Below are 72,089 nucleotides of genomic sequence, written 5' to 3'. Positions count from 1 at the left end.
AAACCGACGCAAACACTCTCGCGAACACCGCTCTCCCTCTCGCGAACAACACTCGCCGACACCCTCTCCATCTCGCGAACACTAGCCGACACCCCTCTCCTCTCGCGAAAACCATCGACGCCGCAACTCCCCTCTTCTCTCCCTTCTCGCGAACAACACTCGCCGACACCCCTCTCCATCTCGCGAACACTAGCCGACACCCCTCTCCCTCTCGCGAAAACCATCGACGCTGCAACTCCTCTTCTCTCCCTTCTCGCGAACAACCGACGCCGACACCCTCTCTCTCTCTCTCGCAAACACGCGTCGCCGACACCCTCTCCCTCTCACAAACACGCGTCGCCGACACCCTCTCCCTCGTCGCAAACACGCGTCGCCGACACCCTCTCCCTCTCGCAAACACGTGTCGCCGATTAGGGTTAGGGTTTGGTTTGTGTTTGATTAGGGTTAGGGTTTGGTTTGTGTTTGAACATTTACTTATCGATTTAAATCTTTTGCAGAAACAATGGATCAATTCGAACGGGACTTGGAACAGGAAGACATATTCGCGGACATAATCCGCGATGGTACAGCCGACCGAGCCGGCTCCGGTGATGGAGAAGCCGACGGCTCCGGTCATGGAGAACCCGACGGCTCCGGTCATGGAGAAGCCGACGGCTCCGGTGACGGAGAAGCCGACGGCTCCGGTGACGGAGAAGCCGACGACGGCTCCGGTGACGAGGTATTAATGGAATTCTATATGTACATATGTATTGAGGCATTAGTATAGAGGCATTAATGCAATTCTATATGTATTCTCTTAGGCCTCCGAAGATAAGATAGAGAAACGAGGCCCGGCAAAGAAGTTGACCAAGAAAGACCACTTCACAATTGAAGTTATATCACCGGAAGGCCAACCGGTGGTACCCGAGAATGTCGGAGTGAAGTTCAAAAATCAGTGCGGAGTTGTGGTTAGAGATCGTGTCCCGATCACTGTCAGAGAATGGAACAAGACGAAGAATGTGTCCGAAAATCAGGTTGCCGATAGGTACAAGGACACACTTTTCAGAGACCTGATGGCACATTTCACTTTGCCGCATTTGGGATCGGAGTCCGAGAATGCTAAGCAGCGAGCGCTAGTGAAGAAATGGGCTCTTAAGAAGATGGGGGAACTTTTCCGGCGTATAAGAACCGGTTATGGAAAAATTATAAGAAAGACAAGAAGCCTCCATTATTCGAGAACTACCTAGCGAAGCAGGAGCATAACCGGGAAGAATTTGTGAGGTACAAAGAATCGAGGAGGAGGCTGTGAACCGGCGAAAAACAAGAAGAATGCAAGAGAGAAGAAATATCACCATCATACGTGGCGAGGGGGATACGGAAGAGCCATGCCTAAGTTGGATGCACAAGAGGCTGAGATGGAGCTGAACGGGATCACTCCATAACCCACGCGAGAAGGATGGGACATAAGGGCTCGAAATTGGTTCCTCGCGCATGGCTGTGAGTATGACATGAAGACAGGGAACATTGTTGAAAGTGACACCAGGGTTAGGGTACCCAGGCAAAAATGGATTGAAGTGACGACAGATATAAAGGCGGGAAAACTAAAGTTTGCTCCCGATAGAGAGAAAGACTTGCTGACGCTTGTCCTCGGTAATCCTGAGAAGGGAGGACGAACAAGAGGCTTTGGCCCTAGTGTTCCGTGGTCGCTTGGGTTTCCGGCCGACGCGGAGACTTATAGAAGCCGAGCGAGAGCTAAACAACGCCAGCTGGAGGTGCAGAATGACCGGATGGCCGAGTTCCAACGCCGACTTGACCAGCAGCAGCGGGAGCTTCAGCAGCAGCGGGAGATAAATGAACTAAAAGGACAGCGCCCGCCAGATAATACCGCTGAAATATCTCAGCGACGAGACAGCAGCGTGGCCGACTCGGAGGCCCCTCCTACACGGATGATGATAGATGCCGGTCCTGGCGACCCCTTGGATGGAATCAAGGAGACAACACCTTGTGATCTCCATGAGGTGTTCAGGAAGGTTTCGTTAAGGTGGCGGCCGGCTATGTCTTACCGGCATTTGGACCTCGAAGGTGAGCCGGCAACATGGCATGGCAATCCGATTCCAGCTGGCTATGCTCGTGTCGGGGTGGATTCAGCTTGTCCCGCAGCTGGGAGACATTGGAGCTCCATATCCCTGGAGGTGATGGGGGCTTACACTCAGAGAGGTGCTGGGAGAAATCATTCTCTGGGAAAAGAAGAACATCAGGCTGCCAGGCTGGGTAGCACCTAGTACCGATCGTCCCAGCAGGTCACCATCACCTCCTCCAGGTGATCGCAGGCCACCATCACCTCCTCCTACTGATCACATGTCGCCACCATCACCCCGTGGGTACGACGTCGACCACGACATCGGTAGTCCATCTCCATCTCCAGCGCCGCCGCCTCCGCCCACTAAGACTCGGAATGCACCCAGCCGGAAGCGTTTCAAGAGTCCTGTCCCCAAGAGGTCGCCCCTCCCAAAAGTACCAAAGGTTCCTCCCCCCCGTCCTTGGGATCTTACTGTCGAGGAAAATGCGGCCGCTGTTGCGAAACACAACTATGATCATTTCCATAAGCCAAAACCTCCAGCGCCAGAGCCATACACAGAGAAGCAAATAGAATATGCTACTAGTTTTCTGAACACACCATCGCAGTATGAGTTACACGAGAAGAAGGATGACTATACACGCACTCTTGCGAAGGTAATTGACCAAAAAAAGGATGAAAAGGCCAAGGAGAAGGACATTGCTGGCACGAGCAAATCATCAGCTAGAAGTGCAGATGAGAAAAGGTCAAGTTCAACAAGTGCACCCCTCAAGGCCAAGCAAACGACAAAAGGCAAAAAGAGAAAGGAAGTTCCCCTCCTCGGTGCTCAGCCCAAACAATCGATCCCAGCACTCAAAGTGTTTAATGTTCCCAAGGTGTACGAGGAACATGGTGGTGATGTCAATATGGAAGAAGCTGCAACTCTAGCGGCTCAATGTGGAGTTACCGTGGAGGAATTGTTTGGTGCCGCAGATGCTGCACTACCCACTGCTGATATAGCTCCTAAATTTGTCTACGGGGCCGACTTGGTCAGCAGAGAGCAGCTGCATAAACTGCCAACACATATGCGGAATTTGCATCAGTGGTACCTTGATGCATGCAAGGAGAAAAAAATGTACATCGTGGCGAGTATACCATGGGAATATTACTACCGAAACGAGGAGATCCATATTGAGATGAATGAACTCGGCAGTTATTCAATCTAGAAGCCCTCGACAAATCTCTCATGAGTTGCTATTGCTTGTAAGTTGTTAACTACATATAAGTTCATTTTCATTCAGTTCATGTTCGTTTTCATTGCATATATATACTCATTATATCTTATGGGTTCTCTTTTGCAGACTGAAGATCAGTGAGTGCAAAAGTAATAATATTATCAATGTTGGGTTTGTTGACCCAGATAAAATACATGTTGAAACGGTGAAGCATAAACGCGAAGAAACGGGGGGAAACCTACTAAGGTTTTTGGGGCAGCAATATTTCTGTGATTCAATATTGTTTCCTTACAACTACGAGTGAGAGTCTTAATGATCTTTTATGCACATTCAATTTTTCTTACTCGATGTTAAGTGTAATTCCTGACGTATATGCATAACATGTGCAGCTTCCACTGGATTCTACTAGACATTCAACCTGATAAGGGAATAGTTGAAGTAAGAGACCCACTGAGTAGAGGCCTGGACGGGTTCCAGGACTTGCAGAAGTTGCTCCAAGTGTAATTTCCTTCATCGCCGCGCTTTATCTTTCGTGAGATATCAATTAATTATCCACTCATTCAATCATTCTTTTGCCTGGCAGGGCTTGGCAAGCTTTGAAGAATGTTCATAAGGACATTACCTTTGCAAAGAAGCTAACATTTACTCCTGTAGCGTGCCCCCAGCAGCCACAAGGGACGAATCTATGTGGATACTACGTTTGCGAGTCCATTCGCATGTTAACCACTGAGAAGCAGAACAGAAATAAATTCGACGTAAGCAATAACATTCACAACTTTATTTATTATCATCAATATTTCGTTATCAAGACTGATATAGTCATACTCATCTCATTTTCGTATATAGGTCGACTTCATGCGGGACAGACTCCAACCAAAGGAACACGCACTAGGAATCGCGGAGGAAGTGGCGGGACTTTTGGTTAGAGAAGTAATAAACAACAAAGGCTTGTTTAGTCCAGATAGTTGTTCTACCTCCAAATAGACGGTCGTTAGTACCGTTTGTCGATCGTGAGCTCCATGTATATATGTAGGGAACCTACGAATATGTGTAAGGGGAATCGACTTCTGCTTCCAATATTTGTTTGATCGATCTATATATATATATAATGAATGAATGTGTACAACTTCTAGTAGCGTACAAATATATGCAACTTTCATTTTCGAACGAAAAAAATGAAATAACAGGCGGTCGGTGGCGGGGGGGGGAGGGGTGCTGCACCCCTCAAACCCTAAAGCAGAAGCGTTGTGCGCGCGCCACGTAGAAGGCCTTTTGTCGCGGGTGGTAATACCGCCCGCGACAAAAGGGCCTGTGCCCTGCGCGCCCCGCGGCTGCCACGTGGTGGACCTTATGTCGCGGGTCGTAAGTGACCCGGGATAAAAGGCCACCCTTTTATCGCGCCTTGCTTGTCGCGGCTGGCCGCCCGCGACAAAAGGCCCTAACCACCCGGATCAAAAGGCCTGTTTTCCACTAGTGTGTCCTGAAGTCAAATATTTGAATTTGTTTTCTCCTCCGTAGGTACTCAATTGGATTTCATTACTGAAGGAGAGCGTATCAAAGCTCGCATGAATGCTCTCATGGAAATCTCCGCCGGGACGGGTGTCGACTTCTGGGCTAATCATCGATGATGCTTTACTATTGTTCAGCTCCAAGATCGAGTATCTCAAGTTCACAAATTTGTCGATCACTTCCGAACTATTCTGGTGATGATTTACAACACCATGTTCCCTCGGAATCCTACGCCAAAAGATTTTACTTAGTTGATGGGAAAGCTCAGTCCAGTCGCAGATGTTCGCAACTTTGTCAAGCTTCAACTGGTTGCTGGAGCTAAGCTTGCTTGGGTGCATGTTCATAAGCTGAGGCTTGACATTGATGCAAACTCCCAAGGTTTTCCTGCTCAGCAAGGCAGAAGAGGGGTACGCATGGTTCGCCATCACGACGCTACTCACGAACCCGCAATCAGGATGGTCCGGCGACTGCTTGAGGCAGACGCGGAATTCTTTACCGAATTTCATTACACAGACCCTGCATAGAACCATGTAGGAAAACATGTAACTCATGTAAAATATGTAAAATTCGATATGTTGTATCATAAAATTTTGATGCAAGATCTTTGTTTGAGAAGTCGGACATATTTGCTTTTCGTGAGACCTGTTTCATTAACCTGATGCCTTTTTGTGGCTAAATTGGCTACTCGAGTGAAAACGTATGCTAAGTGTTCGCCACTTGGAGCCGATAGCTCATAATATTCAAATAATCATAGTCCCTGAGTGTCAGGTTTGTTCATTTTAATTCTTAAGTTACAGCCCCCGAGTCTTAGGTGTGCGAATATGAAAAAAGAAATAGTATAGAAGACTTAGCTTTTATTGATGATTTATGCAGGGATACATGGTTTGGCTTGAAGAGCCTGGCCGGTGGCCTATATTTCTGATGAACTCGATATTTTGGCTGAATAGCCTGGCCGCCGGCCTTATTGAAAGTAAAAGCTTAAAGCTAACTATTAAGCGTAAAATCGCCGCAGCTGCGCGACGTTCCACGGATTGCCTTGGTCTTTTCCAGACTTTTTGTCCTTGAGGTGATAAGCTCCTCCAGGAATCGCCTTAGTGACGATGTATGGTCGCTCCCAAGGGGACTCCAGTTTGATGTGCCTTTCTTGTTTTAGTCGAAGGACTAAGTCCCTTACTTCAAAGGAACTGGGACGTAGTCGATGACCATGGTGTAGTTCCGTAGATTTTGCTGGTATGCTATAGATCTGGCGAGTGCAATGTCTCTTGCTTCAGTGAGTGCATCGATGTCATCTTCGAATGCATTTGTAGAAGCAACTTCTTCATATTCAGAGACTCAAGGGGCCTCGTGAGTTATTTCGACTGGAAGCATGGCCTCAGCGCCATGAACCAGAAAGAAAGGTGTTTCTTGAGTCGCCGCGTTCGGGGTTGTGCGCAAACTACACAAGATAGAGGGCAATTCATCTACCCAAGTGTGCTTTGCTCGTTCAAGTGGCTCTAATAGCCTTTTCTTGAGGCCATTGCATATGAGCCCATTGGCTTTCTCTACATGGCCATTGGTTTGCGGGTGTGCAACCGATGCAAAATTTAATTGTATCCCCAACTCTTGGCAGAAGTCGCCAAATTCTCTCGAGGTGAAGTTTGTGTCATTGTCAGTGATATGCTGTTGGGTACTCCGAAGCGAAAAACAATGGACTTGATGAAGTTGACTGCAGAGGTAGAGTCTTGACTAATGACAGGCATTGCCTCAATCCATTTGGTGAACTTGTTGACTGCAACTAGCAGAAAGACATGCCCTCCTGGCCATGATTTGTGTAGTTTACCCACCATATCGAGTCCCCACTAGGCAAAGGGCCAAGCTAAAGGTATGGGATTTAATTCTGTTGCAGGTGCATGTGGCTTAGATGCGAATCTTTGGCAAGCATCACAGGTACGCACAATATCATTCGCGTCCTGCATGGCCGTGAGCCAATAAAATCCTGCCCTGAATGCCTTGGCCACAATGGCGTGACTGCTTGCATGATGTCCGCAGATACCTTCGTGTATATCGTTAAGTATGATCTTGCATTCGTCGGCTGTGACGAATCGCTGGAGGACACCCGATATACTTTTCTTGTAGAGTTCACCTTTTATTACCGCAAAGGCCTAGGACCGTCAAGCAACTCATCGAGCTTCGACTGGGTCTTCCGGGAGTTCCTTGTTTACCAAGTATGCCAAATATTGTTGCATCCACGGGATCTCGATCATCATAACTTCTTCTTGTTCTTCTGTTATCACCAGAATTTGACCGAGTCAGAGGTGGGCCGCGACCAAGGTGGACTTGAAGATTTTATGTTGAAGAATATACGTGAATCGGCCTTGTTTAGCAAGTTTGGGCTAGTTTGCCCTTGTATCTGTAACATAGTAGGATACGTTTCGGTTAGTTAGAATTGGGCCCGTGCCCGGTTGGGACTATTCCCACGATTAGAGAGTCTACGGACTATAAATATGTATCTAGGGTTTATGGAATAAACAACAACTCACGTTCAACCCAAAACAAACCAATCTCGGCGCATCGCCAACTCCTTCATCTCGAGGGTTTCAATCAGGTAAGCGACATGCTGCCTAGATCGCATCTTGCGATCTAGGCAGCACAAGCTCCACGTTGTTCACGCGTTGCTCGTACTGAATCGTCTTTGATGGCGAGCAACGTAGTTATCATAGATGTGCTAGGGTTAGCATAGCTCTTCGTATAACATGCTTACGTAGTGCAACCCTTGCATGTCTAGCCGCCCTCACGCCTATCTCGGGTGTGGGGGCGGCACCCTGCTTGTTCATCATCTAGTAGATCTGATCCGTTACGATTGCTCCTTGTTCTGCAAGGATTAGTTTAATATCTGCAATAGTTAGGCCTTACAAAGGGGGGGAGGATCCAGCGGCACGTAGGGTGGCGTTCGCAAGTCCTAAACAGGATGTTCCGAGGATCAACGTCATGTTGGTTTTTAGGCCTTGTTTAGGATCGGCTTATGAGCACCGTGCGTGGCCGCGAGGCCCAACCTGGAGTAGGATGATCCGATTATGCGGTGAAAACCCTAAATCGTCGTAGATCTCATTAGCTATATCTTGATCAAGCAGGATCACCAAGTATTCGTGCACCCCGTACGAATCATGGGTGAATCGGCTCTTTGAGCCGATTCACAGGATAACCTGAGAGCCGATCGAGGCTCGTATTTAATGTTTACGTGTATGCCATGCAGGAACTAAGCGAGGCATCCCCATCACCTTCCTGACCAGGTATAGGTCAGGTGGCACGCCCTTGCACTTCGCATCGCCGCGTGTGACCAGAAGAGCATTGCGGGCCGTCGCTCGGAGGGGTCTCAGCCAGCCGCAGCTCTAGGCTCTTCCCGGCTCTACACTGTGTTGACAGGCCGCTGCCCGCCGGTGGGTTTTGGCAGTCAACACATTCTGGCACGCCCGGTGGGACAATCGTCTACATCAACCACATCGCCATCTACATCTGAGATGGCGGCGGACGGCACGCCAGTCACCTACGAGGAGCTGCCTGACGAGCTCAAGAAGAAATATGACGAGATCAAGGTCACCCTCGAAGCCGACCTCATCGGCTCTTTTCAGAGAACCCGTTCCCATGGCATCAGATGGAAGGGATTCTCACCGCAAGGTGCACTCGATGGGATAGATCTCTCTGCCCCGTCGGAGGAACGCACCATGGGCCTACGGCAGGAGATCAACTACTTGGTGGCTCACTCACTACACCGCCACTCTGAAAACTTGGTCAACGTGTTGGAGCGTCTCGCTCTGCGCGTGATCCAGGAGATCATGAGCCACCAGTACTCGCCGTCAGGGCCAGCTCTCGGGACGCATCAAGGAGAGTTGCCACTCCAGTCCCGTCCACCGCTGCCATATGCGTTGGTAGCACCACCTGAAGTGCCGGCTACACCGGCCTTCGTCGTCTACAAGATTGGTGGTGACCCTAGTGACTACCAGTTCTTGACTGAGGCGCCTAAGGAGATCCCTCAAGGATACGCGTGCACGTATGTGCCAGATTGTGGCAACTGGGCACTCTCAAACCAGGCCACAACATCAGGGACTCCGGCGAAAACAGGAGAAACGTCAGCAACACAGCTTGAGAAGCAGACGTGGCTAACTAAGTACGCCACCCCGACGAAACTCCAGAGCCCAGCTCCTGCAGTTGGCTCAGAGCTGGAAAAGCAAACATGGCTGGCCAAGTACGCCACCCCGGTGAATCTTCAGAGTGCAACTTCTGCAGCCAGCACAGCGGATCAGATCAGTACCATACTGAGAGACCAGTTCGGCATGGTGCCGAAAAGAAGGGCAATCGGCTATTCCAAGCCGTACCCCGACGAGTACGAGATGATCCCGCTGCCACCTAAATATCGGCTCCCTGACTTCTCCAAATTCAGTGGATCAGATGGCTCCAGCTCCATCGAGCACGTCGGCCGATATTTGGCGCAAGCCAGGACCGGCTTCAGTGTCGGATCAGCTACGCGTGAGGCTCTTTTCACAGTCCCTCACGGGATCGGCTTTTGGATGGTACACCTCTTTGCCAGCAAACTCCATCCAGTCTTGGAAGCAATTGGAAGAACAATTCCATACGCAATACCATTCAGAAGCTTCCGAGTCTAGCATTGCCGATCTAGCACAACTACGTCAGAAGCGCGGAGAAACGGTGACAGAGTACATCCAGCGCTTCAGGAATCTTAGGAACCGATGTTATTCGGTTCGTATAACTGAAAAGGAAGCAGTCGAGTTGGCAGTAGCTGGCCTTACAGCACAGCTCAAGGACATGGCCTCCCAAGCAGATTATCCCTCGCTGGCGCACATGGTTCAGAAACTATCAGCATATGAACAGCGCCACCCGGACTGTACCAAGACAAGTTCAAGCGTGCGGTAGTCATGGTCGATACAGAGGAAGGTGAAGTGACTGCGGGAGACCAAGAAGTGGCAGTGGCTGAGTGGACTCGGGGAGGAACCCCCGTGTCCTGCAAATGGGTAAAGCCACCAGGGCCGCCCAGGGGATTTGATTTTGACGTGACCAAGACTGAACAAATCTTCGACCTCCTGCTCAAGGAGAAACAGTTGACGATTCCTGAAGGTCTCAAGTTCCCCACGGCGCAAGAGCTGAACGGAAAGCCATACTGCAAATTCCACAACTCGCTCTCCCATGCCACCAACGACTGCAGGGTGTGGCGTCAGCACATCCAAGCGGCGATAGAGAAGGGGCGTCTAATTTTCAACCAGTACGCCATGAAGGTCGACACCCAACCCTTCCCCGCCGTTAACATGGTGGAAGTCACCTACCCTGAGGGTTGCCAGCCAGGTCACACGTTCAGCATCAACATGGTAGGACCTGGGAACCACTCTGGCAAAGATGGAGATGAGGGCAGCTGCTCTCATAGCAAGGACACAGAGGGGGCCGCTCCACGCGATCGGCTCCATCACGATGGCAAGCGCTACGTCACAGAGGGGGAAGTGAAGAATATAAGATATCAACGACCTCTCTCTGATCACCTCCTCAACAAATATGTGAGTCAGTATGACCAACGCCGACGGTCCAACTATGATGATGAAGGAGATCGTCTGGCTAGAGAAGCCAGAAGACATCGTCGGCAGGATCGCGATGAGGAGGAGCACGAGCGCCGTGCCACGGACACATCAAGGGAGCAAGATGACAACGCCAGACACTGGGACTGCCCTTTCTTCAGACACTGCTGGGATTCAGGAATGAGCCGATTGCCCACAATCGGCAATTGCCCAGAATGCAACAAGAAGAAGAAGGAGGCGGCCAACGTGTCTGTGTTCAAGCGCTTAGGGCCTCTCCCGCCACAGAGCAAACGTGCTGAGTCAACTCGTTGGGCAGATCTTGAGGATTCCGAAGACGAGGGACCAGAAGAAGAAGACAGGTACCACCGTCCAAGGTGGTGCCCTGACGGACTCAGCCGTTCACAAAAACGCAGGGTTCAGCGGTTGCGCGGCCTGGAGGAAGCCGAAAGGTTATACTTGCACACGCTAAGGAAGGCACGACCTGATCTGGCTGCAAAGGTTCAGCGAGCCCTGGATGAAGAGGGTCGTCCACGGAGAATGGAGTGGCGCCCCAAACAAAGGAGAGCCGATGATGAAACATCGGCTGGCACGAACATGGTGTTCATCCTCCCTTCAGAGTTCAGTGCTCCAGGTTTAGATGAGACATCCGTGGCACAACTTGACTGCGGCCCACGGCCGGTTATCTTTGAGAAGCCACGAGATAGGAGCTACAGGCATCTGAAGGCCCTGTACTTGCGAGGATATATCGATGGGAGGCCTATAAACAAGATGCTGGTGGACACCGGAGCGGCAGTTAACATCATGCCGTACTCTATGCTACGTCGGCTGGGACGCTCTAGCTCGGATCTAATCAAGACCAACGTAACATTGAGCGATTTCAACGGCCAAGCGTCTGAGGCACAAGGAGTTCTGAACGTGGATCTGACCGTAGGAAGGAAAACTATCCCTACAACGCTCTTCATCGTTGATAGCACGAGCAGTTATGCTGTGCTGCTGGGAAGAGATTGGATCCACGCCAACTGTTGTATTCCCTCCACGATGCACCAATGCATAATACAGTGGGATGGAGATGAGGTAGAGGTCATCCAGGCCGATGACTCAGCCGAAATTTCAACGGCTGGCATGAACGCATGGGAAGCAGCAGGCCAAGAACCCCTCTCAGGCATCAACTTGGACGACTGCGAGCGCATCGATGTGACAAAGGGAAGGGTTAAGCTGGTTTTATCCACTGGCCTGACCATGTAGTTGAAGCGAAGCGATGTGCAACTTGGCGAGGCTGATCCTTGTGATCGGCCCCAAAGGTCTATGAAGGGACATTACAGAACCTTCAGTCAGCGTTCCAATCATTATGGAGGCCGATCCCAGCAATCGGCCAAAATTATCCTCACCACATGTTCTGCTTGTGTTCGCCCTTGACCCTATCAAGAGCCGACGTGCGAATTACAGAGCCGATATCTGCCATTCTTTGACAGCTTCGGCTCGGGGGGCACCTAAACGTGGGAACAGATGCAGGGGTACATGTGTGCATGAAATACTGGGGGCCGATAGGAGAAAATCGGCCGGGTAAAAAAATTTTTTTTGAAACAGCCGATGCGCAGCCATCGACTCTAGTGGAATCATGCGATGTTTATCGAGTCTCCACCAAATCCATGCCAACGGTGGTGCCTTCTGTTGCTTCGAGGGAATAAAACAATGGGAATTTCTTCAGCGGCTTCGAGCCGATCCGGGTTTCTGAACCTTTTTGTCGAGGATTTCCAATCTCTGGGGCTAGTTCAGCTGAAACGGAAGATTATCGGCTGTCTGAGGAAGAAAGAGGATCGGCTTTGGCGCATTCTCTCTGACATTCTCGCCTCGAGTAAGGCTCGGGGGGCAGCAGGCCTGGTGGATGCTCTGTTTTACTCTGTTTAAAGAGCTGATGGGGATACTATCGGCTGCTCCTTCATTGCAACCTTCTTCACAATGATGAGTACTGAAGAGGATTATGGTACTTGGTTGAAAAAATTCAAAGGCTTCCCTGAAGATCCTGCATTTTCCACCAGATTTAGAAAATCATCAGTTGAAGAAGGGAAAGGTGAATTTCAAAAAAACGATGCGCTGCTATCGGTTCAATACGCATTGGCAAAGGGGACGAATCGGCAAGGTCAGTAGAAGAGGGAATCGGCTCAATTAAACTCAGAAGGAATCGGCAAAATCAAAATTGGGGAAAAGTTCTTCATTGATTAGATGGGATTTCTTAAATAAAGAGCTAATTGCTCTCAAAAGGGAAATACGAGGGGATCCATTGCCCCATCTACTACTACTGGCCCTGTTTTAGAGGCCCTATCTATGGGCCGTCACTGCCCTCGTCGTCGCAGTCGTCGCCACTATCGGCGCTGCTCCCGGCGGGCTCGTCGTCGCTCCAATGGCCGCCGACCGGGCCCTCGTTGTCTTCATCTTCTTCGTCAGCGTCGTCCTCGTCGCTGTCGAAGTTGCTAAGATTGCCCGGCCAAGGGCAGAACCGCTTGGCCGGCGGCTCGTCGGAGGAGCCCTCGTCGTCGTCCTCCTCCTCCTCTTCCTGCTCCTCCTCCCCGGAAGAGGTGAAGTCGCAGGAGAAGCTGTCGTCGTCACTCTCCTCCTCCGTTTCCCCAACGGCGAGGAAGCGGAGGTCGCTCTCCCCGTCCGTCGAGGATTGGTCGTCCTCGGACCAGATGGAGAAGTTGTGGTCTGACTCCTCCCCGGCCGCAATGGCGCGGCCGGTGTTCGCCGCGTGGACCTCTGCCGGGTTGTACTCCGGCGTCGGCTCACGGGATGTGGAGGACTGGCTGGAAGGATCCGATGGAGCAGAGGAGGAAGAAGACATGGTGGCAGGAGGGCTTTTGGAGTGCTAATGCGGAGGAGATGCAGAGGAGAACTGTTCATGGCGGTTAAATAAAAGGGGATATAGTGGAAATTCAATGCCACAGCAGTTTCCGAGGAAGTGGTGCCTAAAGAAAAAAAAAAACTGCCAGATCACGCGGAGAAGTTGAGAAGGCAGGACATCATGATGAAGGATACTGCAACGGTTCTGCTACGACATGACCCGACGAAGGAGTGATTTTGGAATTACCAATTCCAAAACCAGGGGGGCATGTGTTATCACCAGAATTTGACCGAGTCAGAGGTGGGCCGCGACCAAGGTGGACTTGAAGATTTTATGTTGAAGAATATACGTGAATCGGCCTTGTTTAGCAAGTTTGGGCTAGTTTGCCCTTGTATCTGTAACATAGTAGGATACGTTTCGGTTAGTTAGAATTGGGCCCGTGCCCGGTTGGGACTATTCCCACGATTAGAGAGTCTACGGACTATAAATATGTATCTAGGGTTTATGGAATAAACAACAACTCACGTTCAACCCAAAACAAACCAATCTCGGCGCATCGCCAACTCCTTCATCTCGAGGGTTTCAATCAGGTAAGCGACATGCTGCCTAGATCGCATCTTGCGATCTAGGCAGCACAAGCTCCACGTTGTTCACGCGTTGCTCGTACTGAAGCGTCTTTGATGGCGAGCAACGTAGTTATCATAGATGTGCTAGGGTTAGCATAGCTCTTCGTATAACATGCTTACGTAGTGCAACCCTTGCATGTCTAGCCGCCCTCACGCCTATCTCGGGTGTGGGGGCGGCATCCTGCTTGTTCATCATCTAGTAGATCTGATCCGTTACGATTGCTCCTTGTTCTGCAAGGATTAGTTTAATATCTGCAATAGTTAGGCCTTACAAAGGGGTGGAGGATCCAGCGGCACGTAGGGTGGCGTTCGCAAGTCCTAAACAGGATGTTCCGAGGATCAACGTCATGTTGGTTTTTAGGCCTTGTTTAGGATCGGCTTATGAGCACCGTGCGTGGCCGCGAGGCCCAACCTGGAGTAGGATGATCCGATTATGCGGTGAAAACCCTAAATCGTCGTAGATCTCATTAGCTATATCTTGATCAAGCAGGATCACCAAGTATTCGTGCACCCCGTACGAATCATGGGTGAATCGGCTCTTTGAGCCGATTCACAGGATAACCTGAGAGCCGATCGAGGCTCGTATTTAATGTTTACATGTATGCCATGCAGGAACTAAGCGAGGCATCCCCATCACCTTCCTGACCAGGTATAGGTCAGGTGGCACGCCCTTGCACTTCGCATCGCCGCGTGTGACCAGAAGAGCATTGCGGGCCGTCGCTCGGAGGGGTCTCAGCCAGCCGCAGCTCTAGGCTCTTCCCGGCTCTACACTGTGTTGACAGGCCGCTGCCCGCCGGTGGGTTTTGGCAGTCAACATCTTCATAGTCATCGGATGCTGTTAATAATGGATCCGAGGCTAGCGCAGCCCCCGAGTCAGGCTTCGACTGGTCCCCCTTGCAGTCCTTCGTCTTGATCAAACCAACGGGCTTTTTAATTTTGATGGAACACTCACTAATTTCTTCCCAGAAAACTCCGGATGGTATGGGCAAACACTGGGACCCAATGTTGGCGAGATTATCTGCTTCGTCATTCCTTACTCTGCTGATATGGGAAACCTCGCAGCCATCAAAAGTTCCTTCCAAGTTATTTTACATGCCACGATATGCAGCCATGTTGTCACTGATGGCGTCTGATGACCCACAAGTATAGGGGATCGCGATAGTCTTCGAGGGTAGTATAACCCAAATTTATTGATTCGACACAAGGGGAGGTAAAGAATACTTATAAGCCTTAACAACTGAGTTGTCAATTCAGCTGCACCTGGAAAAGCACTAGTAACAGGGGTGATGTGAAAGTAGCAGTAATATGAGAGCAGTGGTAACAGTAACACAGCAGCAGTAATAGTAACACAGAGGTAATATGATGATATGTAGAACAAGTATTTGATGATGAAATATGGACCGGGGTTCCCAGCGATCTACACTAGTGGTAACTCTCCAATAAGTGACAAGTGTTGGGTGAACAAATTACAGTTGGGCAATTGATAGGAATCAAAGCATTAAGATAGAACATCAGGCTTATTAATTATGTAGGCATGTTTTCCGTATATAGTCGTACGTGCTCGCAATGAGAAACTTGCACAACATCTTTTGTCCTACCAGCCGGTGGCAGCCGGGCCTCAAGGGAAACTACTGGATATTAAGGTACTCCTTTTAATAGAGTACCGGAGCAAAGCATTAACACACCGTGAAAACATGTGATCCTCACATCACTACCATCCCCTCCGGTTGTCCCGATTTCTGTCACTTCGGGGCCATTGGTTCCGGACAGTGACATGTGCATACAACTTGTAGATACAATCTAAGCAACAATATAGAGCTCAAATCTAAGATCATGCCACTCGGGCCCTAGTGACAAGCATTAAGAATAACAAGATTGCAGAAACAATAACTTCACAAACTTTATAGATAGACTAATCATAATGTATCATCCATCGGATCCCAACAAACACAACACCGATTACATCAGATGAATCTCAATCATGTAAGGCAGCTCATGAGACCATTGTATTGAAGTACATGGGGGAGAGTATACCGACATAGCTACTGCTAGAACCCGTAGTCCATGGGGGAACTACTCACGGAGCATGATGGAGGCGGTGGCGTCGATGGAGCTGGCTTCCGGGGCCACTTCCCCGTCCCGGCAGGGTGCCGGGACAGAGTTCTGTCCCCCGAATTGGAGTTTCGCGATGGCGGCGGCGCCCCTGGAGTCTTTCTGGAGTTTCGTCAATCGGTACGGTGTTTTTAGGTCGAAAGGGATTTTATAGGCGAAGAGGCGGCGCAGGGGGGGACACAGGGCGCCACACCCTAGGCCGGCGCGGCCAGTGCGGCCCGCGCCGCCATGTGGTGTGGTGGCCCCCTGGCCCCTCTCCGACTCTTCTTCGGTGTTCTGGAGCCTTCCGGGAAAAATAGGAGGTTTGGCGTTGATTTCGTCCAATTCCGAGAATATTGCCCGAACAGCCTTTCTGGAACCAAAAACAGCAGAAAATAGGAACTGGCACTGTGGCATCTTGTTAATAGGTTAGTTCCGGAAAACGCATAAAAACATCATAAAGTGCAAGCAAAACATGTAAGTATTGTCATAAAACAAGCATGGAACAACAGAAATTATGGATACGTCGGGGACGTATCAGCATCCCCAAGCTTAGTTCCTGCTCGTCCCGAGCAGGTAAACGATAAAAAGAATAATTTCTGTAGTGACATGCTACTTACATAACCTTGATCATACTATTACAAAGCATATGAAATGAATGAAGTGACTCAAGGCAATGATCTATAGTTGCTAACAAGTAGATAACATATAGCAAAACTTTTCATAAAGAGTACTTTCAAGACAAGCATCAAAAGATTGCACAAGAGTTAACTCATAAAGCAATAAGTTCATAGTAAAGGCATCGAAGCAACACAAAGGAGGATATAAGTTTCAGCGGTTGCTTTCAACTTTCAACATATATATCTCATGGATATTGTCAACATAAAGTAATATGATGAATGCAAATATGCAAGTATGTAAGAACCAATGCACAGTTGACACAAGTGTTTGCTTCTAAGGTGGAAGGAAGTAGGTAAACTGACTCAACATAAAGTAAAAGAATGGTCCTTCAAAGAGGAAAGCATCGATTGCTATATTTGTGCTAGAGCTTTGGTTTTGAAAACATATAGAGAGCATAAAAAGTAAATTTTTTAGAGGTGTTTGTTGTTGTCAACGAATGGTAATGGGTACACTAACTACCTCGCCAACCGGACTTTCAAGAGCGGCTCCCATGAATTTTTATTTTTGGGTGGCACTCCTTCCAGCCTTTCTTTCACAAACCATGGCTAACCGAATCCTCGGGTGCCTGCCAACAATCTCATACCATGAAGGAGTGCCTTTTTATTTTAGTTTTATTATGATGATGACACTCCCCCCAACCTTTGCTTACACAAGCCATGGCTAACCGAATCCTTCGGGTGCCGTCCATCAATCACAAACCATGGAGGAGTGTCTATTTAAGTTAATTAATTTGGGACTGGGAATCCCATTGCCAGCTCTTTTTGCAAAATTATTGGATAAGCGGATGTGCCACTAGTCCATGTGAGAGTCCGTCAAAAGTAAATGACAAGGTTGAAAGCTAAACACCACATACTTCCTCATGAGCTATGAAACATTAACACAAATTGAGAAGCATTTTGAATTATTTAAAGGTAGCACTCAAGCAATTTACTTTGGAATGGCAGGAAATACCACATAGTAGGTAGGTATGGTGGACACAAATGGCATAGGTTTTGGCTCAAGGTTTTTGGATGCACGAGAAGTATTCCCTCTCAGTACAAGGCTTTGGCTAGCAAGGTTGTTTGAAGCAAACACAAGTATGAACCGGTACAGCAAAACTTACATAAAAACATATTGCAAGCATTATAATACTCTACACTGTCTTCCTTGTTGCTCAAACACTTTTACCAGAAAATATCTAGACCTTAAGAGAGATCAATTATGCAAACCAATTTTAACAAGCTTTACGGTAGTTCTCCACTAATAGGTTTAAACGACATGCAAAAACTTATGATCTACTTGAGAGCTCAAAACAATTGCCAAGTGTCAAATTATCCACAACATATGAGGCATTTTCTTTTCCCAACCAAATAAAGATAAGTATTGTAGCTTCCAACTTTTATCATTGAACATTAAAAGTAAAACGAATAACAAGTGTTCATATGAAAAAGCGGAGCGTGTATCTCCCCCAATCAAGGATTGCTAGGATCCATCTTATTCAAACAAAAAACAAAAATAAAAGCACACAGACGCTCCAAGTAAAACACATATGATGTGACCGAATAAAAATATAGTTTCAGGGGAGGAACCTGATAAGTTGATGAAGAAGGGGATGCCTTGGGCATCCCCAAGCTTAGACGCTTGAGTCTTCTTGAAATATGCAGGGATGAACCACGGGGGCATCCCCAAGCTTAGACTTTTCACTCTTCTTGATCATATATCATCCTCCTCTCTTGACCCTTGAAAACTTCCTTCACACCAAACTTCTCATAAACTTCATTAGAGGGGTTAGTACTCAAAAAATTTGAATCCACCTTGGTCCTGTAGTGGCACATTGCAAGAACTCAATAAAACATAAGCTACAGCTCTCTACGTCTAGAAAAGCTCGCTTAAAGTCCACAAGAGACAATGCAAAAAACAGAGACAGAATCTGCCAAAACAGAACAGCCAGTAAAGACGAATTTTAATAAAATACTTCCGTTGCTCAAATCAGAAAACTCAAAACTAATGAAAGTTGCGTACATATCTGAGGAACACGCACGTAAATTGGCATATTTTTCTGATTTTTCTACAGAGAAAACAGCCCAGATTCGTGACAGATAGAAATCTGTTTCTGCGCAGAAATCCAAATCTAGTATCAACCTTCGATTAGAGGCTTCACTTGGCACAACAAAACACAAAACTAAGATAAGGAGAGGTTGCTACAGTAGTAAACAACTTCCAAGACACAAAATAAAAACAAAGTACTGTAGCAAAATAACACATGGGTTATCTCCCAAGAAGTTGCTTTCTTTATAGCCATTAAGATGGGCTCAGCAGTTTTAATGATGCACTCGAAAGAAATAGTATTTGAAGCAAAAGAGAGCATCAAGAGGCAAATCCAAAACACATTTAAATCTAACATGCTTCCTATGCAAAGGAATCTTGTAAATAAACAAGTTCATGAAAAGCAAAGTAACAAGCATAGGAAGAGAGAACAAGTGTAACTTCAAAATTTTAAGCACATAGAGAGGTGTTTTAGTACCATGCAAATTTCTACAACCATATTTTCCTCTCTCATAATAATTTTCAGTAGCTTCATGAATAAACTCAACAATATAGCTATCACATGCAGCATACTTTTCATGATCCACAAACTCATAATTTTTATCAATCTCAAGAATAGTGGAATTAAAACTTTCAAACTTACTTTTATTAATAATATAACAAGGTAGTTGATCAATCTCAAGAGATATGGGACTCATAGAATAAGTCAAGAACTCTCCAATCCCATTTTCATTAGTAGTACAATTAATATTCTCAAGTAACATAGGACCATCATCTAGAGCTTTATCATAAACATTTGCTAAACAAAATTCTTTAATACCATGCATTTCAACATCAGGCACAAACAAAGAATTATCATAAGATTTATCAAAGTAGCATGGATTATCATATATAACAGTAGCATAATTATTCTCACAAGTATTACCAATAGGTACTATTTCAAGAGAATCCACAGGAACATAACATTCAACCTCTTTCGGTAAGCATGGAGGACAATCAAATAGTGTAAGAGATAAAGAGTTACTCTCATTAGAAGGTTGGCATGGGTAGCTAATCCATTCTTCCTCCTTTTGTTCGTCGCTCTCCTCTTCTTTTTCATCCAATGAGCTTTCAGGTTCATCAATTTCCTCCTCTTTTTCATCCAATGAGCTTTCAGGTTCATCAGTTTCTTCTTCCACAGGTTCCTGCAAATTGTGAGTGCATTCTTGTGCATTAATGAGTCTCTCTTTATAATCAATGATATAAGGATTATTACCGAAGCATTCTATGCAACAATTAAGGATAGAAGAGACATAATCTTTAAGGTCCTTACAAACAACACAAGTTTCATAATTCTCAACCATGAAGGATTCGATCTCAGAGGCTCCCATAAACACGACAAATTGTTCTACCTCTTCGAACCCATAATGAATATAGCAATTCCGATTATAGTTTTTAATTAAAAATTCCTCACTAAAGCCACATTGAAATTTAAGATGTTTAGTATCCTGTTGAGAGCAACAGTTTATATCATGGCGTTTAAGCAAGATTTTAGCAATTGTATTCACTTTTTCTATCATAGCACTCATTACTTCACCAGCTCTTGATTTCCTATAATTATTATAACATTCTATGAGCTCCAAGTAGGTTGTTGGTTCTCCCATAACAGTAGTTTTTAATTTTTTGGTTTTTCAAATTTTTATGGATTTTTGGGTATATGAGACAAATAAAACAAGACAAAAATAAACTAAGCAAAAGTAAACTACGCAAACTAATACTAGACAGAAATAAACTAAGCACAAGTAAACTAGGAAAAAGTAAACTAAGCAAAACAAAATAAAATAAAACAGAGAGAGAGGTAGAGTGTACTCCCCAGGTGAACTTATGAGTAGAGCTATGCCTCCCCGGCAACGGCGCCAGAAAACAGTCTTGATGACCCACAAGTATAGGGGATCGCGATAGTCTTCGAGGGTAGTATAACCCAAATTTATTGATTCGACACAAGGGGAGGTAAAGAATACTTATAAGCCTTAACAACTGAGTTATCAATTCAGCTGCACCTGGAAAAGCACTAGTAACAGGGGTGATGTGAAAGTAGCAGTAATATGAGAGCAGTGGTAACAGTAACACAGCAGCAGTAATAGTAACACAGAGGTAATATGATGACATGTAGAACAAGTATTTGATGATGAAATATGGACCGGGGTTCCCAGCGATCTACACTAGTGGTAACTCTCCAATAAGTGACAAGTGTTGGGTGAACAAATTACAGTTGGGCAATTGATAGGAATCAAAGCATTAAGATAGAACATCAGGCTTATTAATTATGTAGGCATGTTTTCCGTATATAGTAAATGCGTGCTCGCAATGAGAAACTTGCACAACATCTTTTGTCCTACCAGCCGGTGGCAGCCGGGCCTCAAGGGAAACTACTGGATATTAAGGTACTCCTTTTAATAGAGTACCGGAGCAAAGCATTAACACACCGTGAAAACATGTGATCCTCACATCACTACCATCCCCTCCGGTTGTCCCGATTTCTGTCACTTCGGGGCCATTGGTTCCGGACAGTGACATGTGCATACAACTTGTAGATACAATCTAAGCAACAATATAGAGCTCAAATCTAAGATCATGCCACTCGGGCCCTAGTGACAAGCATTAAGAATAACAAGATTGCAGCAATAATAACTTCACAAACTTTATAGATAGACTAATCATAATGTATCATCCATCGGATCCCAACAAACACAACACCGATTACATCAGATGAATCTCAATCATGTAAGGCAGCTCATGAGACCATTGTATTGAAGTACATGGGGGAGAGTATACCGACATAGCTACTGCTAGAACCCGTAGTCCATGGGGGAACTACTCACGGAGAATGATGGAGGCGGTGGCGTCGATGGAGCTGGCTTCCGGGGGCACTTCCCCGTCCCGGCAGGGTGCCGGGACAGAGTTCTATCCCCCAAATTGGAGTTTCGCGATGGCGGCGGCGCCCCTGGAGTCTTTCTGGAGTTTCGTCAATCGGTACGGTGTTTTTAGGTCGAAAGGGATTTTATAGGCGAAGAGGCGGCGCAGGGGGGCACCTGGGGGCGCCACACCCTAGGCCGGCGCGGCCAGGGTCTGGCCCGCGCCGCCATGTGGTGTGGTGGCCCCCTGGCCCCTCTCCGACTCTTCTTCGGTGTTCTGGAGCCTTCCGGGAAAAATAGGAGGTTTGGCGTTGATTTCGTCCAATTCCGAGAATATTGCCCGAACAGCCTTTCTGGAACCAAAAACAGCAGAAAACAGGAACTGGCACTGTGGCATCTTGTTAATAGGTTAGTTCCGGAAAACGCATAAAAACATCATAAAGTGCAAGCAAAACATGTAAGTATTGTCATAAAACAAGCATGGAACAACAGAAATTATGGATACGTCGGGGACGTATCAGCGTCGCATTGGTTCATCACCTATTGAGAAAGAAGGTTCGAGTCGCCAAAGATTTTTAGGCAAGTTGCACCGCAAGCTTTAGCCAGTCGCATGCCATGCAACAGGGCCTCATACTCTGTTTCATTGTGGGATGCGTTGGGGAAACTCATCCGTAACACATACCTCATCTTGTCTCCTTGCGACGATACGAGCACCACTCCTGCTCCTGCTCCTTCAACTCTTTTGGACCTATGGAAGTACATGGTCCAAGCACTCGATAGATCTGGAGGACCCGTGTTTTGAAGTTCCAGCCACTCGGCTGTGAAGTCAGGTAGTACCTGTGACTTGATTGTCTTTCGCTTTTCATAGGTGATCTCCCGAGGAGAATGTTCAATTCCCCACAGGGAGACACGTCCTGTTGCTTCAGGGTTGCTTAGTATGCTGCATAGAGGGGCTTCATTGACCACTATGATCGGGTGCTCCGAAAAATAGTGGCGTAACTTGCATGCAGTCATGAAAACCCCGTATGCTAATTTTTGATAATGCGGGTAGCGCTGCTTGGACGGCGAGAGCACCTCACTAAGGTAATAGACTGGCCGCTGAACACCATGAACTTTGCCTTTTTCGTTTCGCTCGACGACGAGAATAGTGCTTACCACCTGATGTGTGGCAGCGATGTATAATAGTAATGGCTTATTTTCTCTGGGTGCTACCAGCACTGGTGGTGTAGACAATACTTGCTTGAGATTTTGAAAGGCTTTTTCAGCTTCCTCGTTCCACTCGAATTTGTCTGATTTCCACATCAATGCGTAAAACGGTAGCACCTTCTCTCCTAGCTGAGCAAGGAATCGACCTAAAGCTGCCACGCGACCCGCCAATCGCTGGATGTCTCGTAGCTTCGCAGGCTTTTTCATTGTAAGGATTGCCTGAATTTTCTCGGGGTTGGCTTCGATGCCTCGAGCTGACACTAGGAATCTGAGGAGTTGCCCTGCGGGGACACCAAAGGAACACTTTGTCTGGTTGAGTTTCAGGTGATACCTATCGAGGTTGTTGAAAGTTTCTCGTAGATCATCAATGAGTGTTGCTTCTTGTTTTGTCGTCATCACTACGTCATCAATGTAAACTTGAACGTTCCTCCCGATTTGTTCGCCCAGGCATTTCTGCATCATTCGCTGGTACGTGGCACCCGCGTTCTTCAGCCCAAAAGGTATTGTTTGGTAGCAATAAACACCATAGGGTGTGATGAAAGTTGTATTATCTTGATCTTCCTCTTTTAGTCTGATCTGATTATAACCAGAATAAGTATCCAAGAAGGAAAGACGTTCGTAGCCAGCAGTCGAATCGATGATTTGATCGATTCGCCGGAGCGGGAAGTGATCCTTTGGGCAATGTTTATTGAGTGCGGTGAAGTCAACGCACATGCGGAGTACACTTGTATTTTTATTTGGGACTAAGACTGGGTTAGCGACCCAAGTCGATTTCTTGATTTCTTTAATGAACTTGGCTTCCTCAAGCTGATGAAGCTCCAAAGCTATGGCTTTGCGCTTCGGCTCTGCGAAGCAACGGAGGGGTTGCCAGACTGGTCTAGCACTGGGGTCAAGATGGAGTGCATGCTCGGCGAGTTCCCTGGGAACACCTGGCATGTCTGCTGGACACCAAGCGAAGATTTCCCAGCGCTCACGGAGGAACTCGACGAGCGCACTTTCCTATGCGACATCGAGGTTGGATGCAATGAAAGTCGTTTTCTTTGGGTCGCTTGGGTGAACCTGAATTTCCTGCGTGTCCTTGGTGGAGTCAAAAGCTTGATCTGGCAAGGATCGACTGCTTCTGGCAGCACGTTGTAATCAGTGGCACTTTTGAGTTGTGCATATTCAGCTGCCATCCCAAAGGACTCGAAAATTTTACTGAATTCCCTGTCACGGTTATCTGAAAGAGTGAAGCTTCCTTTGACCGTAATAACCCCGTTGGGTCCTGGTATCTTAAGCAGGAGATAAGTATAGTGAGGAACTGCCATGAACCATGCATATGCGGGTCGTCCGAGGATTGCGTGGTATTGCGATGGCCAGTCCGTGACTTCAAACTCCATCTTCTCCCGTCTGAAATTTTCCCGTGATCCAAAAACTACGTCGAATTTTTCCCAAGAGGATGTTGGGTTTCCCAGGGACTATGCATTGGAAACAAGTATCCGAAGCTGCAAGGTTTGTTAATGATATGTTCATTGCTCTCAGTGTGCTAGCATATATGAGATTGATGCCTCTTCTAGCATCCATGAAAACTCTACCCACATCAAATCCTCCAATCTGATCTTGAAGAACCAAGGGCACATGTCCTGGCCGAGGTACTCGAGGAGGGTGGTCATCTCTGTGCTGAACTCTATAGTTTGATCGGACCAGTTGAGGTATTCTGGTGTTGGTGGAGTTGACTTGATTGCTAAGCTTACTTGTCGGACCACTTGATCGATTCAGCTTTGGAATTCTATTAGACAATCTTCCCTTCTGGATCATGTTGATTGCTCCTCTGGATGGCTGGTACCCTTCACTTGGGTTCCTATTAACTGCGAGTTGTTGCTGGTTTGACGTGGCTCCATGTGCTGGCAGTGGAGGAGGTGGTGGTGCATTGAGTGCTAAAGTTCTGGGAGCTCCTGCGAACCCGAGATTTGTCGCTTCCTTCTGCTTTGAACCAAAAGCTTCCTGTAGCCGCAAAAAGGTTCGGCAATCCTTCATGAGATGGTCAAACTGCCTTTTTTCCTTCTGAGTTGATGTAAAAGTGCATATTGCAAGGCCCATTAAGTATCTGGTCTGGCGATTGATTGAAATCTCGCGGGGGTCTAGGCCGATATGTCAGCTTGCTAGAACCGGGAGCATCTCGATTGTCGTTGCAATATCCGCCGCTGTGGTACTCATCTCTTTGACTGTTATCGCTCCTGAAACCCGCAGCCACCTGACTGGGTCCGTCGTAGTCGTCATAGTGGCGGTACCTTCGCCTTTGGTTATTGTTGCGCCTGAAGCGATCTTCTTCGGTTGACCTAGCCCATTTATTATGAAAAGCGTCTTCGCCATCAGCCCACCTGTTAGCGATGTCCATCAACTGAGATACTGTTTTCGGGTTGGCTCGATCCAATTCCTCTATGAAATACTTGTGACGCAGCTCGTTGCCGAAAGCATCAATTGCCCTCTCGTCTGAAACATTTCGGCTGAGTTTTTATGATGTTCCAATGGTGAATGTACGCCCGCATTGACTCTCCAGATTTCTGCACGCACGCCCTCACCTCCTCAATGGACGTGGGTCATTTGTATGTGGATCTAAAGTTTTGGATGAACTGATCTGCTAAATCATTCCAACTGCTAATGGAATCATTTGGTAGCTTCCTTAGCCAGGATCTTGCGGCTCCACTTAGATGCAACTGTAAACTCTGTATGGCAGTAGCTTTCGTACCCCCCAGTATCTTGACAGTTTGCAGATAATCACTGAGCCAAGATTCGGGTTCCTGGAGACCGTCAGACTTCTGTCGATCGTGAGGTAACTTGAAATCTTTGGGTACGGGTGTTCTGCGAACCCGACGGGTAAAGCACCTTGCATCGCACAGCTCGGCGTCATCATCGCCATACTCGCGCTCGTCGCGTTCCTGCCGGGATCTGTCAACTCTTTGCTGAGTAATGTTATTCATGGCATCTCCTTCGCGTGCGTTGACCTGTATCTGGCGTGGTGACCTGGATCTTCGAGTTGCTGCTCCATGTCGAGGTCTAACACGATGATGTGGAGATATTTTGGGTCGCGGGGCAACCTCTTTATCGGCTAGCGAAGCTCTGATCATGCCGAGGCCTACAAGTGCAGAACGGTTGATGACCGCCCTCGGGTCGTTGGCCGTGGGTTGAGTGGCCATCAAGTAGGTTTGCGTAGCCATGAGTGATGCTTGCGGTGTTTTGGGTACTATGTTTCCCTGCGCATCTACTGACATGAAGGAAATATCTAGATCCCGCACTAGATGATCTTTTTCGTTTGCGGGGACGTGACTCAACCGAGAGGCAGATCTCCTCGGGTGTCCTCCTCCATGAGTTCCTCCTATAGAACTTAGCTATGCTCGACGCCGACTCGACTCATCGGCTGCTGCCCTTCTTTCATTGAGCCTTTGTTGGATTTTTACGAGTTCACGCTTTTGGCAATGGAGCAAGTACTGGTACGCCATGAGCTCTTGTCAAGTTGCATCTTCTGTCATGGGGACTTCGCCACTCATGGCTTTCCTCACCTTATCCCAAGCTGCTACTGAGATCCGAACTTGAACTCGATCAGCACGCGTTCCCTCAGCTCCGTTTGGACTATCGCCAGCTTCGGGTGCTGCTTGGCACCTGGTTCCTCTGGTGAGATCTGCAGGATTGACGAATGGATTGCTGGTGGAGTCGAAATCCTCCGATTCTGCTCCCGATGTGTTCTCTATGACCGCACATATCTGATGATGTGTGAAACGAACATGGTTAGTACAAACAGCAGGGTATGGGTGGACTTTCCTGGTACCGGGGTTGGTGTTATCGTCGAGCTAGAAGTCGATGGTCGTCGGGTCCTCATCTTGCAGCGGTAAACCCGATGATCACTCGCCCTCAGAGTCATAGGAGACACCATCATCAAGATTGGTGAAATCCTCTTCGCCTGTGGTGAATTGATGTTGTTGGTGGCATCCATGGCACCGCTATTTTGGAGTGGTAGATATGATGAGTTTTCCTCTTCGGAATCGAAAGAAATTCCGTTCAAGAGATCAACTAGATCTCCCCCACTTTCCGTGGAGGTGACGATTGGTGGCGAATTTTCCTCGCCTGATGAGCCGACAGAAGATGTCGATGCTACCGCTGATGTGGAAATTTCTGTCGACGGACCCGAACAGATCAGATCTAAAAGACGAATCGAGCCCTGAGATCCGATGCGGAAGTTCAAGCTCCCGATTGTCAGATCGGTTTCCCGGTCAAAGTTGTCGACCGCCGGGAGAGGGGCGGGTGGGAGAGGTTGAAGGTCGGTGGAGCTGAAGCGGATCTTACCACCGAGGATCATCGAGTTGTTACTTGGAGAAGAAAAAACCGCCGGAATCATGACTCCAGCACCCAGGTTTCCCACAGATGGCACCAATTGACGAGGGTTAACCTCGGCAATGTCCATGGATATAGACTTAGGGTTTCGGGGAAAGCGGTGCGCTGGTGATTTCGTCGGCTATCAGACAAACAAGGTGGTCTGATTATTGTATTGAATATGAGACAAAGCTCTGTTTACAGCCGAATATGCACCAGGGGTATCAATGCTATGGGCCCAATTAGGCGTACCCATGTCAGCAGAGCTCCTAGCTTAGAACAGATAACAGGAACTCAGGTCCTAGGGGGCACAAGTGAGACAAAGATCTGATGCTTTCGCAATGGGGCCCGCCGATGCCACTGCAGTAATTATTATCCCACATCAAATTTTAGTTGCAACAATTATCATGATTAACTTCACCAACATTATCCATAGATGAAACATGTGTCAACCTCCCAACATATACCGAATAGATATCGAGATAACAACAGTAACCTAGCATGCGCTATGACTCGCAAGGCTTGCCAAACGACAAAATAACGGCGATAGGTAAGGTAGGGATACATATAGGCTCATCAGGGTAAACAAGTGGAATAAGACACGTGACTCGATAAAGAAGCGCAACATAAGGGTAGCAATAAGAGAGGGAGAAAAATGTAAAATAGGTGAAGAGAGAGGGATCGCCTGTGAAAAGCTGCAAAAGAACTGCCGGAGAACTTGTCGTATCTCACATCAACACTTCGTGATCCTATCCGGGAAGAAGCAAATGTTGGAACAACATTGGATGCAAAACTTACTACTACGGAAGAAGAACCGGCATGATCAAGATATGGTATGCATGGCATGGCAGTCATGATGCAATACAGTTATCCAATTTAAGCGGAATCGGAATCCCGACAAACAATTATTAGGTTTGAGTTATTTTACTACCCCGCAAATTAAATGTTGCTTAGCATGGCAAAGACATGGCAAAGGTGTGCTACACAAAATTAAATGGAACCGGGACAAAATAACATTCCCGCACATTCCATATTTAATTATTAGGTGAAACACTATTTGCCCGGAACACCCACAAGATAAGCGATGCGATGCAACATGATGATATGATAAATGCAACAAGTTATATAACACATTTATAAAATAGGATTGGCTTAGGATCGGGGTCTCACGGCATCGGAACCAAGGTGGTCGTCTGTTCGGAGAGGAGAGAAAGGGGATGAAGCGGCGTCTCGGCCTTTGGATCCGTGAAGAAGAACTTGGTTCGATGGCGGTGGTCTTTGGGTTCCCTGTAGGAGATCTACGGCGAGGAAGTTGGCACCTTCGGGTTCGGGAACAAATGTCTTCGGTTTCGGCTTCGTTTGTCAGTGGCAAACATGGATTTGCGCCGACGGTCTCCGGGTGGTGGCATCTTGAATGTCGGTGGCGAAATTGGGTAAGGTACCAACGACGAAGATCTTGGCGTTGACACGGTTTCACATCTTCTCACACTTGTCCTACCGGCAGCACCACAAGCAGCACTTCACCACCATCACCACAACAGCCACACCACCAGAACCACCTGTACACCACCACTCAACGTAGCACACCAGCAACAACATCAGAAACAGCACACGCAGCACCACCACAGTACACAGCACCACCACAGTACACAGCACCAGTACCACCGGTTCAACACCAGAGCAGCAGGGCCACGAGGCAGCGGGTTGAGGGAGTCAGTGAGGTCAAGAATGGTCGGGAGGGGGGCGGCACGCTCGTGGTCGGTGGGGAGGCAGATGAGGGGCGACGGGCGAGGTCGGCGAGGAACAGCCGGCGGTGTCTCATGCGGGATGAGAGAGAGGAGGCTTGGTCGACGGGGAGGCGGCGAGCGTGCAAGGGGGAGCCGGCGGCGGCCGAAGGGAGGGGCAGGGGACGAGGCTTGGGAGGGTTGAGTGGTGCTCACGTCAAGCGGAAGAGAGCTAGGGTTGGGGATGGGGTGAGGCAAAGAGGAGGCCGGGGCGGCGGGAAGGAAGCGAGGCAGCGGCGTGTAGCGGGGTCAGGCGGAGAGCGACGGCGAGCGGGGTGAGGCCGCGCGGGACCGGGCGGTGGCGTGGTCGGCGGGGAAAGAGGGAGGAGCGATGAAGCGCGGCGGGGCTACGGTGAGGAGGGGGCCGGAGCGAAGAAGGTGGCGACACGGATGCGGGCGGCTCGCGCGTGAGGCGGCTGGGGAAGGAGGCGACGGGGTAGAGGTGGGGATAGGGTTTCTCCAGGGGGCGGTCGGGTTCGGGCTGGAGCTGGGCTCGGGGTGGGCCGCCGGCTGGGCCGGTTGGCCTGGCTGGTTGGTTGGCTCTCCCCTTTTTTTAACATTTTCTTTTATTTTTCTGTTTTGTTTTAAACCATTTTAGAATATAGTTTTAGGACAGCAAAAATTAGCAGAAAATAGGGTTTTAATTTTGTGATAAAATGGAGAATAATTTTAGCAACAAAATTAGGGTTTAATAAAAATTATTTTGGGGTTTAAAAATATGCATGATGCCATGATTTTCGGAACGACACGAAAAAACAAGCAGCGGTGAAATATCTAATATTAGGGTTTTTCCGGGTCGTTACACACCTCTCATGGACGGCCACCCCCTTGGGCTGCTGCCCTCTCCTCCTCCTATATAAGATGGGTGGAGCTCCTCTTCCATAGTTGCTCATCTCTTGAACCTTTGGTTGGTCCCTTCTCCCTCGTCCCGCTGATCCACCATACGAGCTATGGCTTAGGCGAAGCCCTGCTGAAATTGTTTCTCCACCAACACCACCATGATATTTATAAAAGATGGATTAGTTATTATAAATCATGTTGGTGAAGTACACATCCATAACATTGGTGCTAAACGCCGCAAGGCTAAATGATTTGAATTCCACTTATGCGCGGAACCGCCGTTTAGGTCATATTAGAAATAATGCATGAAGAAACTCCATGGAAATGGACTTTCGGAGTCATTTGATTTTTGAAATCGTTTGACGTTTGCAAACCTTTTCTAAAAGAGAAAATGACTTAAATCTGTTCATAGGCCAAAAGTTGACCAAATGATTCACTTAGTGGTAATTATACATACTGATGTACGTGATCCATCAAGTGTAACCGTGTGCAGTAGATTCTTCTACTTCATAAAACTTCCGTCGGTGCATTTAAGTAGATATATATAGATGTATCTACTTGATGAGAATTTTTTTTGAAACATTTGAATAAGTTGAAAGAATTTTAGCATGATGTAGAAACATTTGTAACAAGAAAATTAAGAATCTATGATTAGGATCATAGAGGAGAATATTTGAGTTACAAGCTTAGCAGACATCTAATTGTTGCGAAATTAGTTCCACAACTTATGCCTCACGAAACGCCACAGGAGTGTGGAGTTTTCGAGAAACATGATCGAATATGTTTAGACATCGTGAGATCAATGATGTCAATTAAATAAACTGTTGTTATATTTTTTGGAGAACTATGCTTTAGAGACTACCGCTTTACACTAAATAGAGCGCCATCATGATCCGTTTGAAATGACGTCCATATAAGTTATGGCATGGGATGAAACCCAAATCGTCTTTTCTTAAGTTTTGGTATGCAATGCATAAGTAAACAAGTTTACAACCAAAATCAGATAATTATCTTTGTTGGTTATCCTATGGACTTAACTGGGTATTCCTTTCGCTATAAAGCCAATGGCAAATTGTTTTGTCGCGGAGTGGCTTATTTTCGAGAAGGAGTTTTCTCGCAAAAGTTTGAGTGGGAGGACAATAGAATTCGATGAGGTTATCAAACCTAAGCAAGATGAGCAGAGTAGCGCAGCACCGGAAGCCGTTCTGAGGATGGCCACGACCCTCATGGCTCTTGTGTCTACAAAGTATTGTAGCCCCAGAGATCGAATTATCTATTGAACCTTGTAGGTTAGGTTAAATACGTAATCAAATAAAAGATTTGAGGACGAAGAATTATTGTTGAACAATAATGAACCAATGACAAACAAAGAAGCAATGATGGGCCCTGACTCCATTGAATGGCTTGAAGCCATGAAATCCAAGATAGTATCCATATATGAAATCAAGTTATTGAACTTGATAGACCGTCTGAAAGGATAAAACCTTTTGGACATAGGTGGACCTATATTTAAATAGACTTGAATCGACTTGTCAAAAACTGTTTACGATAAATGTTCAAGGAGTTGACTATGATAAGATTGAGATCTTCCATAGCGATGCTAAAAGTCTATATGGATTATTCCAGCAATCACTGCATATTTTAGATATGGCAGTTGGATAGCAAAACTAAAAGAGTGTAAACCGAGGGTGTATGCAAGATACAGCCACGAGTTTTGTCAAAGCCAAGAATGCTAGATTGGTATGCAAACTTCGATAGAAGAAGTAAGCATCACGGAGTTGGAATCTTCTCTGGATGAAATGGTCGAAGAGTTTTTGATTTCATCGGGAACAGAGAAGATACTTGTATTCGCAAGAAATTAAGTGGGAGCGATAAGATATTTTCTAGTACGTTATGTGGATGACATATAGTTGATTAGAAGTTATGTACCTTTACTAAACACAATTAAAGTTTCATTTGAAAATTGGTTTTCAAGTGAAAAGACTTGGACTAAAACCTTGTTAAGTATCAAGATCTATGGAGATAAATTGAGACACCTAATAAGGTTAAGTCAAAGTACATAAAAGAGATATTGAAGTAGTTCAATATGGAAACATCAAGAAAGAGTTCTTGTTGTATGGAGTTTAGCAAGACTTGAGTGTGTTATACACTTGATGAGTAAAACACGTGATTGATTTTAGATCATGAAACACCATGATATGTACATAATCAGATGTCCCGTGCTCTAAGGTGTTACGATCATATACCAGAGTGAATCATGTGATGGTCACTGGACAACAGTAAGAAAATCCTTGAGTGCTTTTGAAGAACTAAGGATATGTGTTGTATAGGATAGTGACAAAATAAAATCGTTGTAATGTGTTACACCGGTATTAGTGGCATCATATATACAAATAAATTTCAATCTCAATTAGGCTAAGTGTTTTATTAAAAGGTGGCACAGTGTGCTGGAGTATTCCATGTTAGATTTAGATGAGTTCTAAAGTTTGAACATTGTGACGAATTCTACAAACGAAAGGCTAAGTATATCGTTATTTTGATAACAACTTTGGAAGGTGTTTGAGTCAAAAGTTCTTCAAAAGAACTTGGTGCAGTTCCAAATGTGTCAATACTATGAAGCTACATTCTACAACAATGTTGGCAACATAATTTCACACCGAGGAATTGAGGTCTCACCAAAAGACCAAACTTATACAATTCCATACTAACTCATTCGATATGAGTGTTGCATAGAGATGCAAGTGATTAGCAAATACATACGGATATGATATTACAGACCCATTGACTAAAACCTCTTCCACAAGCTAAACATGATCATCACCAGAAGGCTATGGGTGTTAGATCTCTGCCAATGTTAACTAGATTATTGACTCTAGTGCAAGTGGGAGACTGAAAGGAATATGCCCGAGAGGCAATAATAAAGTGGTTATTATCTTATTCCATGTTTATGATAGATGTTTATTTCTCATGCTAGAATTGTATTAACCGGAAACGTTAATACATGTGTGTCCAATAAACAAGCAAGAGTTCCTAGTAAAGCCTCTCATTTAACTAGCTCGTTGATTAACTGATGATCAAGGTTTACTGATCATGAACATTGGATGTTGTTAATAACGGGGTCATGTCATTATAAGAATGATGTGATGAACACACACCCAAGTAGGTATAGCAATACGATCAAGTCATTAAGTTTACATTGCTATATCAAACACATACGAAGAAGCTCTATTCCTTAGACCATGAGATCATGTCAATCAATAACACCGGAAGAGTACTTTGATGACATCAAATGTCACACCATAACAGGGTGACTATAAAGGTTGATTTGGGTATTACGAAAGTATTAGTTGAGGCTCATGGATCAAGAGTGGGATTTATCCATCCTGATGACGGAGAGATATTCTCTGGGCCCTCTCGGTGATATCACATGGACACCGCTTGCAAGCACGTGACTAGGTCACAGGAATGTCATATCACGGAACGAGTAAAGAGTACTTGTCAGTAATGGGATCAAACTAGGCATAGTTGATACCAATGATCGGATCCCGGAGAAGTAAAATATCGCGAGATAAAAGGAATTGGTTATGGTGTTTATGGTTCACGCGATCACAAGTTTCATCATTGAATGAGTGGGAGTCATTACAGATCTACCGATCCCGCTGATGATTATTGATTGGAGATGTGTCTCGATCATGTCCACATTATTCACGAACCGTAGGGTCACACACTTAAGGTTCCTCGACGTTTTAGAGTGGATACGGAACACCGGAGAAAAGTTTGGACAGCATAGGGATTATTTCGAGAATCGCCGGAATTGTTTTGGGATATCGGAATAGTTAAAGGGGGCTGAATGTTAATGTTTGTTAATTAAATGAATTAACAAATATTAAGTAAAATAATTAAAAATGTTTTATTCATTTATGCGAGAAAACCCCTTCATTTTTGAGTGGAGATTTAAATCAATTATGGGACTTTTGAGTGGGTGTGAGTGGAGTGTTCACCAGATAATGATGGAAGAGGTGGGGGCACCTCTCATGGCTGGCCACCCCCCTTGGGCTGCTGCCCTCTCCTCCTCCTATATAAGATGGGTGGAGCTCCTCTTCCATAGCTGCTCATCTCTTGACCCTTTGGTTGGTCCCTTCTCCCTCTTCCCGCTGATCCACCATACGAGCTATGGCTTAGGCGAAGCCCTGCTGAAATTGTTTCTCCACCAACACCACCATGCCGGAGTGCTGTTGGATTGTCCCGGTGGATCTTCTACTTCCGCTACCCCGCTGGAACGAGGGATCAGAGGTCGTCATCAAGCCGTTCGTGTGATCGAGTACGGAAGCGCTGCCCATCCGTAGCGCCTGTCTTCTTCACGATCTTGAGATCGGCAAGTGATCCTCTACATCAACCACGAGAACCGTTCTCGTTAACGCTTTGTGTCTTCAAGGGTGAGTTAATCTCAACCACGGTCAATCCGTTACTAGCATCTCCTAGATATGATCTTGGTACGTTTATGGTTGCAACCGTAGGAATTTTTTGTTTTCTATGCAACGAACCCATCACCACCACTATCACTGAGCGGTGGGGCCCACCTATCAGTGGCGGCAAAAGAGGTTGGTTATTTAATCCAGCGGGGCTGGGGTTCCAACCCGTGTCTATGTGGGGGAGGAGATGGACCATTGCCAATGGGCTGCGGTTCGGTTGTTGAACAAAAGGAGGCGCCCGGCCCTTTGAGGTAGGCCAGGCGATGAGCTTGGCCAATGGCCGCAGTGGCTATCGGAGCCAGCGACGACGGCCAAAGCGAGGCGGCACTGTCGTGGAAGAAAATGACGGGGGCTACCAGTTTTTGGACGCAGAGCTCACCGTGGGGTTTTTGGCGTCATTGGCGTTGCCAGAGGAAGACAGAGACGACGGCGGGGAAGTAGATGATGACGACCGATGGAGTGTAAGAAGAGCTTGGCGACGTCCTGGGCAGCTCCCGCTCCAATACTTCTGCATAGACGATGTAGGCGTCGTAGGCGTTCAATTAGAATTTAGCATAGAATTGATTTAGCATAGAATTAGAATTTAGCATAGAATTTACCATAGAATTAAAATTTAGCATAGAATTAGAATTTACCATAGAGTTAGAATTATTTGTCATGTATATGGATGCCTTATTTTAAATGGTATATGGATGCCTTATTTGTCATGTATATGATGCCTTATTTAGTTAGATCAATTAGTTAGTTAGGTCAATTTAGTTAGGTCAATTTACTTAGATCAATATATATAGTTAGAATTATTTGTCATGTATATGGATGCTTTATTTAAAATGGTATATGGATGCCTTATTTGTCATGTATATGGATGCCTTATTTAGTTAGATCAATTAGTTAGTTAGGTCAATTTAGTTAGGTTAATTTACTTAGGTCAATTTAATTTGGGGTGATATTATTGTCATGTATCAAATGTGAGGCATGCATCACATTTTATCTTTCTTCTGGATTATAAATAGAAATGTGGTCATAAATATAAATAGAAATATGCAATCTTGATACTAAATTGTTTTATCTTTCTTCTGGATTAGTTTAGCTATGGACCGCGGCAAAGACGATAAAGAAGAGACACTGTTAAATTTTATAACCGGTGGAGAAGATGACAGCTCACAATTTATGAACGACTCCGGTGAGGGAATGGAGCTAGTCCGAAGAGACGAAGAAAATGTTGGACTCTTAACAAAGTCCGGCGAGGTATATTAATTAAGCCTCTGGTGACTAGATGCATTAATTGATTTGTATATATATATTAATGAATCTTTCTTCTTTTAGCCCTCCGAATCGAGCCAATTTGCTAGAAGGAAACAAGGCCTGACCAAAAAGTTGGCCGATCATCAAAGGTTCACGATCGACGAAATCAAAGAAGATGGCGAACCGATTGCTCCCAAAGAGAACGTACATTTATTTGTAAATCAATGTGGAGTTATTATTAGGGATAAAATCCCGATCACCACTCGAGAATGGAATAAGCCAAAGGTAGATGGAGTTAGTTATGTCGACCAAAGATCTAAAGATTTTCTTTGGGATACGCTCTTGTCACATTTCAACCTACCGCCACAGTGCAAAGAGCCAACAGTTATGTCGAAAGTCAAGGAGTGGGCTCTTAAGTAGATGGCCACACAATTCCAGACCTTCAAGAAAAGATTATACAATGACTATATCAAGAAAGAAAGAACTCCAGATTTCACTGGACCACTAGAGAAGATAAAAAATCACTGGGACGCATTTGTGGAGTACAAGGCATCGTCTGAAGCTCTGGAAAAGTCGGCAAAAAATAAGGCAAATGCTGCAAAAAATAAATATCACCATGTTATGGGGACAGGTGGCTACAAGAGTGCCATGCCTAAGTGGGATCAAACTGAGGCCACCCTGATTGCTAAAGGGATCACTCCAGGGACAGCGGGTTAGCCCGAATGGTCAAAGCACTGGTTTTACGGGCAAGGGGGATCATTGGGCCCACAAACAGGGAAGTGTATTATTGGAAATAAACAAATTGAAAAACCCACCGAAGAACTTGTTAATGCAATAACCGAAGTTCGAGCAGGAACGTTCCAGCCCGAGAGAGAGAACGATGAGCTAACACGCGCCCTCGGTAATCCTGAACACCCAGGATGAACACGAGGCAAAGTCGCCGATGTTCCGTGGAGGACCTAGTTTTCCGAGTGGAATGACAGTTATAGAAGCCATCAGAGAGAAAAGAAACATGAGGCAGACCGGTTTCAGAAGATAGAAATAAAGAACGATGAATTGGAATGCATATTAATGCGGCAGCAAGAGCAACTGGACGCAAAGGGCATCTCAGCCACAGCAAGTTCCTGCATTCGACAGTAGCGGCCCATCTCAGCGGAAAAGCAGCGTGGCTACCCCATGGATGATATCGCGTAGAGGAAAAATTGTGAGCTACATCAGTCAATGAAGAACATATCCATGAAGGTGGCGGTAGGCTTTGCTTTACCTTCTGAACCTGGAGCATGCTTCCATGGCGGTCAGATTCTAGCTGGCTATGCTCGTGTCGGGGTGGATGAAGTTCTGAAGGGATATGAGATGCTGGAGCTTGACATCCTTGTGGGTGAAGGGGAGATGATACTGGGAGAAGTCTCGCACGCTATCATTCTATGGAAAAAGGAATACATCGTGTTTCCAGACTCGGCGCTAAGGCCATCGACTCCTCCTCCGAGTAGCAACCCACCTCCAAGTCCACCCCTCCTCGAGAGGGACCCCAGCCCGAGTCCATCTCGATCTCCGGCGCGTCAGCCGACTTCGCCCACTAAGTCCTAGGGGCAAAAGCGGAAGACCAACGCTCCGTCGACTAGTACTACTCGGAAGAAAGGTACAACGAAGAAAGCCAAGAAGGCTCCTGCCAAGTTACCTTATGAAATGATTGATGAGGAAACCAAAATGGTCGTGGATGCCCAAGTGAAATGCCATTTTGCACCGGCACAGCCCCAGCCAAATGGTACATGGAAGTCATAAAGGAAGGGCGAGAAATGCTCATGGTGGCAGTTAAAAATGAGCATTACTTCCGTGAAGACCTGTTATGTATTAAGCTTGAAGAATAGTTTCAGTTATACAATCAAGATGCCATCGACAAATCTATCGTCAGTTGCTATTGTGTGTAAGTGATTTATTTCTGTAATTTAAGTCTCTAGCTCAGCTCGTTCATTTCCTGTAATTATCCTCACTATATTCTTTTGTACGCTATTATGCAGAATGAAGATTCTCAAATGCAAAAGAGAGAGAATCTATGACATTGGGTTCATTGACCCATATATCGTTAATTTTGTTACGATACGAGACCATGCCAAGGACACCGAGGATAACTTGCTAAGGTTTTTAATGAAACAAAATACCAGAATGGAAATACTATTTTCTTACAACTTCAAGTGAGTGTTACTGTCTTGTACATATTCTATTTTGCTTACTCGATGTTAAGTGTAATTGATGAGTTATGCATGCCTGCATATATAAATGTGCGTAGCTTCCACTGGATTCTGCTAATCATTAAAGTTGACGATGGAGAAGTTGAAGTCATGGACTCATTAAATAAAAACCCTGAGGACTACGCCAACCTGGTTGTAATGCTCCGGAGGTAATTTCAATCATTATCGCACTATATCGGCCTCTTTCTTTCATTTCCTGATATCAAGTAATTAATAACTCCTTTATTCATTTTCTTTGCCGGACAGGTGTTGGAAACGGTTCATCAAGGATGTTGTCGGTGAATGGAAACAGGAGCTGCATTTTCGACAGATTCCGGTAAGTAGTACTAGCTAGGTCCGTGTGCATCTCTTTAATTCTAGTTTCAACACCATTATCATACTTGATTATTATTTGATTGAATTCTATTCTCGTAAAGTGCTTGAGGAAGGAAAAGGGGACTAATTTATGTGCATACTACGTTTGCGAGTTCATTCACATGACGACCAGTGAGCGGCGCAGAGATCTAAGACAAATTCAAGTATGTAAACACTATTCACAATTTTATTTTATTACCATCAATTGTGTTGAGTTTCATTCATAATTTTTTTATGATGATTTGCTATTATATACACACAACTCATATATTCATATTGATCTCCTTCTTTAAAGATCGAAGATATGCGGGAGAAGCTCCTACCAAAGGACCGCCTACTAGCAATTCAAGAGGAATTGGCGGGATTTTTGCTTACGGAGGTCATAGATGAAACCGGAGAATACCATTGCCACTAATGCCTCCATGTAAATTTAATGATCTCCATGTAATTAAATGATCTAAATGTAATTTAATGATCTCCATGTGTCATATCTGAAACCGGAGAATACCATTGCGGCTAAGAGAAAATTATATTATATATGCATCAACGTGTACATTATGTAGTAGCGTAGAATATGTGCTATACGAAAACTTGTTTGAAATGAAAAAGAATTGAATGAAAAACACAAAATGAAAAGGAAAACACAAAATTAAAATAATTGAATGGAAAACACAAAATGTAACCATGGAAACACGTTGATGCCTAAACCCTAAACCCTAAAACACAAAATAAAAAGGAAAACAAAAAAAAATCTTTTGTCCCGGTTGGTGTTACCAACCGGGACTAAAGGTCCTCCCCCCAGCGCTCGACCGGCAGCCACGTGGAGTCATTTAGTCCCGGTTGGTGAGGTCGATCCTCCAGCCCCAGCGCTCCACCGCAGCCACGTGGAGGGCCAACCGGGACTAAAGGACGGGGCCTTTAGTCTCAATTTCGTAGTTCCGGTTGGATAACCGGGACTAGAGCCCGTTCCCAACCGGGACTAGAGACCTATTTTCTACTAGTGGATGTTCGCATGTCCGACAAGTAAGAGATTACTTCCGCGTTGAAGCAGTTCCCTATATGGCTATACCTGTCCTAGGAGGGGAAGAGCTGATGGAGTGTATATATAGCAATAAACATTAAGTAGTAACTTATTTTTTTCCCATTGATATGTGGATGTCTCAAGTCTGTCACGTTATACGGAGTATTTGACATAAAGGTATAGGACTATAGTGTACTATCCTCTCATCGAAATACCTACTAAGGTATCGCTAAGTAATCACATGCACCTACCGCCGCCTGAGTGTACATGATTGTGCACAACTATAGCATGCACAAAGATATGACATCGTTAGACCATCCGCGGCGGTGCGCCGATTCAAGGAACAAAGTGGTAGTTCTTCGAATTTTTATGTTTCACTCCAATTGATGGTAATGGTGCGGTCTAATGTTTCAGTTAGGATTCTATGCCTCGAAGCCGTTATATCTAAAGGTATAATAGATGCCCCCCATGGGGGTCTCACAACGATTTGAGCTTGTGGACCGTCGGATCTGTCCATGGGCGCATCTCGGCCGTTCGTTTTGGGCACTCCTCTCACTAGCTAACCCCATGCAATGGCCAATTGTTACCCGCCTCCGGCTGCATGTGGGCCCCATTTTTGCCAGCCCCGCACGTCAGCCAATGCGACTGGGATCTCTGTCGGTGCGCATTGGCGTCGGGCAGTGGATCTCCACCCGCAGGGGTATTTTCGGTATTTCACCGCTGCCTGGTATAAAAGTGAGCCCCCAGGGCAAAAAAAACCCTAGCCGCCTCGCGCCCCCGCCCCTGCCCCGTTCTCGTCGCCGGCCGCCGCCTCGAGTCCCCGCAGCCGTCCTCCTCCTCCTCCTACATCCCAGAGCGCCCCCTTCCCATCCTGCCCATTCTCATCCTCTCTCTCGTCGCCGCCGGTTCAGCCGCCACATGTCGCGCCATGTCCTCCCCCACGCCGCTTGTCGGAGGCCGGCGTGGGCGGCGGGCGGCGCGGCCAACCTCCGGAAGGGGCCGCCGGCGCGGGCTAAGGGGCAGCGCGGCCCGTTTCTGCGGATACCGACCTCCGGCATACCTCCGGCAGGGGCCGCCGGCGCGCGGGCAACGGGCGGCGCGGCCGGTCTCCGTGGCGGCGGCTCGATTGGAAGCACGGCTTGGCAGGCCATGATGGAGATGGCCTGGGGAACAAGGCGCTTGAACGTGGTGGGCGGCTAGCGGCGAGGACATGAGCGGCCGGCGAGCTATGAGGCGGCGCCCGACGACGGTTCCTTCATCTCCACCAGCCAGGCCACATAGACAGTACCGTCGCTCCCACTTTTGCAGACCACCTCGTCAGCACATCCGTCCTCACTGGTCAACGCTAGATTAGGTGCTCATGGTCTCCCATTTTCCTCTTCCCCCTCTCCTCACCTTTTTTATATCCCCTTACCAATTCATGTGTGATGTATATTGTTTTTAATTTTTCCTAATTGATAGCAAAGTTCATGGTTGTTTCAGTTCATGGCCGTGTGATTGGTAGGCTACCTGGGATTGTTCTGCGAGAATCAATCAGCCTGGATGGAGAATTCTGACAACAAACTTTGGCAAGGTAATTTTTCGTTGAATTGGTCTGAGGTTGGGATTGTTCCTTTCCTGCTGTTTGTATCCAATGGGTGCATGTCAGGTAACTCGTAATATTTTGTGTCGTTTTTTTACCGTTAAATAATTGTGTTGATCTCGATTTTGTTGTGATGAAATGTGTCTCTGAAACATACGCCTTAATCTGTGTTGGTATTTTTACATATGACAAACTATGGTCTCTATTGCTGTGTCATGTTGTATCAGTCATCCTTTTGAAGAATAAAGTACATTTCAAGCCTTGCTAAGTATTGCATTTTAGTCATAACACACGTTGCACTCCCCAAACCTCATGTACTAGGTTCATGTTCCATTCTATTCAGTAGCTTGCTCCATCTTTAGTTGATCTAACCTTGATGCCTAATTTTATCTAAAACAACACAATTACCATCTTAAGAAATAACACTAAGAGGCCTACTAACATCTCAGTTTGCAAGAGGCGCGGTGATGGAAAGCAGTAGCCTTTTTTGCTAGAGCTGGTTGTGTTACATGTGCCTGGTCTATTTTCCTTTTTGTTGTGGAAATGATTTTCTTGCTAATGAGAAAAAGAACACACCCTCACTGTGCCTGTACATGTGTGTTCTATTTTCTGTTTTCCTTTTTGTCTTCGTTCCTTCCTCATTTAACTCTTCCCTCTTATGATCTACAGGAGTTCAGGGCACAATTATATCTTTCAAGTGAGATTCGGTTTTATCTCGAAGCCATGCAAATCAATGTCACACATCTACTGTACTTATTGGTGCTTTGCCTTTCTGCCTATCACACGTACCAAGTGTAATATATGTTTCTCAGGTAATATACGTATGAATACTAACTTAAATATGCAAGCATTTGGTTTACTTAGTGAGATGTATACATTTTGTACACTGACATGAATTCTTTGAAATTGCTCTTGGATAATATTCCACTATGCCTTGATTTGTGCCGGCTGTGCACAATTTGGTAAAAAGTCTACATGATTGCCAAGTTTTCTACTTCTTTTTAATGATATTGATTCCTAATTACAGAACTAGAGGCTGAACATGTATTGGCTTTCACTTCAATTTGATTATGCTACTTTGTTTTTCTTTCTGACAACATTGTATACTCAGGTTGAAAGTTTTTTTTTCTTTCAGTATGTCTGACAACATTGTATACTCAGGTTGAGCCAAGACAATCAATTAGATTCTATGTTGTTCTTCAAGTCTGATTGTACCTTTGGCTTGCTGCATGTACATTGTCTGCTGCCAACTCTGTATTTTACCTGCTTATTTCTGATGGTTGGTGCAACTGCTTGCCTTGCATTCCTGATTTTAATCCTGTTGTGCATGATGATGGAAGTTTTTTAACACTTGATACATCTTGTGGCGAATAACTAAATATATGTATTGCTTTTAGCTATGAGCATACACTTAATTAAGGGTTACTGTCTAAAAATCCAATAGATATATTTTCTAGAATAATTTATCATGCATATTGTAGCTTCTTATAAGTTAGTTTATGTACCAAGACTAAGTTTTAATCCCCGGAACACATTTTTTATATTTGCCTGATTTTGGATATTCTACATGAGCTAGAGATAGAGTGAGGAAGTGACTTGAGGCTACGGTGATGCATCAGGAGTTAAACCGAACTTGTCAATATGCATGTTTAATGTTCATTTTAAAATATAATCATGAGTTGCAAATGTATACATCTAAGTATGATTTGAATCTTTCATGCCATAGTTATATTATATCTGGTTGCGATGTAACACAAATTTATCTGCATGTTGACATGATTGTGTTTGATCTGCAAGTTGACCGTTGGAAGCGGCAGCAAGAGAAAAAGCACCTTCCCTGGGCCTCTGTAATCTTGTGCAAATGGGGAAGCCTTGCGCCTCTAGGCCTCTGCCTAAGTTTCAGTATTATTGTTTTTTGATGACATATAGTATGCTACATGTCTCAATTGGTTCTTTTCTTTCGTTTTTCCTGACTACGAAGAAAGGATTTTCAGGCATGAAGCTACACTTTTTTGGGTATGTGCTTTCTTTGTTGCTGTAGCAAGTGTGTATCAGTGTATCTACTACAGCTCGTAACTTTCTAACTGCAAAGAGAAGCTCTCTCTGTGTGAATTATTTGACTGTTTGACTAGCCTACCAATTCTTGGATATTCTTTGGACATTGGGAAGGAGCATGTTAATTTGGTCGATAAACAATTAAATAAGTTGATGTACATTTGACAGCTTGATCAGAAGGAATTGGACAGGTAAATCTTTAGTGTATGCCCATTTCCAGGATTTAACGTTGAACAAGATTCCTTTTATTTCTGATTATGGTTATAACCTATGGTACTTTTCTTATGGACAATACAAATGTTGAATCCCATAGTCCTAACCCTTCTTGTATATTGGTGTGTTTTATTTGATCGTTTTCCCATCTCTTTGCCTCCAAACCAATTTTAATTGTATCTCCACTATAGAAATTGGGTTGGAGAAATTAATTGTATCTCCACTATAGAATCTAGAACCAGTACTTGCAACTATGCAATAAACTACTCTCGCCGATCCATAATAACTGTCGTGGTTTCAGTTCAAATTTGTCTAAAAATGAACTAAACCTGTGACAGTTATTATGGATCAGATGGGAGTACTTGATTCATGTATTGTTCTAAAGGTTTTTATTCTGGGTTGAGTGTACTTCATCTCAGCAACTTAAGGCAAAGGTTTATCGCTTTATGAACCTGGTTACTACCTACAATTTAGGAGAGGTTCACATTATGTGTAGTAAGAGATAATCAAGTCATTTTGTTGTTCTTTCTTTGTCAAGAGTGCAAATACTTTTCTCTTCCTGACAATCACCCATGTCGTCTATTTACAGGAGGCAATACATTCAGGTTTTAAGGAAGCTAATGGACTTAGCTTTGGTAACACACTTGGAGTATGGAAATGCCTCATTTGGTGATTTATACCCTTCCATTACTGCCCAACATCCGGTGAAATGCTAATTTATTGCTCACAGTTTAGCTTCACATGATTACTGAGTTTGGATTAGTTGTTTCTCATATTGTTCTAATACTGCTTTGGTTTGTGCTGATATTTATTTTATTACCATAGTAATGGTCAATTAGGGATTTTGAGCGCAGTTTGGCATGTACATCTTATGAACTTGGCACCGTATTATTGAGTTAATTAGGGTCCCAGTTTCGGAGGTTGCATTTATTAAAATCTGGCACACACTGAAATGAGACATTTAACAATCAGTAGCATATGAGGCAAAACCCTATGTCGATTCATGTTTCAATTCGAAATCCAACTGTTGAACTTTGAGAAGTTGATTTGGCTATTAAAAGGAAACGGTAGTTCAACTTTATCAACACATCTAAAATATTTCTATTTTTAAGGGATGCAATAGTTTTTTCTCTTAATAAAATAATATTACATGACACCTGTTCTTCATCTGTATTATGGTCTTATCAGTTTTTTTTCTTTTCTGTACTAAGTATGGTTATCTTAATTGGTGTCCTGCAAATATCGTGGAGAGAAGCGCTATGTTCATACCATGACAGTCATCCTGACCTTGGTTGGTGGCTTCAGAATCTATGGTATCATATTTACTCACGAGTTATTGTGAATACCAATTCTATATTGATCACGACCAAGTAGAACCAGAGACTAATGTCTCATAAAAACTTCATATGAGATTTTTAGGCTGGTTTTGTGTCAGGTCTTATGCTTGGGCCATTTGAAAATATAATATTTAATATTGTGCAGACCTTGATTTAGTTTCTCCTTTTTCTAGAAACAATGCAGTCACTTTGAGTCTCAGTTGCATACGAGTCATATTTTGATTAGACTTACTAATCTTTATTAACTAGAAGAGAAGGAGCTAGCAATTTCTATCTATAAAAGGCGCTAGCCTACCCGGCCAATGGAGGCCTTCCAAGGGGCACATGAATCCTGTTCGTCCAATCCGGTTGACACAGTAAATTTGCAATCCCACTTTTCACAGCAGCCGTCGGATATGGTCATTTTTTGTTCACTTCGTGCTTGTCTGAATAGGTCAATGACAGCTGGGCCCGTTTACGTGTGGGGCCGGTGTTTCAGCCAGCGAACCAGCTTAATGATCAGGTGCACGTCGCACACATGTCCCGCTGTGAAAACCTAGATCTTGATTGGCAAAAATATCTGAGGCGTCTCCTCTCGTCGCCTCCCGCGGCCTCCACTCCGCCTTCTCACTCCGAGCCGCCGCCCTCTTGTCTCCTCTCTCCCGCGGCCTCGACTCCCCACTCCTGTCGGCGGGCAGAGGCGGGCGAGCTCGAAGAGTAGCTCGCGCGGGGCGGGGCGTCAGTGGGGCGAGCGCGCGCGGCGAACGGCGGGGCGAGCGGTCATGGCTGGGGGGAAGAAGATGCGACGGCCATGGCGGCTGATGGCAGGAGCGCGTCTGGGAGAGGCTGGCGGCGTGGAGGGTGAGCGGCGATCGGACGGAGCAGGATGCGATGGCCACGGTGGTGGGCGGAAGGAGGCGCTGAAGGAGTGGGTCCGGAGGATGGCGGCGGCGCATCAGCGGAGTCACTCACGCCAGCTCGTCGGCTCCCGCCGGCCTCCTCAAGCCTCGTCAAGCCATAGGCAAGCACCAAGGCCGTTGACCCAAGAGTGCGTGCTCACAACGGCCTGGTCGCCTGGATCCACCCCGCCGCTTGATGCCCATGGTGCGTACACTCTCCTCTTTCCTTTTGCCACGGATCATTTGTTCTTGTGTTCTAGCCCGTTGGAGATGGAGCCCTCTCTCCTGTACGTGATTTAGTCTTCCTCTATTCTCAGTTTATCATGCACAAAAACATGATTTATAGATCGGTACCCAGTATGCTTTCTCCTGCACGATTCTCTAACCGCAATGATGACTCTGCTATGTAGCGCTGTAGCCCTTGTTTCTTTCTAAAAGAAGAGGCAGGTTTGTAATGTTTGGGCACAATTTGTATACTGTCTACTTCCACCAATAAATGTTTGGAGGTGGATGTAATATCCTAACCAGGATATTTTCCCTCTTTTTTACTACCTTTTGATTGTTTGAAGTTCATCCTGGAGTTCCTCTGCAATTTCCACTCAATGTTTTATTTCTTTCTGATGACCCCACACACTGTATTTTGTTTGCTTAATTTAAGATATACTGGAATATCCTTGTACATCGGAAGCTTCCCTTAATATAGATATATATATGTACCACATAATAACCACGTCGAGCAGGATGGGACGGCCGCGGTGGCGAGCGGAAGGGGGCGCTGAAGTAGCGGGTCTAGAGGAGGGCGGCGGCGCATCAGTGGAGTCACTCGCGCCAGTAGGTCGACTCTCGCCAGCCTCTACAAGCGGCGGAGACGGTTCGGCCTGGCCATGGCGATGACAGTTCTCCGGTAGTGAGCTCCTCTTTATTTTTCTTTCTGCTCTAATTTCATTCACGTTTCATAGGCAGAGTTTGGGCTGCCACTAGATTTTACACCATTGATGGCAGTAGCCAATGTTTCTTTCTAATGTCCATTAGTGCAATTTCTTTTTATTTTTCTTTATTAGTTTTTCTGATATATCTTGAGGTGCTTCTGATTTTCTAAACAGTATTATGGGCTCTGCATATGTGATGAAACTTATGCTTATGGCTGCGTTTATAGGATCTGTGTTGTAGTTGCTGCTGCCGCTGTTGCTGCGGCTGGGCGAGCTGTTACATAGTCACACTGAGGCTGACACGCAACAATGCTTGCATTTCTGGGGCATCATCTCATGCAGACGTCGGCACCCGACATCCGTTCGGTATGAGCGATTACCTGACGGATTCATCCCTGGAGTGATACATCAAAAGATTAATCGGATGGTGCCCAGATAACACGAAGGAGGTAAGGAGTGTCATTGATATATTATGGATGGTTTATACACCTTATTTCATACATATCTTACATGTGGTACCTGGCAATAAATTATTTTTCCTTTATGGCTAGGAGATGAACTTCCTAGAAGTAGCAATAACAAAGAATAATGATGTTATGCTAGATGAACTTCCCAGTGCGGTTTTTGTCTGATAGTTTTTTTTTACCTGGCCCTTTTCACTTTGCAGGTTCCAGGATTTAGTAGGCTTGCTTCTTGTCTCATCCTGTACTAGGCTCTGGTTATGTGCTCTTCTCCTGTGTTGAGGTGTGTCGCTTGCTTCTCCTTACAAGGAATGCATCTTCCGTTCAGGGCCTGTTTTCTCTATGGTGATTGACTGATTGTTCTTGCTTTGTATCTGATACACTCTGCTGCTATATTTCATGAGCATATCCTTTGCTAAATGACATGTAGCAGTACCTTTACAGTTCCATTTCTGCCGAGACAACAGCTACAGATTGCGTCCCAAATTCGGCAAATGGGTCATAGAAGCTTCAAGTGTTTCTTGTTGTTTCTGCGTTTGCAACCAAATTTTTTTTCCTCTCTAAACATTATCTAAACAGATTTATGAAACTCATTTTGCTACCTCAAGCTTGTTTAAATACACTTCCCAAAACATCAATGCTTCTTATGTTCTAATCATTCTCCTATGTATATGCACTTGAATATGATGATTAGACTTTTCGTATGGAGTGCCTCTTTGGCTTCTGATTGTACTGGCTACATAGTTAACACGTTTTCTTCTTTTTTTCACTGCAATTGGAAACCTTACACTGTAGTCGGTACCAAACTGTTGCATCATGACTTTGTTTGAATTCGAAAAAATATGAGTGAATTCTTGAATTTATGGTGTGAGCAGAAGGTTTGATCGGAATGTGTCATTGCACAAAAGGCAAAACTTCCGCTATGTGTCATTGCAGAATGGTTCTCTTCCGTAAGGTATACACTGAAGACTTGCCGTTCTTACCACTAGTGGAAAACAGGGCTTCCGTGGGAGCCTTTTGTCGCGGGCGCGCCTGCACCCGCGACAAATGGCCTGGCCACGTCGCCCCGAAACCATGTGGAGCGCGCGGAGGCTTTTGTCGCGGCCTTTTGTCGCGGGCCGTATTACGACCCGTGACAAAAGGGGTAGGAGCGACGTGGCCACCCCTTTTGTCGCGGGTCGTAATACGGCCCGCGACAAAATGTCCCCACCCTATATATAGAAGCAGCCAGCCACCCCCCCCACCTCATTTTTTCCTTGGTGGTGAAGGTGGAGGTGTATGCTAGCTCATTTTTTCTACATGTGCACAAGAGGTGTTTGATGGAATGCTTGTGAGAGGGATGCCACTTGGTTTATTTGATAAGATTTCTCCTCTTTTTGATCCAAAAAGGTTAGCAACTATTTTCTCGACTATATATATATGCATAGTCCGTACAATACTAATTTTAGCAAGGTGATTGCATCTGATACATATATAATTGTACTTATGATGCAGATGAGTCATCCATGGATGTACGGTAACCGATGTGCTCCCGCTTTCAGAGAGGGCGTGAATTCTTTCCTGCTTGTGGCCGAGGCCAACAAGTCGAAGCAAGGTTTTATGTGCTGTCCATGTCTAAAATGTAAGAACGAGAAGGATTACTCTTGCTCAAGAGATATTAAGAGCCACCTGCTTCGGTTTGGGTTCATGTCCAGTTATAATGTTTGGACCAAGCACGGAGAAGAAGGGGTTATGATGGAAGACGGCGATGAGGAAGAAGATAATGATGAGAAGTATTATCGATCTATGTTCTCTGAATGCTTTGATACCGCAATGGACGACAATGAAGAAGAAGGAGGTGAAGAACAGGCATCAGATGATCCTGTTGATGATGATCTTCGTCGGGCCATTTCTGATGCAAGAAGAGACTGTGACACGGATAAGGAGAGGTTGCAGTTCGACAAGATGTTAGAGGACCACCACAAATTGTTGTACCCAGGTTGTGAAGATGGGCATAGAAAGCTGGGTAGCATATTGGAATTGCTGAAATGGAAGGCAGAGGTCGGTGTGACTGACTCGGGATTTGAGAAATTGATGATAATATTAAAGAAGCTGTTTCCAAGAAATAATGAATTGCCCGTCAAGACATATGAAGCAAAGAAGCTTGTCTGCCCTCTAGGATTAGATGTGCGTAAGATACATGCATGCATTAATGACTGTATCCTCTACCGCGGTGAGAAGTACGAGAATTTGAATAAATGCCCGATATGTGGTGCATTGCGGTATAAGCTCATAAAAGATGACCCTGGTGATGTTGAGGGCGAGCCACCCAGGAAGAGGGTTCCTGCGAAGGTGATGTGGTATGCTCCAATAATACCACGGTTGAAACGTTTGTTCAGAAACAAAGAGCATGCCAAGTTGTTGCGATGGCACATGGAAGAACGTAAGAAAGACGCGATGTTGAGGCACCCCGCTGATGGTCGGCAGTGGAGAAACATCGGGAGAGAGTTCCCGGATTTTGCAGGTGAGGCAAGGAACTTATACTTTGGTCTAAGTACATATGGCATGAATCCTTTTGGGGAGCAGAGCTGCAGTCACAGCACCTGGCCCGTGACTCTATGTATCTACAACCTTCCTCCTTGGTTGTGCATGAAGCGGAAGTTCATTATGATGCCAGTGCTTATCCAAGGCCCAAAGCAACCGGGCAACGACATTGATGTGTACCTAAGGCCATTAGTCGATGAACTTTTGGAGTTGTGGGCCAAACCAGGTGTACGTGTGTGGGATGAGCACACGGAGCAAGAATTTGACCTACGAGCATTGCTATTCGTAACCATCAATGATTGGCCTGCTCTCAGTAACATTTCAGGACAGACGAACAAAGGATACAATGCATGCACACACTGTTTAGATGAGACTGAAAGTAAATATTTGGGAAAAAGCAGTAAAAGTTGTGTACCCGTTCAATCGTCGTTTCCTTCCGCGCAAGCATCCCTTAAGGAAAAAGGCAAGCATTTCGATGGCGAGGCAGACCGCCGTCCGAAGCCTGTCCCCGTAGTGGTGCTGATATATTTGACATGGTCAAGGATTTAAATGTTATCTTTGGAAAGGGTCCAGGCAGTCGACCTGTTCCGAAAGACGATGACGGACATGCGCCCATGTGGAAGAAGAAATCTATTTTCTGGGAGCTAGAATATTGGAAAGTCCTGGAAGTCCGCTCTGCAATCGACGTGATGCACCTGACCAAGAATCTTTGTGTGAATATTCTAGGTTTTCTAGGCGTGTATGGAAAGACAAAAGATACAACAGAAGCACGGGAGGACCAGGAACTTCATAAAGGACGAAACGGCAATCATCCAGGGCAGTTTGTAGGGCCTGCCAGCTATGCTCTTACCAAACAAGAGAAGGAGATCTTTTTTGAAGCCCTATTCAGTATCAAGGTTCCGTCTGGTTTCTCGTCGAATATAAAGGGGATAGTAAATATGAAGGAGAAAAATTCCAGAACCTGAAGTCCCATGACTGTCACGTGCTTATGACACAATTGCTTCCGATTGCATTGAGGGGACTTCTACCAGAAAATGTTCGACTAGCCATTGTGAAGATATGTGCATTCCTGAACGCAATTTCTCATAAGGTAATGGATCCAGAAACTTTGTCGGGATTACGGTGAAGATGTGGTCCAATGTCTTGTCGCCTTCGAGTTGTTGTTCCCACCATCTTTCTTCAATATTATGACGCACCTCCTCGTTCACCTAGTTGAAGAGATTAGAATTCTCGGTCCTGTATTTCTACACAATATGTTCCCCTTCGAGAGGTTCATGGGAGTATTAAAGAAATATGTTCATAACCGAGCTAGGCCGGAAGGAAGTATCTCAAAGGGCTACGGAACTGAGGAGGTCATTGAGTTTTGTGTTGACTTTCTTCCGACCTTAAGCCGATTGGTGTTCCTGAATCTCGGTATGAGGGGAGGCTGACCGGAAAAGGCACACTAGGAAGGAAAGCAATGGTGTGGAGGGACAAGATTTCTTTCAATCAAGCGCACTACACGTTCTATACAATTCCAGCTTGGTGGCTCCGTACATCGAGAAACATAAGAATGTTTTACGAGAAATAAACCCGGGCCAGCCCGAGTCCTTGATTACACGTCAACACATGAATACCTTCGGCAGTTGGTTGCAAAGACATCTCATTAATGACCCATCTGCGGTGGAGCAGCTGTACTTGTTGGCCAGGTTACCATCTTCAAACATATGTACATTCCAAGGGTACGAGATAAATGGGAATACATTTTACACGATCGACCAAGATAAAAAGAGCACCAACCAAAACAGCGGTGTCCGCTTCGATGCAACAGACGAGAATGGGCAGACCACCACATATTATGGATACATAGAGGAGATATGGGAACTTGACTATGGTCCCACTTTTAAGGTCCCTTTGTTTCGGTGCAAATGGGTGAAGCTCAGCGCTATACATATTGACGATAAGTACGGTATGATAACAGGTGGATCCCAACAATCTTGCGTACCTGGACGAGCCTTTTGTCCTAGCCAGCGAGGTGGCTCAAGTTTTCTACGTGAAGGACATGTCTAGCAAATCAAGAAAAAGAAATCAACAAAAGAATACATCAATCGAGGAGCCAAAGCGCCACATAGTTCTTTCTGGGAAAAGAAACATCGTGGGAGTGGATGACAAGACAGACATGTCAAGATTATAATAAGTTTAAAGAAATTCCGCCCTTCACGGTGAAAATTGACCCAAGCATCTTGCTAAATGATGAAGATTCTCCATGGCTACGGCGTAGAAGATCACAACACTAGATGGCGATGTAATAATGTATTCTTCATATATAGTTCCCAAGACAATCTCTACATTTATGTAATAATGAAGATTAAACCGTGCTTGGCTTGTTGATGCTGCTTGGCAAGGCGTATCGATGCTCCTTTTATAGGCACGGCACCGCTTCTACTTTGTCTTATTCCTTCGACAGGCCGTCGTGCGCTACATGCTTTATCTCATCGAGCAGTGCGTCCACCCACGCGTCCTTATCCTGCCGACACCTTTAGTCGCGGTTGCAGCCACCAACCGTGACAAAAGGTTACCGACACATCCTTATCCTGCCGACAGCTTTAGTCGCGGTTGCAGCCACCAACCGTGACAAAAGGTTACCGACACATCCTTATTATCCTGCCGACATCTTTAGTCGCGGTTGCAGCCACCAACCGTGACAAAAGGCCCTCCTAGATAAGCCTCCCCGATCTTTTGTCGCGGTTTGAGCCTCCACCCGGGATGAAAGTTTCGCGCGCCACTTCGTTCCCGCCTATTTTCTTCCCGCATTCCCGCCATTTTTCCACTATATATATGTAGGCTTGGACTCTCATATCTGCAAACCTCATCACTCTCTCCCATGGCTTCCATCGTATGTCTAACACCCCGGGAGGCGGAGGCACGCTGCGCCTCGAACTACCCCTGCCCGCCCGGCTACCGCGTCCCGACCGGCTGGTTGCTGAGCGTCGGAGGCGTACCGGTCCCTCCTATCCCTGTAGGTGTGCCACGCGAGATGGCCATCACGAACCACTACTATTTCGAGCTCACGCCTGAGCAGCGGAGGAATCCCCTGGCATCCCGACTACAGCCCGACTTGGGACAGCTTCTTCATCAATCGGCGTGAGAGGGCGGTTGCCAGTACGAGGAGGACGGCCCGCCTCCTTCGAACTTCAACGAGGCCGGCCGTCGGATGTGGTGGCGCGGCCGGACTCTCCAGAGCGTCCTGGCCTGTCGTGGCCCCCGCCTGCGCTACCCTCAATCCCAGCCCACGCGTGGTCATCCGCCGAGGTTCGACAACCGCGACCCCGATGCTAGCGACGATGACGTCGGCGACTTTGATGACTACTGTGGCGACGTGTATAGGACTAGGCACGACTATGATTGAATGGCTCCAACATTCGAATCTGGCCATGTATCTTATTTTTCAGTTGAGCTCTGTACTTTAATTTCAGTTCAGTCGTAATAAATTTCGTGTCAACCACTTTATTGAACAAAAACAACCGACAACGACTTTATAAACTAAATTTAAACTAATAGAACCGACAACGACTTTATTGAAATTACAATAAAATAGATAAATTACTAGTCTAGTCTCTACTCGTCGTCGGAGGTTGTCTCCGTCCAAAGGTCATCCCACCGAGGGTCGTTTTCGGTCCAAGTTGTATTCGAGTTCTCGAGCTCGAAGGCGGCGACGGCCCGACGGTGGCGCCTGTTGGACCTGCGTTGTGCCCTAAGGTTAGCAAAGAACGCGTCGGGGACCGCGCCCTCCACCGGCGCATCAATCGCTCGTCGCGCTCGGCGATCGCGATCCGAGCGCTGCACCTGGCGATGCCGGTGACGGTCCTCGTCGGTGACGAGGCACGGCGGTGGCGCGAGGAACTCCGCCTCCTCTAGCGATTCAACATCCGGGAAGTTCATGTCGTGCCCTGGCCGCCGAAAGCGCCACGCCGCCGCGTCGTAAGCGCGCGCCGCCTCTTCCGGCGTGTTGTACGTGCCGAGGGTGAGGCGGAAGCCACCGCGCGTATCTCGGCGGTGAACCTACCGCTCGGATGCACTCGAACGCCACGGAAACCGGACGCCTCGACGACATGGAGGCATCCCGGAGATGAATGAGCGGAGGCGGTGGCGACGTGTGGTTGCGCCCGCACTCGTCGCTCTATATAGCGCACGCGGGGCATGGCACGTGTCAGCCGGTGGCTACACGTCGCACGCCGGCGTCGGCGGGGTGAGGCACGTGTCAGCGGTGGCTACACGTCGCACGCCGGCGTCGGCGGGGCGAGGCACGTGTCAGCGGTGGCTAAACGTCGCACGCCGGCGTCGGCGGGGTGAGCCACGTGTCAGCGGTGGCTAAACGTCGCACGCCGGCGTCGGCGGGGTGAGCCACGTGTCAGCGGTGGCTACACGTCGCACGCCGGCGTCGGCGGGGTGAGCCACGTGTCAGCGGTGGCTAAACGTCGCACGCCGGCGTCGGCGGGGTGAGCCACGTGTCAGCGGTGGCTACACGTCGCACGCCGGCGTCGGCGGGGCGAGGCACGTGTCAGCATTTATATATGCGAGATGCAAATAGTTCTATGGATGTCATATTCATGTTCATTGGATTTTTCTGATCAATTTTCATATATAACACTTTTCTTTTTGAGTTACCATTTAAAAGTTATTGAAATAATAGTTTTTATTTAAAAAAAACAGAAAAACAAAAAACAGAAAAACAAAAAACAGAAAAACAAAAACGGTCCAGGCCTGATCCGCGTCCAACGGCTCCAGGCCGTTGGATTCAAACGGCCGGAGCCGTTGGATGCGCTTCACGCGGATCGGCCGCCTCCCCCCTCCCACCCCCTTTTGTCGCGGGTCGAGCCACGGCCCGCGATAAAAGACCCCCCCTTTTGTCGCGGGTGGGGGCTTGACCCGCGACAAAGGGGTCTTTTGTCGCGGGTCGAGCCACGGCCCGCGACAAAAGGCCCTAGGTATAAATATCTACCGCCGCGGGCGGAGCCCCCACCCGCGACACCGGAGGCCATTTTCCTTAGCAGAAATCGCGCCGTCAGGCTGCCGAAATCCACCGCCGCCGCCGCCGGCCATCTTCCTCGCCTCCGGCCGCCGCCCCTGCCACTTCTGAGCCGCCTCTTCGCCGCCCCCGCCCTCTGCGCCACCTCCGCCACTGTGGGCCGCCTCTGCGCGCCACCTCGACGAGATCTCCGCGCGCGCCACCTCCGGCCGCCGCCTCCTCCGGCCGCTGCCTCCTCGGGACACCCCGGCCGCCGCGCCGCCCCTCTGCGCCACCCTCGAGAAGCAGGTAGCCGCCACCCTCCGCCGCCCCGCGCGGCCGCCGGTGCCGGCCGGCGCCCATGCCCCGGCCTTTTTTCATTAAGTTTTTTAATTAAGTTAGTTAGTTTAGTTTAGTTAGTATTAGTATTTAGTTTTAATTAGTATTAGTTAGTTAGTATTAGTATTAGTATTTAGTTTTAATTAGTATTAGTTAGTTAGTATTAGTATTAGTATTTAGATTAAATTTAGTATTAGTTAGTTAGTTTAAATTTTTGTAGATAGTTAATTCAAATTTCGTAGTTACTTAATTCAAATTTCGTAGTTACTTAGTTCAAATTTCGTAGATTAAACCGACGCAAACACTCTCGCGAACACCGCTCTCCCTCTCGCGAACAACACTCGCCGACACCCTCTCCATCTCGCGAACACTAGCCGACACCCTCTCCCTCTCGCGAAAACCATCGACGCCGCAACTCCCCTCTTCTCTCCCTTCTCGCGAACAACACTCGCCGACACCCCTCTCCATCTCGCGAACACTAGCCGACACCCCTCTCCCTCTCGCGAAAACCATCGACGCCGCAACTCCCCTCTTCTCTCCCTTCTCGCGAACAACCGACGCCGACACCCTCTCTCTCTCTCTCGCAAACACGCGTCGCCGACACCCTCTCCCTCTCACAAACACGCGTCGCCGACACCCTCTCCCTGTCGCAAACACGCGTCGCCGACACCCTCTCCCTCTCGCAAACACGTGTCGCCGATTAGGGTTAGGGTTTGGTTTGTGTTTGATTAGGGTTAGGGTTTGGTTTGTGTTTGAACATTTACTTATCGATTTAAATCTTTTGCAGAAACAATGGATCAATTCGAACGGGACTTGGAACAGGAAGACATATTCGCGGACATAATCCGCGATGGTACAGAAGCCGACCGAGCCGGCTCCGGTGATGGAGAAGCCGACGGCTCCGGTCATGGAGAACCCGACGGCTCCGGTCATGGAGAAGCCGACGGCTCCGGTGACGGAGAAGCCGACGGCTCCGGTGACGGAGAAGCCGACGACGGCTCCGGTGACGAGGTATTAATGGAATTCTATATGTACATATGTATTGAGGCATTAGTATAGAGGCATTAATGCAATTCTATATGTATTCTCTTAGGCCTCCGAAGATAAGATAGAGAAACGAGGCCCGGCAAAGAAGTTGACCAAGAAAGACCACTTCACAATTGAAGTTATATCACCGGAAGGCCAACCGGTGGTACCCGAGAATGTCGGAGTGAAGTTCAAAAATCAGTGCGGAGTTGTGGTTAGAGATCGTGTCCCGATCACTGTCAGAGAATGGAACAAGACGAAGAATGTGTCCGAAAATCAGGTTGCCGATAGGTACAAGGACACACTTTTCAGAGACCTGATGGCACATTTCACTTTGCCAGATTTGGGATCGGAGTCTGAGAATGCTAAGCAGCGAGCGCTAGTGAAGAAATGGGCTCTTAAGAAGATGGGGGAACTTTTCCGGGCGTATAAGAACCGGTTATGGAAAAATTATAAGAAAGACAAGAAGCCTCCATTATTCGAGAACTACCTAGCGAAGCAGGAGCATAACTGGGAAGAATTTGTGAGGTACAAAGAATCAGAGGAGGCTGTGAACCTGTCAGCGAAAAACAAGAAGAATGCAAGCGAGAAGAAATATCACCATCATACGGGGCGAGGGGCTACGGAAGAGCCATGCCTAAGTGGGATGCACAAGAGGCTGAGATGGAGCTGAACGGGATCACTCAGAACCCACGCGAGAAGGATGGGACATAAGGGCTCGAAATTGGTTCCTCGCGCATGGCTGTGAGTATGACATGAAGACAGGGAACATTGTTGAAAGTGACACCAGGGTTAGGGTACCCAGGCAAAAATGGATTGAAGTGACGACAGATATAAAGGCGGGAAAACTAAAGTTTGCTCCCGATAGAGAGAAAGACTTGCTGACGCTTGTCCTCGGTAATCCTGAGAAGGGAGGACGAACAAGAGGCTTCGGCCCTAGTGTTCCGTGGTCGCTTGGGTTTCCGGCCGACGCGGAGACTTATAGAAGCCGAGCGAGAGCTAAACAACGCCAGCTGGAGGTGCAGAATGACCGGATGGCCGAGTTCCAACACCGACTTGACCAGCAGCAGCGGGAGCTTCAGCAGCAGCAGCGGGAGATAAATGAACTAAAAGGACAGCGCCCGCGGATAATACCGCTGAAATATCTCAGCGACGAGACAAGCAGCGTGGCCGACTCGGAGGCCCCTCCTACACGGATGATGATAGATGCCGGTCCTGGCGACCCCTTGGATGGAATCAAGGAGACAACACCTTGTGATCTCCATGAGGTGTTCAGGAAGGTTTCTGTTAAGGTGGCGGCCGGCTATGTCTTACCGGCATTTGGACCTGAAGGTGAGCCGGCAACATGGCATGGCAATCCGATTCCAGCTGGCTATGCTCGTGTCGGGGTGGATTCAGTTGTCCCGCAGTGGGAGACATTGGAGCTCCATATCCCTGGAGGTGATGGGGGCTTACACTCGGAGAGGTGCTGGGAGAAATCATTCTCTGGGAAAAGAAGAACATCAGGCTGCCGTGCTGGGTAGCACCTAGTACCGATCGTCCCAAAGAGGTCACCATCACCTCCTCCAGGTGATCGCAGCCACCATCACCTCCTCCTACTGATCACATGTCGCCACCATCACCCCGTGGGTACGACGTCGACCACGACATCGGTAGTCCATCTCCATCTCCAGCGCCGCCGCCTCCGCCCACTAAGACTCGGAATGCACCCAGCCGGAAGCGTTTCAAGAGTCCCTGTCCCCAAGAGGTCGCCCCTCCCAAATGTTCAAAAGGTTCGTAGCCACCGTCCTTGGGATCTTACTGTCGAGGAAAATGCGGCGCTGTTGCGAAACACAACTATGATCATTTCCATAAGCCAAAACCTCCAGCGCCAGAGCCATACACAGAGAAGCAAATAGAATATGCTACTAGTTTTCTGAACACACCATCGCAGTATGAGTTACACGAGAAGAAGGATGACTATACACGCACTCTTGCGAAGGTAATTGACCAAAAAAAGGATGAAAAGGCCAAGGAGAAGGACATTGCTGGCACGAGCAAATCATCAGCTAGAAGTGCAGATGAGAAAAGGTCAAGTTCAACAAGTGCACCCCTCAAGGCCAAGCAAACGACAAAAGGCAAAAAGAGAAAGGAAGTTCCCCTCCTCGGTGCTCAGCCCAAACAATCGATCCCAGCACTCAAAGTGTTTAATGTTCCCAAGGTGTACGAGGAACATGGTGGTGATGTCAATATGGAAGAAGCTGCAACTCTAGCGGCTCAATGTGGAGTTACCGTGGAGGAATTGTTTGGTGCCGCAGATGCTGCACTACCCACGGCGGCTATAGCTCCTAAATTTGTCTACGGGGCCGACTTGGTCAGCAGAGAGCAGCTGCATAAACTGCCAACACATATGCGGAATTTGCATCAGTGGTACCTTGATGCATGCAAGGAGAAAAAAATGTACATCGTGGCGAGTATACCATGGGAATATTACTACCGAAACGAGGAGATCCATATTGAGATGAATGAACTGCGGCAGTTATTCAATCTAGAAGCCCTCGACAAATCTCTCATGAGTTGCTATTGCTTGTAAGTTGTTAACTACATATAAGTTCATTTTCATTCAGTTCATGTTCGTTTTCATTGCATATATATACTCATTATATCTTATGGGTTCTCTTTTGCAGACTGAAGATCAGTGAGTGCAAAAGTAATAATATTATCAATGTTGGGTTTGTTGACCATGATAAAATACATGTTGAAACGGTGAAGCATAAACGCGAAGAAACGGGGGGAAACCTACTAAGGTTTTTGGGGCAGCAATATTTCTGTGATTCAATATTGTTTCCTTACAACTACGAGTGAGAGTCTTAATGATCTTTTATGCACATTCAATTTTTCTTACTCGATGTTAAGTGTAATTCCTGACGTATATGCATAACATGTGCAGCTTCCACTGGATTCTACTAGACATTCAACCTGATAAGGGAATAGTTGAAGTAAGAGACCCACTGAGTAGAGGCCTGGACGGGTTCCAGGACTTGCAGAAGTTGCTCCAAGTGTAATTTCCTTCATCGCCGCGCTTTATCTTTCGTGAGATATCAATTAATTATCCACTCATTCAATCATTCTTTTGCCTGGCAGGGCTTGGCAAGCTTTGAAGAATGTTCATAAGGACATTACCTTTGCAAAGAAGCTAACATTTACTCCTGTAGCGTGCCCCAGCAGCCACAAGGGACGAATCTATGTGGATACTACGTTTGCGAGTCCATTCGCATGTTAACCACTCGAGAAGCAGAACAGAAATAAATTCGACGTAAGCAATAACATTCACAACTTTATTTATTATCATCAATATTTCGTTATCAAGACTGATATAGTCATACTCATCTCATTTTCGTATATAGGTCGACTTCATGCGGGACAGACTCCAACCAAAGGAACACGCACTAGGAATCGCGGAGGAAGTGGCGGGACTTTTGGTTAGAGAAGTAATAAACAACAAAGGCTTGTTTAGTCCAGATAGTTGTTCTACCTCCAAATAGACGGTCGTTAGTACCGTTTGTCGATCGTGAGCTCCATGTATATATGTAGGGAACCTACGAATATGTGTAAGGGGAATCGACTTCTGCTTCCAATATTTGTTTGATCGATCTATATATATATATATAATGAATGAATGTGTACAACTTCTAGTAGCGTACAAATATATGCAACTTTCATTTTCGAACGAAAAAAATGAAATAACAAAGTGTCGGTGGCGGGGGGAGGGTGCTGCACCCCTCAAACCCTAAAGCAGAAGCGTTGTGCGCGCGCCACGTAGAAGGCCTTTTGTCGCGGGTGGTAATACCGCCCGCGACAAAAGGGCCTGTGCCCTGCGCGCCCCGCGGCTGCCACGTGGTGGACCTTATGTCGCGGGTCGTAAGTGACCCGGGATAAAAGGCCACCCTTTTATCGCGCCTTGCTTGTCGCGGCTGGCCGCCCGCGACAAAAGGCCCTAACCACCCGGATCAAAAGGCCTGTTTTCCACTAGTGTACCTTTATTTGGTTAGGTTTTCATGGGAATAGATTATACACAATGGCGCAATGCACTCTGCTTATGGTGAAATTTGGTGAGCTTGTGCGTACCATTTTATTTTGTAGGTTTGTTTCTTTTTTTGTTTCCAGCACCACATATGGCATATAATTTCTTTATCATGGATTAACCACGTATGATGTTAACATGGTATCTTCTCATTTGGTGCATTGCAGATTTGCCTGAGTGGTAGCAAGCTGCATTGCAGATTAAAGTTCGCATGATCGCTGCAGGGTACAGAAACATGAGTCAATCCTCTTCCAAGGTTAACTCCACATGTTCGTCCCTCTTCTAAATTTCTTTTCCATGAAGGATCAATTCTTGAAATTTGTTTTGTTTTCTTGGAACACACATTAATATGTTGTGTTTAGCGTGTTGTTAGAATTTGTTTTCAGGACCTTCACATGGATCTTTTAAAGAAATCTACAGTTTGCTAATTATAGTTCTGAAATTATATAATGGACTGTTTGGTGATGTCATATTTGTTGGCATGATAAGTGGTGAGTAGGTTTCATGCCATGGAGAAGATCATAATAGAGCCGCTCTGAATTATGTAGCCGTTTTAGAACCCTAATCATATATCATAGAATAGGAGAAGGTGATAAGAACATTGATGCATGTGATCACACTTTGTCATACGTTGTAGCACCTTATCTACCAGTGGAAACGTACAACTTCTAGAAAAAGAGTCTTTCATCCTTCAGGCTTGTAGGATTGGTCCATAAGAATACTATGTAATATATCTGAGTCATATGTGAAACTGTAGTGCTTGTATAGCAATGTGCTTTAGGGTTCTATTTCAAGGGATTAACTCTTCCAGTAGTAGCTAAAAAACCAAAAGAAAAACACATGAGCTAAAAATAGACATTGATTTGCAGGTCATAGGAACAACGAGTATAATACATGCTTTTGAATGTTGGTGAAATCTGGAAGAAGAAAAAATGAAGCTCATGAGATATGAAAGGTCTTTTTTATTCAGGATTTAAATATTTTTGGCGTACCTATTTGATTCGGTAGTTATCTGTGGTGTGAGGTCCCTTTTTCGTTTCATTTCTAATTTTGCGGGCTTAGAACTATTTTAGGTGTTAGTCTAATGGCAAACAGATAACATTTAGTAGTGCCATATGAAACAGTTGGTATTTTAGGTGTTAGTCTACTTTTATGTGTGTGATGTGCATATATGTGAACTAGAGAAAACAATTTGTATTTGTCTGAAACTCAAGCTGCTTGGAAGGTATATGTTATAGAGGCTTTGTCCCGCTCATTATTAGATAAAATCATTGAAATTATTTTTGTTCCCTTTTATGAATTCGGCTAGCTCTGAACCGGCGAGTAGCCTTACATCAAAATCACATGTCAGTAATAGTCTTTCAAATGTCTATAATTTCGTTGGGTGTACCTGCTAACATGATTGCCATATGAAGCAAGTGGGCAATAGTTTTCCTGTTGTGTTAGCCTACGAACGGCAGCTTACTTAATTGCTTATTGCCGCCTACTGATGAAATAGTGTAATTTGGATATCTACTGCTATCTAGAGGTTTGAATATATAGGCCATAATCTGGAAGCTGCAGGTTTCCAAATTGATTTAGCCAATGAACTTTCAGATTGTCCCTAAAAGATACCCATCTGGTGCAAGTTTACCTGTAATCTTTAGTGAAACTTCTATGAGTGCAGGGTCTATATGTAATCACCCACTTCCGGTAAGTAACACGACTTGCATACTTTTCTTTCCATGTGCTGGACTTTTCTCGCTAAGCACCAATGCACTTTTTGATAGTACACTAGCAACCGATGCTTCTAAAAGTGTCCACTAGGTTATTTATCATATTTAAGTAATATGATGCTACATATGTATTGTAGGTGGATATTATCTGTTGAGAGCGACATCACCCGTAGACAAATTGATACTCAATAGGTATATTATTCTAGGCTCAGGTTGCATATTCTTTTTTTGTAATTGGCAGCTTTTTGGGAGAACTGTTTATGTGAACATGGTGGTATATGATCAATTTTCACTCCTGGGAGCTGCCATGGCGCAGGTGGACACGCGGAGCGGCGATGGAGATTTGTGAGTTGGGGAAGAACACGGTAGCTAGCTCCATGCGTCTCACTCATTTTTCTCCTCCTAGCAGATGAGTGCCTCTATCTCCTCTTACCATTTTTTCGGATTGTATGGCCTAACTCTAATAATATGATGGTGAATTATTTCAGTATATATTGTTGCTATTATGGTATCTCAGAGATCTGTCATTGAGCATCTCCTTCACATGATTTCTTCTCTCATGAAAGCCTGCATGACCGAATCTTGTTTTGTGATTTCATTGGGGAAACTATGGAGATCGAGGTATGAAAATATGCCTCATGTTGGTAAATCTTGGCTTGAATATTGTCTTGCTTCACACCCTTTTGTGCCAGTGGTGCAACGGGGTTTAGGATTTCCTACTATTTCTCTAAATATATTATGTTAGGATTCGTAAATTACAACATATTGTCTTAGGATTCTGAAATGTTTAATCTGTTTTGTCCTCTATCAAGTGTTACGTAATCTTGGGGAGCAGCGGATGGATAATGGCGTGGGTGGGCGTGGCTGATGGCGTGGATGGACACCATAGATGGGACGGAGGGAATGGAGGAAGGTGTAGCAGATCAAAGCGGAGGTGTAGGGAGATAGGTTAATAGGAAGAGACTTAGCCTGCCCTTTAACGCAAATTGCGATGGGATGGGCGCTATCCTCCGAGAATAGTGGTGGAATTTTTTTACGTGTGGCAAACATTTTTTTGTAGTTTCTTATTCCTGTGGTGTCATTTAAGGCGCTCAAAATCTCGAACCGAACTTTTTCTTTTTTGCTACTGACAATAAATAGAAATATTCTTGAAATTAGTAATTGTTCTTTGATACTTCTTTTATGATGTTACCTCTTTACGTACAATAAACATAATTTGATGGGGGAGATTATAAAAAAGCATAAGAGCTGAAAAAAATGTGAAATCGTACTAAACTTCATATGTTACTGCATCACATCAATGGAATGGTGTGTTTGCAAGATACGAAAGCAGTTAAATTTCAGCCTAATTCTTGATACTAAAATAAGATAGAACTTATGGTTTAAATTTTGAGTTAATTCTACGATTTGCGCGATAGGCAAGCAAGGTCCCCACCTGCCTGTAGCCCGGGAGTGTGCCGTCTGAACGGGAGCCTGAAGCACGCTGCACGGTAGCAACCAACATTGCTATCCATGTTGAATATTGGTGCTGCAGGTTTACTCAACCTCCACATTTTTGTTTTCCCCCCTCTCTTGTACTATATTGACTTTGTTTTGACCTCCAGGCCTTCTACAGACTACATCTAATCTCTTTCTTTTCTCATCATGCAGCAGCCAGGAATGCTGGGGATTGAGGTCGGTGAAGACCTTACTTGCCTGTCGAATAAACCAGCTAATGAGAAAATCAAATAGCTTTCCAGGGACTGGTTGTGGTAAGTGTACACTATTTGAATCATCCAATTGTTGTTTTAAAGTTGATTGCCTTAATCCACTGTTTGTCCTAAAGGACAGGAAGATGGATTCAATGAAAGACGAATAATATTTGCTTAGAAACGTTCCTGTTGTTTTTCCGTACTTTTTGGTTTGCGTTGTTTACTCTTTGCAAAACACTGATTGTCCTCTGCTCTTTACATTTTTGAGGTTCAATGACAATTTGCCTCTTGAGTTCCACATAACCATGAACTGCTGTGCATAATTGCTCATACCCCACTAAGTTCATATGTATAAATCGGGTGGGTTGGAGTTTGCTGTGAAAGTCCTGAAAAAACATGGAGGACGATGACAGATTAGATAGTGCAGAGGAAAATAATATATGGTGCATCTGGCCTATCCCAGTTTGCCATTTTGAAAAAGAAACAAAATCTATCTGTTAATTTGAGCGTATGTTGAATATAACAATACTCAGTTTGGTGCACATTGCTGATTTTTATGGTGGTATGTGATAAGATTTCTGAACTTCAATTTTACCGTAGAGCACAAAAGAATATAATAAGTTATATGTATGAGATCAGGTTCGTTTGTGATTCTAAAATAGGGACCTAATTTATTTGTCTTGCTCACTGTAATTAACTAGAAACATATATTGCTAATAATTGGAATTTCTGTTGAAACTCAGCTCAAGCTTAATAAACATTGAGAGCAGTGATGTTTTCTTTTATTGTCGAGAGTGCGGAAGAAATCTGAATAATCAAATTTCAAGGTTAGAGTTTTCTTTCAATATCCATCTCCACGGTTTTCCATATACTTGTGTTTGGATGCCATGCCACCTTAAGTTAAGTATAATGTATGTATATATCATGTTGCGTGGTCCATCCAGTGACACATGCAAATATAAAGTTCATCATGCTACAACGCTTCTTGAGAGAAAAGAACCAGACTGATTCGGTATTTTTTTTCCTGCAGCTCAAATTCCATATTGTTTTCAGGTTGTTCTTCACTGCTTTGTGTTATTCAACTTTCTGTTCAGCCTGATACAAAAAGATGCATTGTATTGCTGTACGATATACCTCTGAACACAGTTCAGCTAAAATGTCGCTTGGATAGAGCACTATTGTTTCTTGTTTTTGTAGAGTTCTTATTATGATTCCCTTTTTAGGTGTATGAAACACTTCCTTTCAAATTCAAAAGCAGCTATGTTGGGTATTTGAGAATGGTGGCATCACGACATGAGGATACGACTCTCTGGCAATTGGTTATACTCCCTTCTCTATTTTTTATTGCTGGATATATTGACGTAAGTATGATACGTTAATAATGACTTAGATCTATTGGGAAGTTCTTGGTTGGCCTTTCCTTTCTCACTCCATCTATGTGTTGATTTGATAACTACTACAACATGCAGGTATAATGTGTGGGCAATTTTTTTGCTTGGTTCTTCAGGCTGCATTGCAATAGCTGGGGAGGTGTTGGAGAGGAACGGGAATTGTACAGCTGCAGTCTCCTGTAATCATCCTCCCTAAACTTCCGTATGTTATTTTTGCATTTGTTGTACTGAACTGAAATTTAATATTTGTAGTCCTCGGGTTTTAATTAATTTGGAAACCTAAATTTTGTACATCTTTGTAACATCCCAAATTTTTAAAACAAAGAGAAAATGAAATTCCCTTTTTCAAAAATGAGAACCAACAAAAACTTTTCTTACATAGAGTGCTATGCATAGTGCTCATACCTAATCCTTGTGCTTTTGCCATGATTGTGTGTTCATTGCATTACACACATTTCCAAAACCCTAAACCCTAACCTTCTCCAAACAAAGTGGATCAATTTTGAGAAACCAAAATAAAATAAAAAGACATGTGGGCATATAGCCCTAATATGTAAATCTTGAACCCTACCATTTCTTACTTTGCTAAATGGTGGTGAACCATTGTAAACCCCACTAAACCCTAAACCTCGCCCCTCTTATCACCATCCATTGAAAAACAAAATAAAAAGAAATGATCTTAAATAAGAAAAAGGCCTATGTAAGCCTATGGCTATTTTTGGCAAACAATAACTTTTGCCATGGCTACCTTATGTAGATGTTTTGAAATACCTCAACACACCTAACCAGGTACTTACCAACAAATCCAAGTGAGAAACAAAAATAAAATAAAACATATGCATAGAGGCATATGTGGCACTTAGCCATAATACCAAACCTTGACCTAGGCACCCACACTTTCCCCAAATGGTTTGGAACTCTTATCAAACTCCATCTAACCATAAATAGATCCTCACACATGCCCAATTGGATCAAGAGAACCAAAATGGAAAAATAAGAAAAACCCAATTCCACACACACATGTGTTTATGCCATTTTTGCAAAAACCTAACCTGGACCATTTTGGTTTGCATCATTGGTTGTAAATGGATACTAAACACCTATTAACACTTTTGGAAACAATCAAACCCAATTCAAATCAAATTTGAATCAAAATTGAGCTCACATATGATTATGGTCATATGTGACAATTTCAGCATGATACCCACTTTGAGCCCCTGGTTTTTGACTTTTCTCTTCTACACTTGGCCAACTCTTTGCACCTCATCCAAGACAACATCAAGGAGAACAACTTTGCTCAAAACCACAACCCCAAACTCTGTCTCAATTTCAAATGGCAAGCAAGTAAAGTAGGGACTTTGAAACAAAAGTAAGATCATATGCAAAAGGTGATTTTGCATTACAATTCCATTTTTGCCACCACCACCACCAAAATGCTTCTCTTAATATATGATTACAACCCACCAAAAAGATTTGCAAAATTCAAAAATTATTTTCTTGCGGCCATATTCACAAACACCTTGCAGGCAGGGATTAAACAAGTGCCCATACTGAATTTTGGCTTGGACTTGGTCCAACTCTGGCCCTCCTCTGATGCTCTGGCACCTCCTCTCACCCTTCAGCACTAGTGTCACCACTTGCACTCACCATTGTTTGACCAAATCAACCAGAACATGCCATGCCGTGGCATGGCATGCCACTCTCATGCCATCACCGTCTCTGGTCACCTCTGGCCTGCACCACCATGTCACTTCTCCTCCTCTTACTCACCTGACCCTGCCCAGGCCATGACTCGACGAATCCCTGCATTGGAGACGCCAGAACACGCGCGCCCAGTGGCGCCCAGACACGCCCGTGCCTCGCCAGAGCGCGCATGGCACTCACCCTGGACGCGCCAGAGCGTGACGAACGCCGACGCCCTCGCATCACCTCAACCCTCCCTCTCAACGCCAGTTGACGCACGACGACACGCTGAAGCGCCTGGACATGGCCACCTGCCCGCGGGAACGCCGCAGTCGACGACTACGACGATGATCACCCGCCACGGTGCTGAGCGCTCCCATCAAGCGCGTCATCGCTACAGAGCCCCTGCCGCGCCACGATCACGCGCGTCAGCCTCGCCAGGACACCAGGAACCCGACGCACCCATGCCTTGCCTCTTCGCGACCTTGGAACGGCGACGACGATGGCGACCCTAGCTCCGCCCCACGGCCACCTCCATCTGCTATAAAAGGAGGACTCCTCCGCCCAAATTGAGCACGCCAATCTCTTCCCCTCCTTACCACGACTCTCCTCGGCCTCTCACCTTGCTCGATTAGCCACAGTATACCTCCAATTGCAAGCTCGTCGCCGCCGCCAGTACACGGAGCTCGTCGGAGAAGGAGGCAGCCCCCGGCGACGCAACTGCTTCCAGGCGCCTCCTCATCGACGACAACGACGCGGCGCACCCCTCCGACGATCGCCGGAGCTCCGACGAGCTTGCCGACCCCCTACCGCCATCGCCAGTAAGTCCATCTCTCGCCGGCGACGACAACGCACCTCGACCGTCGATCCATCGTCTAATCGCACGGCTCTCCTTTCCCCGTACCGTTTTGCTGGCCACGCCCCAATGACAGGTGGTCCCCACGCTGTCAGCTGGCCCGTAGCAATACTGGGCCAGCCCATTTTCCCTCGCGTGGCACAGCCCGTTTCTTTCCCGCCAGCCCACGTTTCAAATTCAAAAATCCAAATAGAGAAAGACATGCAATCTGTTGTCAACTTTGAAATTTAATAGGGACAAATCTACGGGGCCAAATTTTACAAATTTTATATATTTGGAAAGCTTAGGAAATTATCTACACTTTGCCACTGGTTTGAACCCTAGATCTGTTATAGAATTAAAGTGAGAAAATAAACAAGGCAGGGACTTTTCTGCCTTAGAATAATTATTAAAAATCAACCAAAAATGCTTTTGAGTTGATTCCAACTCCTATAAATCACATTTCACTAGCACTAATTGTTTCTACAAAAATATGCCATGCTTACTTTGAATGATCATGGCCTAGTTGAATTAAAGGACTATATGGCTATTTCTAGTCAAAGATATTGTCCAAAACTATTTAAAAATCACATGGGAGTTTTTCTCTCATTTAAATCTTGTCATGAACATTTCAAAATGAGATAGAGACCCTGGTCTATAGGGCTCATATGATTTGTTTGATGATATTAAATCATTACCATGTTAGGATTAAATTGCATGAGGTGCTACACCTCATTTAAATCATTTTCCTTAAATGATGAGTATGAAGAGGTTGACTTTGGTCAACCTAGGTCATATCTTTTTCATGAAGGAAATTAAATTGTAATAAGAGAATGAGAGGAAATTATTTCTCTAAGGAATTAAAAGTAACACCTTAATTAGTATGAGAGGAAATTATTTTTCTCAATTAAGAAAACAAATCCACCAACTTAATAGTAATGTGTGATGCTAGCTTAAGTTGTGTGACTCATGTGTGTGCTTAGTCTAGTACTTAAGTTTGGTATGATGATTGTATATCTCGTATTCGATTTTAGACGCTAGTACCGAGGAGTATCAAGAGGAGGAGGAGGTCTACTTCCAAGGAGAAGAAGACCACTTTGACCAATTCCCCAACCAAGGCAAGCTAATATTATTGCAAAGTGCAAAGCTCTACCAGAGCAAGGCACACTCACCGATTACTTTATGCTTCATGATCCAATCCCAAGTTTTATCCTTACAAGTTTTTACTTTGATTATTAAAGCTTACTTTTATAGTTAACTTTGGTCTAAGTATGGAGTAGTACAAGAGCATCAAACTTAGCCTAAATAGCTACAAGTAAGATAGCACCACTCATGACTAGTTGCTAGTGCTAAACTAAAATGGACTACTCTAGATGGGAACTTGTGAAAAACCAATGACTTTGAAAACCTTGGAATGATGAGTCATTCTATTGAAAGATTTTGAAGGTGAATATGATTTGTGAATGACATGGTGAATTTTACAAAAAAACTGATGGTTGGGTTCGGATGCGATACCATTCCAATTTTTGAGTACCCCCACAATACCTGATTATGGGTAGGGCTTAACTAGAAGTTTATGTACTTTAGTATGGGTTCCCTCTAAACAAGCGTCGTCGGGGTTATGCCGAAAGCTGCCTCCACCACAAAAGAAACGACGTTAACGAAGAGGAGAATGTCCGGCCCAAGCCCTGTGCAGTTCCCAGGCTGACTGTCTGTCTTCACTGGGAGGCCAAGCTCATGGGGAGAGGTGCCTGTACTAGGGTATGTAAGTGAAAGGTTATGGTTGATGATCCGCATACTGAGTATGATTATTCAGGGCTATCCCTGACGGATGTAATCAAAAGTTGTGGCACAAGTGTACAACCTCTGCAGAGTGTAAACCTATTCGAATAGCCGCGTCCACGGTTAAGGACGGTTGGAAAGGCCATACTGTTCTGTCATCAGAACTTTTCAAAAATGTTACATGCGACTGGTGACTGGTGATTTAAACTTGAAAGAGGAATTTGGACTCGAATCACAACAGAGTTGTGGGAATGACACTAATGTTCCCCCTTGAGTTAAATTAGGCAAATGAAGAGTTGTTGATTTCTAAATGCTTACGAAATAAAACTGGCTTTGTGCAAATGAACCTAGAGCTTAGAATCCTCTTACTAAAATTGTTAGTACTTACATTAGTATTAGTTTGCGAGTACTTTAAACTACTCATGGCCGTGTCCCTGGCTATTCAAATGGCCAGACTATGAAGAGGAGAACCAGTACCGTGAAGATGGACAGCAGGACGTCTATGATAACTAGGACCACTCCTGACGTCAACAGTTGCCTGTGGAAAAGATGGACCACAACCGCTACTTCGCTTCCGCTATGTGTTTTGTAATTGATCAATAGATCAACTATTATTGTAATGAGACTGGATCATGTGATCCTTTGTTGTAAGACAATTATGTGTGTAATGAATGATGTGTTGTGATATCAATCTATTATGTCTCGCAAAAACAATATTCCTGGGATTGCGATGTATGGCATAATAGGCATCTGGACTTAAAAAACTGGGTGTTGACAAGTTGGTATCAGAGCCATTGTTTGACCTTAGGAGACCCTAGTTAGAATGGACGTCTGAAAAACTTAGTTTCGGAACCAAAGAAGTGAATATTTGTGAAAAACTTATTCTCACTCTTATCCTTGAGATCTTTTTCAAAATGAGAAATTCATGCTCTACCTTTTCCTTGTAGAACTACATAAAACTTCACACACTTGATCACTTCTTTAACTTACTCATCCTAATTGCTCACAGATGGAGTACACCTGCAAGTCCTATCAGCTTGGCCACGGAGGAAACCTGATGTTCGAGAAGGATTTGAAGCAACTAGTTGAATATCTAGGACGCCCATATCCCGAGTTCTTCGGAATACCCCTCAATAATCACTCAGGAGGATCACCTCGGTGGGAAGTTACTGGAGATCTGCGAAGAAAGCTTGGAGCCCCAATATGGGAAACCTTTTGGTTTTCTGTAACGGGAAACATTTGGAAGGAAGGAATAGTCAGAGCTATGCAGGAAGCAATTGCCCGTCTATGTGGGCAGAATGTGAACAAGCTCAAGAACACTCGCTTCATCTACTACCCAAGACATGACCCCCTGGGAAGGCCAATAACCATGCCACCGCACCCGGAGATGAACCACTATGTGGCATACCTGGACTTCATGCTGTACAAGACCCGCAAGGAGTTAGACCACGCCCTCGCCTTTCGCCAGGGCACATTACCCCTGAAGACGAAGAATCTACCATTCTGGAAGAAGAGTAGTATCACTGGTGCACTCTCGTAGGTGTGAGTTTGTATCAGGATCCCTTGTATCGTAGAACGAATGAATGGTTCTTAAAACCAACGGTGTGTTTGTTTTGTAATGTGTGTTGTTTGGTATGAATGAAAAAGTGTTGTGGTTTTTACCCCCTCAACACTACTCAAGTTTTCAATGTTTGAACTTTTTGACGTTAAAACCAAACAAACCATAGAAATTTCCCTCTTATCTTATCATCTACCTCAATGTCAGATGGCCCCTCCAACTCGCAACAGCAGCCAAGATGCCATGATGCAACTACTGCAGACCTTGATGGCCGACCGAGAAGTAGAAAGAGCTGAACGACAAGCCAACATTGCCGCACTGCAGCAGATAGCTCAGAACAATCAAGGCCATGGAAACCATGATCATCCTGGGTCTAAACTTAAGAATTTCCAGAACACCAATACCCCTGTTTTCAGCAAGACTGGAGAGCCACTCGATGCAGACGACTGGCTCCAGACAATGGAGAACAACCTGGAAGTTGCGGGAGTAGAAGCCGCAGAGAAAGTCTTGTTTGCCACCCACTACCTGTCAAGACCCGCACGAGCCTGGTGGACAAGCGCCCGCGCAATGAATGCGGGACAGATGATGACCTGGGAGGACTTCAAGACCAAGTTTAGCAAATACCATGTGCCCCAAGGACTGATCAAGAAGATGAGAGACGAGTTCCGCGAACTCAAACAAGGAAGGATGTCCGTGGTAGAATACCGCGACAGGTTTCTTACTCTGTCAAGGTACGCTCCGGACGAAACCGACACCAATGAGAAGCGGAAGGAAAGATTTCTGAACGGATTACACGACGAAATGCAGACTTGTCAACACCCGGATTTTTAAGTCCAGATGCCTATTATGCCATTCATCGCAATCCCAGGAATATTGTTTTTGCGAGACATAATAGATTGATATCACAGAACATCATTCATTACAACATCATAATTGTCTTACAACAAAGGATCACATGATCCAGTCTCATTACAATAATAGATGATCTATTGATCAATTACAAAACACATAGCGGAAGCGAAGTAGCGGTCGTGGTCCATCTGTTCCACAGGCAACTGTTGACGTCAGGAGTGGTCCTAGTTGTCGTAGACGTCCTGCTGTCCATCTTCCTCGTACTGCTGTTCTCCTTCATAGTCTGGCCATTTGAATAGCCAGGGACAAAGCCGTGAGTACTTTAAAGTACTCGCAAACTAATACTAGTGTAAGCACTATCAACTATAGTAAGAGGGTGCTAAGCTCTAAGTTTATTTGCATAAAGCCAATTTTAGTTCACAACCATTTAGTAAAAGCCTCTTCATTTGCTAACTAACTCAAGTGGGAACATTAGTGTCATTCCCACAACTCTGGTGTGATTCGAGTCCAAATTCCTCTTTCACGTTTAAATCCCAAGTCACCAGTCACATGTAACATTTTTCAAAGGTTCTGATGACGGAACAGTATGGCCTTTCCAACCGTCCTTAACCGTGGACACGGCTATTCGAATAGTTCTACACTCTGCAGAGGTCGTACACTTGTGCCACAACATTTGCAATAATCCGTCAGGGTTAACTGGCCCTGATTTATCACACTCCGTGTGCGGACTACCAACCATAACCTTTCACTTACATATCCTAGTATAGGCACCTCTCCCCATGAGCTTGGCCTCCCAGTGAAGACAGACAGTCAGCCTGGGAACTGCACAGGGCTTGGGCCGGACATTCACCTCATTTCACGTCATATCACATCATTTCGTTTGTTGTAGAGGCAGCCTTCGGCATGACCCCGATGACGCTTGTTTAGAGGGAACCCATACTAAGGTACATAAATTTCCAGTTAAGCCCTACCCATATCAGGTATTGTGGGGGTACTTGCAAAATTGGAATGGTATCACATCCGAACCCAACCATCAGTTTTGTAAAATTCACCAAGTCATTCACAAGTCATATTCACCTTCAAAATCTTTCAATAGAATGACTCATCATTCCAGGGTTTTCAAAGTCATTTCACTTCACAAGTTCCCAACTATAGTAGTCACTTTTAATATTTAGCAC

At 45.7% G+C, this 72,089-nt stretch overlaps 1 protein-coding gene and 1 long non-coding RNA gene across 6 annotated transcripts; both read left to right on the top strand.

The window, feature by feature from the left end:
* Nucleotides 1-2,354: 2,354 nt before the first annotated feature.
* Nucleotides 2,355-4,254, top strand: LOC127341015 (uncharacterized). Its single transcript, XM_051366786.2, has 5 exons — nucleotides 2,355-3,298; nucleotides 3,397-3,570; nucleotides 3,660-3,770; nucleotides 3,854-4,025; nucleotides 4,117-4,254. Exons 1-5 carry the CDS (start codon nucleotides 3,282-3,284, stop codon nucleotides 4,252-4,254), a joined length of 612 nt encoding a protein of 203 aa, XP_051222746.1. The 5' UTR covers nucleotides 2,355-3,281.
* A 40,394-nt stretch (nucleotides 4,255-44,648) lies between these two features.
* LOC127341010 (uncharacterized) lies at nucleotides 44,649-64,520 on the top strand. Of its 5 annotated transcripts, none has more exons than XR_011751236.1 (13): nucleotides 44,649-45,281; nucleotides 45,817-45,980; nucleotides 46,233-46,454; nucleotides 46,673-46,749; nucleotides 59,373-59,432; nucleotides 59,572-61,311; nucleotides 61,436-61,740; nucleotides 62,538-62,653; nucleotides 62,770-62,870; nucleotides 63,554-63,637; nucleotides 63,841-63,863; nucleotides 64,034-64,171; nucleotides 64,280-64,520. It is a non-coding gene; the product is annotated as an uncharacterized lncRNA (long non-coding RNA). The 5 variants fall into 5 exon arrangements; XR_011751237.1 differs by having other exon boundaries at nucleotides 59,373-59,440; nucleotides 64,034-64,129; XR_007875127.2 differs by having other exon boundaries at nucleotides 59,373-59,440.
* Nucleotides 64,521-72,089: the final 7,569 nt, after the last annotated feature.

The sequence above is a fragment of the Lolium perenne genome, chromosome 1 (genome assembly GCF_019359855.2).
Source record: "Lolium perenne isolate Kyuss_39 chromosome 1, Kyuss_2.0, whole genome shotgun sequence".
NCBI lineage: Eukaryota > Viridiplantae > Streptophyta > Magnoliopsida > Poales > Poaceae > Lolium > Lolium perenne.
Note: the sequence above shows the minus strand (reverse complement) of the source record. Positions and strands in the feature narration are given on the sequence as shown.

Coding starts and splice junctions, on each gene's coding strand:
- LOC127341015 (XM_051366786.2), top strand. Junction 3,571..3,659: donor TTGTTTCCTTACAACTACGA/GTGAGAGTCTTA, acceptor TAACATGTGCAG/CTTCCACTGGATTCTACTAG. Junction 3,771..3,853: donor TTGCAGAAGTTGCTCCAAGT/GTAATTTCCTTC, acceptor TTTGCCTGGCAG/GGCTTGGCAAGCTTTGAAGA.